This window comes from Alosa sapidissima, chromosome 7, assembly GCF_018492685.1.
Source record: "Alosa sapidissima isolate fAloSap1 chromosome 7, fAloSap1.pri, whole genome shotgun sequence".
NCBI classification, from domain to species: domain Eukaryota; kingdom Metazoa; phylum Chordata; class Actinopteri; order Clupeiformes; family Clupeidae; genus Alosa; species Alosa sapidissima.
This window is the reverse complement of record NC_055963.1, coordinates 35,989,784-36,052,397: the sequence shown is the minus strand read 5'-3', so window position 1 is coordinate 36,052,397 and position 62,614 is coordinate 35,989,784. Positions and strand designations below refer to the sequence as shown.

Genomic DNA, 62,614 nt, shown 5'->3' with positions numbered 1-62,614 from the left:
TGTGTGTGTGTGTGTGTCTACGTTCCTCTGAGAGTGTGTATCTGTATGGTCCTGGAAGTGTGTGTGTGTGTACGTGCTTGTATGCCTGGAAGTGTGTGTGTGTACGTGCTTGCTGTGCAGGTGATGTGTGTGTCTTTTCTACTTTAGCCTTTTGAGAGTCTGTGTGTGTGTTTGTACGGCCCTCTGAAAGTGTGTGTGTTTGTATGGCCATCAGAGTGTGTGTATGGCCCTCAGAGTGAGTGTGTGTGTGTGTGTGTACGGCCCTCTGAGTGTGTGTGTGTGTGTGTACGGCCCTCTGAGTGTGTGTTTGTATAGGCCACTGAGTATGTGTGTGTGTGTACGGCCCTCTGAGTGTGTGTTTGTATAGGCCACTGAGTATGTGTGTGTGTGTACGGCCCTCTGAGTGTGTTTGTATAGGCCACTGAGTATGTGTGTGTGTGTACGGCCCTCTGAATGTGTGTTTGTATAGGCCACTGAGTATGTGTGTGTGTGTACGGCCCTCTGAGTGTGTGTTTGTATAGGCCACTGAGTATGTGTGTGTGTGTACGGCCCTCTGAGTGTGTTTGTATAGGCCACTGAGTGTGTGTGTGTGTGTACGGCCCTCTGAGTGTGTTTGTATAGGCCACTGAGTATGTGTGTGTGTGTACGGCCAGCAGGCCATCAGAATGAGGCCCTCATGAGCTTAAGTCCGTCCAGCGTGATTGGCTGTTGAGGAGCGGCGCTGATGACTTGTCTTCTGACGACTTAGTCCTGGGCAGCGAGAGAAAGAAGGAGAGCAGAGGAGGTGGAGAGAGTGGAGGAGAGAAAAGATGGAAAAAGTGAATGGCGGTCTCCAAACAGGCTTCAGAATTCTTCTCACTGAATAACCTTCTTGATCCAAATGAATCTGGTTTCTGGTTTGCATTATCACCATGACACTCATTCACAAAGAGCACCTTACCTTACCTTATGCATAGAGGACCACAGGCTCAGTCCCTGCTTCAGTCATTGCAAGCGCACCTGATTGATTAATCACCCACTATGTGGATACTGTTTTTTAGAATTGATTTAGATTAAGTTTTATTTAGTATAATTTGTATTTTAGTATATTCTTTGTCTTCTACAGTCCTTATTGCTTAGTTGTGTTTTTTATATTATATACTTTTAATTACTTTTTCTGCTGTTAGTGAATGTGTGTGTGTATGTTGTCTGTATGCTACTGTGACCTTGAATTTCCCCTAGGGATCAATAAAGTATCTATCTATCTAGCTATCTTCAAAAGTAGCCACTCAACCGAAACATACCTCAATATGCTACCCAACTCCTGATACAAGCCATGGTCATCTTGTGACTCGACTACAGTAACACCTTCCTGACGATCCTCCCAGCCTGCGGTGCGCCTGGTCTTCTATCATCCCAAAAAGACACGTTACCCCCGCACCTGGTCTAATTCCTAACGTTACTTCCTACTTCGCCTAAACTTTACAAACTGACAATAACCAGCATTGGCAGTCAGGAACCTATATGTATGTATGTGTGCCTACCTTGCTATACTACCTTTACTGCAGCTACGTTCAATTTTGAAACTATAGCTTCATCCCCACTCATCACTGATTGGGCAGGTAATCTGCCAACCGATGAAATGTTAGTGATCATGGTTTTCCAGACTAGTATCTCCCTGAAAGAAGGTCTAGGTGGGTTTACAGTTTTTATTATTTAAATGTTTAAGGACCTTGTTCATGAGTATGTGAGAAGAATGACATAGATTTATGGTAAAATATGTAACTGTTAGTTTCTGCTTTCAATCCCTTTTCACCTAACAAAACCCATATTTGTCGGCAAACTATATGCGGTTCAAACACTCCGGCTGTTCTATACTATTCCAACACTTTGTTCTATACTACACTCTGTTCTATACTACATCTGCCCCTGTCAGTATCTGGACATTTTTGATGGGCTTTATCAACTCAACCAGGGCAGGACAGACTATGTCAATATTTTTTTCCTGTGAAAGTGAAGCAGCCCACAGGGGATTCTCCCTATTATCCAGCCCGGGCCTGCTGTTCCATACTGTTCTAACACTCAGGCAGTTCTATACTGTTTTAACACTCAGGCTGTTTCATACTATTCTAACACTCAGGCTGTTCTACACGGTTCTAACACTCAGCCTGTTCTATACATACTCGGATTTGGCCCAGGTCCCTTGTAGGCCCGTAGTGCGGAAATAACCACAGCAGTCTAGAGTCCCATGCTGGTACAGGTCTTCGGTCAAACAACGTTTTTATTATTCTCATTTTTTTCTCAGTATTCAGAATCAATACACATAACGTCAATGTTAGAACTGTAGGACTACTGGTTTCTCTAGTATCAAATTACACAACATTGCTTGTATGAGTGTTTGGAGTGTGTGGGTGGGTTGGTTGGTTTGTTTGGCAATCATGTCGTCTCTTCACGCACCTTACACAGGACTCTGCCCGGGCGGTCCCGTGTAAATTCCCTTTTGTAAAGATCAGGAGGTTAATAGAACTAAATGTACATTAGCAGCAATGGGGAAATGAGTCATGACCACAGGGGACGCTACGGGGTCGGGGCACGTGGGGAGGGTCAGAACCCGAGGGAGCACTCCAGCCCCACCCTGACTGAGCTCTGTAGCCCCACTAACACTCGTGGCTGTTGGCAGTGTTGAGTCAGAATGGCAGTCCTGCCACTCACCCGGCAGTGTTTGTTTCGTACTGTAGCGCTGTAGCCGTAGTCCAGCCCACCCGACAGTGTCACGTTATATTATTATAGTATAATTATTATTATTCCTGTGCTGCTGGCATTGCAGTGTTGTGTTCTATTGTTCCTGTAGTGTTACTACCCTCCCCTGTCGCCTCTGTGCCTCACTACTTCCTGTAGCGCAACCCAGTAAAACTACATTTCCCATAATCCTCTCCCAATACTACCCAGCATAACTATGATCACCACCACCATGTCAGTGCTACTGAGAAAAAAACTCAACCATAACTTCCTTCATTTCCCTCAACTTTCCATCATGGCCCTGTAGAACTACATTTCCCAGCATCCTCTAGTTACCCCTGCTATCCAGTAAAGCTACTAGTTCTCTCCTAGTGTGCTGGAGGGAGTCTCTCTGGCCAGCAGGACTACACACAGTCAAGGGTGTTCGATATGGAGCTGATGTGGGCTTCGGTTGAGTGTGTGTGTGTGCGCGTGTGTAAACGTCACCTCGCTCTATCTGCCCAGGCTCACACACACACATTGTGAGTCATCTATTTCTGGTTATGATAAAGATTAACAATCATGTTTCCCTAGGGAAGGACAGCACTGGAGAGTACTTCATGTCCAACTAGGGAGCAACACAGACTGATAGGGTGGGTGGGGGTGTTGTTGGTTGTCCTTTCTGCTTCCTTATGGAAGGTGACTACATCCTGGTCCTGCCAAGTGGGGCTCTGAGTCCTGACTGCTGATTGGATATGGCAAGGGGGCACTCAGGAAGTGCCACCCTCCTCTCTGTCCAGTGAACTTACCCCAGATGCCAACCTTCACACAGATGCTGTAAAGCGTTCCCTAGATGCTATAAAGCGTCCCCAGATGCTGTAAAGCGCTCCCCCAGGTGCCAATCTTCACAGCGGAGATCTCTTTTACTGAGACAGATTAGTCACACACACACAAATCATTTTTCCTTAAAAAATTACCATAAATTAGAGAAATAGAAGAAAAATAAAACACTGAACATTATATAAAATAAAAAAAAAAACGAGCAAGAGGGGCAAATGTGTCTCTCCACCTCTATGGTACAGGGCAACTTCTCTGTCTGTCTCTCTCTCTGTCCATCTGTCTGTCCGTCTGTCTGTCTGCAGCCCCGGCCCATCTCACGCCTCACTAACTAGAGGGGGTTCGTCATGTAGGGGGGTAGAGGAGAGGCGGGCTGCTTCCCTGGGTCTGAGCCTGCCACACACACACGCACACACACACACACACTCGTACACACTGAGGGCAGATGGCTTGTGCTTTGGTGGCGGTGAGTGCCATGCAGACCTGGGGGAGAGGGGTATGCGTTGCCCTGGCAACAGCGCGCTGGGCTGCTTTGATGGTGTCTGGGAGAGGACTTCCCACATCATTTGGAAGAGACACGTGTGAGTGTGTGTGTGTGTGCGTCTTTAGATCCACTTCAAGCACTGCCTGCTGAGTGGAGGGTGTGTAAAGGTCTGGACACGGCGCTCCTGTCAGGTGTGTGTGTTTGTGTGTGTTTCAGCATTGCAGTGTCTAGTGGGGTTCTGAGGTATTTAGCTGTGTTGTGGCTTAGAAAGAGCCTCTGTGATGATCAGACAGGCCAGTGTGTGTGTGTAAGTGTGTGTGAGAAAGTGCTTGGTTAAAATGAGGGGTGAGTGTGTGTGTCCATTTTGGGAAGAAGAGTGATCTAATTCTGCTACTACTTACACTCCTCAATGTACACTTAATATCTAACAATGCATCTTGTGTGTCTTAAATGGTGTGTGTGTGTGTGCATGTGTAAGTAGGCTAAATCTGTGGTGTGTGTGTGTGTGCGTGTGTATGTGTGCATGTGTAGGAAGGCTACATCTGTGTGGTGTGACTGCTGTGTGTGTGTGTGTGTGTGTTTATGTGTGTAAGGGGGCGTCCTGGACCCACTCTGCCAGCACACAAACGGCAAACACACGTCACCTGGGCAGGGAGTAGGAGGAGGTGTCAACACCAGCAGCCCAATCCAGAGGAACTCACACACACACACACACACTGTACCGCACTCACCCAGGCAGGTGTCAACCCCAGCATCCAGAGTTGGTGGGATTTGCTCAGCTAGCCTAGCATAGCCTAGCACACCATGCCACAACACACACACACACACACACTTTGCACCGCACGCCCAGGGAAGCAGCCCCTCTACTCAGCTCAGTTAGTACAACAAGGAATGTGTGTGTGTGTGTATATGTGTATTCACACCTTGCAGACTTGCTTAGGACACTGGGTATGATATATGGTGAAAGCTTCTGTGTGTTTGTGTGTGTGTGTTAGGAGTGTGTCCTTCAGAAATGTTTACTGATCAGCACTTCAGCATATTCCACCATGCCAGTCCCGTTTGTGTGTGTGTGTGTGTGTGTGTGTGTGTGTGTGTGTGCGTGCGTGCGTGTGTGCATCTCCCAGCGTCCACTCTCACTCAGTCAACAGTTTGATGTGGCTAGCGCGCAGGTTGTTGTAGATGAACGGCTGGTTGTCGGTGGACAGTGGAGCACAGGTGGGGGGCGGCGGTGGACCGGGCACCACCTCGGCCAGCTCGGGGTCGCTCTCGCTGGACGTGGAGCCCACGCTCATGGTGCAGACGGCCTCGGTGGCGGCCTCGGGCGGTCCAGGGGGCAGGGGGAGGGGCAGGGCACACCCCTCGGGCTCGCTGCCCGTCTCGCTGGCGCAGGACACCACAGAGAGCAGCGACATCTTGCGCGTGAGCAGGCGGCTGGGCAGGAGCGAGAGGGCGTAGTCGGCCACGATGCCTGCCACGTCCAGCCCGCAGGCCTGGTCGAAGGCGATGAAGCCCACGTTGGCGTTGGCCTCGCACACCACGAAGGAGCCGTCGTTGAGCTGGAGCAGGTCGATGCCGCACACGTCCATGCCCAGGATGTTGGACACCTGCACGGCCAGCTGCTTGCCCTGCTCACTCAGAGGGCACATCATGCCCACGCCGCCTGCACACACACACACACACACACACACACACACACGTCAGCACTCATACAAGTACACATGAATCTACAATAACAGAGAAATATTCTGAAACTGAACACAGGACTGGGTCTAGTTATGGTCACAGCTGACCAAATGTCATGCAGACAGCAGATATTCCGCATGTGTGTGTGCGTGTGTTGACCCCACTCACCGAGGGAGCAGTTGCTCTGCATGCGTCCGTCGGTGGAGCAGCGCAGCATGGAGCCGATGACGCGGCCTCCAACCAGCACCACCCGGACGTCTCGGCCGTGCGACTCGCGCACATACTCCTGGAATAGGTACGGAGCCTCGTGGCGGATCAGGTGACACAGGTCCGACAGGTGCTGCTTATCCCGCGCCAGGAACACCGCCTTACCTGCACAGGACGGAGAAAAAGAGAGAGATTAATATTAATATAAGAGACGGAGGAGTAGAGAAGATGGAGAGAGATGGATGGAGAAGGAGAGAGATGGATGGAGAAAGAGAGAGATGGAGAGAGATTAACAGAAGAGACGGAGTAGAGAAGATTGAGAGAGAACAAAGAGAGAGAGAGATGGATGGAGAGAAAGAGAGAGATTAATATAAGAGACAGGGGAGTAGAGAAGATGAGGAGAGATGGCTTGATGGTGTTTTAGGCCCCCACCGTCCACTTCAAGGCAATGTTGGGGGCTTAAAACACCATTGTGCAGAGAGGTCAGAGGGAGAGAGAGATTAACAGTAGAGATTGAAGATAAAGAGACAACAGGGAAGGAGGGATAGAGAGAGAGAGAAAGAGAAATTAACAGTAGAGATTGAAGATATAGAGATCAGAGGAGAGAGAGAGGGAGATGAACACGAGGTAAGAGGGAGGAGTAAAAGAGAGGTAGACAGAAAAAATGGTGAAGGGAGAGAGAGGGAGGGAAAGAAACAGATATAAGAAGGTAGATTAAGAGAGGTAGACAGAAAGAAGTAGAGGTGGGGGGAGAGAGACACAGAGGGAGAGGTAGAGAGAGAGGGAGATAAGGAGGTGTAGAGAGAGGGGGTAAAGAGGGAACAAGCGTATATGTTTGCATGCTGAAAATAGTGTGTGTGTGAAGCTGTAGACTGTTCATTTGGACTACACTGAAAGCTGGTCAACTAATGCCTTTGACATTTTCCATTCTCGTGTGTGTCTGTGTGTGTGTGCGCGTGTGCATTTACATACATGTTTGCATGTGCACTTACATATCGCATCTATATCTATATATATATATATATATATATATATATATATATATATATATATATATATATATATATATATATATATATATTTCTTCTTTTTTTTTCAGTGTATGTGCATTTATGTGTTTGTGTGCTTGCATGGTTGTGTGTGTGCGTTTGTAAGTGTGTGTGTGTGTGTGTTTGGTGCCAAATTTAAGAGCAGCAAAGTGTTTTTTACACTGACCATTGAGAATGTCAGCAGTGGGTCTAATTAATACAGCGTCACACAGAGGAGTGTGTGTGTGTGTCTGTCTGTGTGTGTGTGTGTGTGCGTGCAAGAGGGGTGATTAGAAGGAAGGATGTTTAATCTTGAAGTGAGTGAATGCGTCAGCAAATACGTGTTAATGAGTAAAAGACTGCTGTGTGTGTGTGTGTGTGTGTGTGTGTGTGTGTGTGTGTCTTGCATCACATCCTGGTTGACTCTGAAATAACTATTGATGGTACACTCCTAGTCTTATAGAGATACGTATGTATGTATAGGGCTGGGCAATAAAACGATGGCAATATACAGTTAAGAACAAAACTAATCATACCCCTGGCAAATATTGATTTAATGTTGATTTTCTCTTGACCAATGTTTGTCCTGACTGAAAATGACACTGCCACATGACTAAAGGTTGTAAGACAATGTTTTAAAACATTTTTATGAAAAATGGCAAGTCCAAAATGATTCATACCCTTTTTAAATAATCAGTGCAAACATTTTTATTTGCATTCATAACTCTCAAAATGTTTTTTATAATGCCTACCAAGCCTTTCCATGTCTCCACAATGATTCTAGACTGCACCTTTTCAGCAGCAATCTGCGTTTTGAGGCAGGAACGATTCTTTGGCATCACTCTGGCCTTGTGCTCACTTTTATGACGGATTGAGGTCAATATCAAAATGTTGATATTGTTCTCTGTTCACCATTTCTTGCCTTGTTTGGCTGTATGTTTTGGATCATTGTGTGGTTTAATGGTCCAATGCTGCCTATTGGTGTAGGTCTCTCGGCAGGCCGCATGATCTTTTCCTCCAGAAAATCTTAATGTAGCCCCTTGTTTTAGTGTTACCATTTACTTTGAGAAGGTCACCAGGTCCCACTGTCTGAAAAAGATGACTGGCTAAATTGCTACTAAATCCGGTTAGCATCATTAGCACGCGGCGCAATTTTTTTCAATATCTGGAAAGTGTGCGGTCATGAATAAATAATTATATAAAATATCAGTAGTTTATATAATAATCAGAGCTGCCAACTCTCAGGCATTGGCCGTTAGATTCATTCATTTACCTCCATGTCTTGAACTGTCTGTCCACTAGCCACTTTTTACCACTGTCTTCTGCCTCACTGTTTGCGTGCTATATTAGCACATATGCACAACCCCTCCCTCCATGCCACAGCCGAACTGTGACCACACTTATACCTTCCTTAATATAGTTATATATATATATATATATGGGTCTGACTGAGACTGACAGCTACGACGTAAACCTAACGTTTCGCACTGGCTACTAGCGCTGTCACTTTTGTGAAAAAATCTTGTTCAATTTTTGAGACATAATTGTTCATTGAATCGATTGTAAAATCGATTTTTTCATGTCTAAAGACGTTTCCATTTTCAACGGCAAATATAGGCCAATTCACAAACAACTAACAGGCATTAGGACAAACATAAAGAGGGCGCTTGTAGACGCAAGCCAGCAATATTTCTGATGATTTATTGGTGTGAAGTTATGCAGTACTGCTGCAGGCTTCAACGTAGCTGTGTCTGTGTTTACGATTAGAAATGTCAAACAAATTTCGCCTACGTAGAACTCGATTGCAGTTTGCATAGCCTACCGCTTTGTTCTTCTCCATACTTTGATATACCAAAAATCCGAAGTACTTCCACATCGAACTCCTCAAGTTATTAGGGCCTATCACTCGTCTCTCTCATGTCGCACAGGTTGATCGCGTTGTCCTGCATTTTTTGGCAAAACACGAGCAGCACAGCAGCTGATTGAAATGGTGGGAATTTTCTTTTTAGCTTTCGCAATGCTTACTGCACTTCGGAATTCTTTATTCTTATAATTTTGTTTGTGAATTTTGTTACATCTATCCTCTTTTATTTGTTTAATTCGTTTAAAATTAATAGTGTACATATTTGGTTAAAATCGATTCCCTATTTTAGTTTTCGAAACTTGTGTTGTTTGGTCCAATCGATTGTGCAATCGATTTTTGAACGTAAAGTGACAGCCCTACTGGCTACACTTGCGTCTTTTGATTGGATAAGCGCCAGTTTCTTAACCAAAATATATGTATGTCATTGATTGGTTGCATTTGAAAGGTTGCATTTGAAGGGCATGAAAGGCGAAATAATTTAATGTTGCATTATCGAATGTTATGTTTTGCATCATGGACATTATTTGTTGCAAATCTCCCGACCACTATGTCGACCTGAGACCGCAAGACCAAGACAAGACCGAGGGATCCGAGACCAAGACGAGACCAAGACCAAAGACGGTCGAGACTGTGACAAGACCGAGACCACGTAAAAGTGGTCTCGAGACATCCAACTCTAATAGATATATAGACTTTATTCTTGCACTGTTGCACTGTTTGACTTACTCATTTGCACCATCACCATGACACTCATTCACACAGAGCACCTTACCTTACCTTACCTTATGCACAGAGAATCACAGGCTCAGTCCCTGCCTCAGTCATTGCAAGCGCATCTTGTTTGATTAATCACCCACTATGAGGATACTGTTTTTTTTAAAATTGTGTTATTTAGTATAATTTGTATTTTAGTATATTTAGTATTTAGTATATATTTATCTTCTACTGTCCTTATTGCTTAGTTGTGTTTTTATATTATATACTTTTAATTACTTTCTGCTGTTAGTGAATGTGTGTGTGCGTGTTGTCTGTATGCTACTGTGACCTTGAATTTCCCCTGTGGATCAATAAAGTATCCATCCATCTATTCATTTGATTGGCTCCACGCGCTCTCACGCCAATCCAATGTGTGAGGGTTGGCAGCTCTGATAATAATATAATGTTCTATTAATATAATATTATACATATCCCACAGGAAAACACTGTAATATGAAGAGATGAATCTAATTGTTCAGTGTGATTTTAATTTTCATTCAGACTTATGTGTAGGCCTACATTTATTTATTTGAGTGTTTTTAATGATTGTGTTGACATTTATTTTCCCTGTTTGCCTTCATTGATAACTGAGGTGGTTTAAATCAGAGGAAGGATAAGTTTAAGTTTAAAATAAAAGTGTTTAAATTGATTTTTTCCCCCTCCTGGTCCTTATTTCAAATAGCCATATCGCCCAGCCCTGTGTGTGTGTGTGTGTGTGTGTGTGTGTGCATGCTAAAGCCCATGCAGAGTAGCTAGTGTGGAATTCTATGAGGATGTCCCAAACTAATTATTTGATACGTCTCCATTAATGGTATGTATGGTGTGTTTGTGCGTGCGTGCGTGATAAACTGATAGCGGTGCGGTCATCCACACCAGCTGGTGATATGCAACACCTAACTGCACTTCACAAGGCTGATTTAAAACACAGTTAACTAACAACTAATAACTGCAAAAGGAGTAACAAGGTGGTGTTTATTTGGGCATATAGCTAGTGGTGTGTGTGAGACATGTGTGAGTGACCTGACAGACCTGTGCGGGTATTGTTGAGTGTATTTTACAGACTTGTTTTGAGTGTGTGTGTGTGTGTCTCACCTCTGTGTCCACGAGCGTTCTTCACCACCACAGGGTATCCGAGAGGCTCAGCCTCATCAATCATCTTACGGAAGTTGTCGTGTCCTCCTGCACACACACACACACATACTTTAATGTCCACAGTTCACAACCTGGAGCTCCCATTGTGAGCAGCAAAATGTTTGTTTTAAAGAGTTTGAATATTTTTTGTGTTTGTTTGTTTTTACGAGTGTGAATATGTGTGTTTGATTAAACAGGGGAGAGATGTATGACTGTGTGTTAGTGTGTGTGAGATTATCTTAGGTCAGGAAAACACAACCGGAAAATAGGCTAATGCAATACTATCAGGAGACAAGAAACGATCTGAAAATGGATGAGTGTGTGTGTGAGAGAGTGTAACTGGATCTGTGTGTGTGTGTGTGTGATGGAATCCGTTATCCTGGGCTTTAGTGAGCTGAACAGATGTGCTGTGTACTAATGACCTTCCCAAAAACCAGCAGTCTCCTCACAGAGAGACAGAGGGGGGAGAGACCGTGTGTGTGTGTGTGTGTTTCACTGGTCATGAGGATTGTTCTTCCCTGTGCGCGCGCGCACACACACACGCACACAGACACACACATACACAGGCGCACACATACACAGGCGCACACACACACACAATCCAAACCCCTCCCTCTAGACTGGTTACATAAAGAGGGTGGCCTGGGGCTTGGTTGCCCCTCCCATGTGTGTCACCCCTCCCCTCTCTCACACACTCTCTCTCCCTCTCTTCCTCTCTCCCACTGTCTCTCACTCTTCTCTCCCCCTCACTCTCTTGCTCTCTCTCTCACACACACACACACACTCTCTTACACTCTCTCTCCCTCTATCTCTCTTTCTATCTCTTTGTTCATCTTTTCTCTCCATCTCTGTCTCTCTGTGCATTTCTGTCTCATGTATCGCTGCTGATGCTGACCCCCCACCCAGACTGGCCCAGATTACGGACAAACAAAAACAACAAACAACAACACATTTACTATTCCAGTCAGCAGGATAGACAGAGACAAAGAGAGAGAAAGAAAGAGAGAGAGAGAGAAAATGATAGAAAGAGCGGAAAAAAGGGAGAAAAGAGGGATCACCCCCCCTCATCCAAATGTGAGTGGCGCTGTAACGTCTGGTGTAGCCAGTTCTACTGATTCTAGTGGCGGCTAAGTGCTGTAACTACGGAACACCAGTTCTACTGATTCTAGTGTGTAGCTGGATTACTGTAATGGTGTAGCTGGACTACTGTAATGGTGTAGTGGTGTAACTGGACTACTGTAATGGTGTAGCTGGATTACTGTAATGATGTAATGGTGTAACTGGACTACTGTAATGGTGTAGCCGGATGCTAACTCCACTAAGCACAGGAAGCATGGGCACTTGTGTGATGTATAGATGTACTATACTATGCATATACATTCACTGCACTTAAATATGATGTGTTGTATATAGGGGTGGAATACACCGATCACTGAGCTCACTGGGCTGTTCTCCAGGGCTGCTTATGTTGCATGCCGTTACTGAGACGTTAAGACGGTTGGTGGAGTGCTACTGCTGTTGCTCGAAGCTGCTAGATCATCTTGCTCTTTCTTGAATTTGCCCCTGGGGCAAACTACCAGTCATTCCTGTCATTCCTGACTACAGGCAGCTGCAGGTTCCCAGGAGACGTGAGGCATTGGAGCTCTGGGGGGGGGGCTCATTGATCTGGGTGTGTGTGTTGACGCTGCTGGACGAGGGTGATCAGACTGGCTGTTATTGACTGTGGGGGTTGGAGGGTGATTGATGAGACAGACAGAGCTGATCAGCACAGGGTTGCTAGGGCAACGGTCAGTCACTAGGACACGGTCTGACTGACAGCAAGGGGAAAGAGACTTTGATAGTTTCTGTCCAAGTTGCTGACAACACACAGTCAACACACACACACACACACACTTACACACAATCATGGGTTACACACACAAGCACTCACACACACACACACACACACACACACAGGATCTAGACACACACACAGGCATGGGTTCTAGACACACACACACACACTGTGACAGATCGTGTTAGTGATGTCACCCTGACCTTGTACGGAGTTGAACAAAACATAGCTCTGGTATACTGGGGACATTTCTATGCACTTGTGGCAGGATTGAGCAGGAAGAATGTGACTATGGAAGTACGGGGCAGAATTATGCTTTGGTGTGATTGGCTGATAGATGGATTGATTGACAGATTGACTTATTGATTGACTGACTAAGACTAGGTGTTGGGCACTTTATGCCGGCCTTACACCATACGTTTTTCGAGCAATTTCACAGTCAGCGATTCAATTTCCAAAGTCAGAATGAAATCATGGGAGTTTTACTGGAGTGACTTTGACATGAGTAGGCTATCGTTTGAGTTCCTGTTGATCTAGTGCTGATCACATCTTGTCTTTAGATGTGTGAGGCTCTAGGACTGTAGTCTTTCAAAACTCTTTTCAAAGTCTTCTGGTGTACGGATGGCATTAGGGTGTGTGTACGTGTGTATACGTGTGAAGCGGTTAGGTTGAATATAAGTGGGTGATGGGTGACGGTTGGTTGGTTGATTAATTGTCAGGCTCACCGTAGGAGTATGCGTATAAAGCAAATGGATTGTTAGGTTGAATATAAGTGGGTGATGGTGATGGTGATGGGTGGTTGATTGTTAGGTTGAATATAAGTGGGTGATGGGTGATGGGTGATTGATTGTTGGGTTGAATATAAGTGGGTGATGGGTGATGGGTGATTGATTGTTGGGTTGAATATAAGTGGGTGATGGGTGATGGGTGATTGATTGTTGGGTTGAATATAAGTGGGTGATGGGTGATTGATTGTTGGGTTGAATATAAGTGGGTGATGGTGATGGGTGGTTGATTGTTGGGTTGAATATAAGTGGGTGATGGTGATGGGTGGTTGATTGTTAGGTTGAATATAAGTGGGTGATGGTGATGGGTGGTTGATTGTTAGGTTGAATATAAGTGGGTGATGGTGATGGGTGGTTGATTGTTAGGTTGAATATAAGTGGGTGATGGGTGATGGGTGATTGATTGTTGGGTTGAATATAAGTGGGTGATGGGTGATGGGTGGTTGATTGTTAGGTTGAATATAAGTGGGTGATGGGTGATGGGTGATTGATTGTTGGGTTGAATATAAGTGGGTGATGGGTGATGGGTGATTGATTGTTGGGTTGAATATAAGTGGGTGATGGGTGATGGGTGATTGATTGTTGGGTTGAATATAAGTGGGTGATGGGTGATTGATTGTTGGGTTGAATATAAGTGGGTGATGGTGATGGGTGGTTGATTGTTGGGTTGAATATAAGTGGGTGATGGTGATGGGTGGTTGATTGTTAGGTTGAATATAAGTGGGTGATGGTGATGGGTGGTTGATTGTTAGGTTGAATATAAGTGGGTGATGGTGATGGGTGGTTGATTGTTAGGTTGAATATAAGTGGGTGATGGTGATGGGTGGTTGATTGGCAGGTTGAATATAAGTGGGTGATGGTGATGGGTGGTTGATTGGCAGGTTGAATATAAGTGGGTGATGGTGATGGTGATGGGTGGTTGATTGTTAGGTTGAATATAAGTGGGTGATGGGTGATGGGTGATTGATTGTTGGGTTGAATATAAGTGGGTGATGGTGATGGGTGGTTGATTGTTGGGTTGAATATAAGTGGGTGATGGTGATGGGTGGTTGATTGTTAGGTTGAATATAAGTGGGTGATGGTGATGGGTGGTTGATTGTTAGGTTGAATATAAGTGGGTGATGGTGATGGGTGGTTGATTGTTAGGTTGAATATAAGTGGGTGATGGTGATGGGTGGTTGATTGTTAGGTTGAATATAAGTGGGTGATGGTGATGGGTGGTTGATTGTTAGGTTGAATATAAGTGGGTGATGGTGATGGGTGGTTGATTGTTGGGTTGAATATAAGTGGGTGATGGGTGATGGGTGATTGATTGTTAGGTTGAATATAAGTGGGTGATGGTGATGGGTGGTTGATTGTTAGGTTGAATATAAGTGGGTGATGGTGATGGGTGGTTGATTGTTAGGTTGAATATAAGTGGGTGATGGTGATGGGTGGTTGATTGTTAGGTTGAATATAAGTGGGTGATGGTGATGGGTGGTTGATTGTTAGGTTGAATATAAGTGGGTGATGGGTGGTTGATTGTTAGGTTGAATATAAGTGGGTGATGGTGATGGGTGGTTGATTGTTAGGTTGAATATAAGTGGGTGATGGTGATGGGTGGTTGATTGTTGGGTTGAATATAAGTGGGTGATGGTGATGGGTGGTTGATTGTTAGGTTGAATATAAGTGGGTGATGGTGATGGGTGATGGGTGGTTGATTGGCAGGTTGAATATAAGTGGGTGATGGTGATGGGTGATGGGTGGTTGATTGGCAGGTTGAATATAAGTGGGTGATGGTGATGGGTGGTTGATTGGCAGGTTGAATATAAGTGGGTGATGGTGATGGGTGGTTGATTGTTAGGTTGAATATAAGTGGGTGATGGTGATGGGTGATGGGTGGTTGATTGTTAGGTTGAATATAAGTGGGTGATGGTGATGGGTGATGGGTGGTTGATTGTTAGGTTGAATATAAGTGGGTGATGGTGATGGGTGATGGGTGGTTGATTGTTAGGTTGAATATAAGTGGGTGATGGTGATGGGTGGTTGATTGTTGGGTTGAATATAAGTGGGTGATGGTGATGGGTGGTTGATTGTTAGGTTGAATATAAGTGGGTGATGGTGATGGGTGATGGGTGGTTGATTGGCAGGTTGAATATAAGTGGGTGATGGGTGATGGGTGGTTGATTGGCAGGTTGAATATAAGTGGGTGATGGTGATGGGTGATGGGTGGTTGATTGGCAGGTTGAATATAAGTGGGTGATGGTGATGGTGATGGGTGGTTGATTGTTGGGTTGAATATAAGTGGGTGTTGGTGATGGGTGGTTGATTGTTGGGTTGAATATAAGTGGGTGATGGTGATGGGTGGTTGATTGTTAGGTTGAATATAAGTGGGTGATGGTGATGGGTGATGGGTGGTTGATTGGCAGGTTGAATATAAGTGGGTGATGGTGATGGGTGATGGGTGGTTGATTGGCAGGTTGAATATAAGTGGGTGATGGTGATGGGTGATGGGTGGTTGATTGGCAGGTTGAATATAAGTGGGTGATGGTGATGGGTGGTTGATTGTTAGGTTGAATATAAGTGGGTGATGGTGATGGGTGATGGGTGGTTGATTGGCAGGTTGAATATAAGTGGGTGATGGTGATGGGTGATGGGTGGTTGATTGTTAGGTTGAATATAAGTGGGTGATGGTGATGGGTGATGGGTGGTTGATTGTTAGGTTGAATATAAGTGGGTGATGGTGATGGGTGGTTGATTGTTAGGTTGAATATAAGTGGGTGATGGTGATGGGTGGTTGATTGTTGGGTTGAATATAAGTGGGTGATGGTGATGGGTGGTTGATTGTTAGGTTGAATATAAGTGGGTGATGGTGATGGGTGATGGGTGGTTGATTGGCAGGTTGAATATAAGTGGGTGATGGTGATGGGTGATGGGTGGTTGATTGGCAGGTTGAATATAAGTGGGTGATGGTGATGGGTGATGGGTGGTTGATTGACAGGTTGAATATAAGTGGGTGATGGTGATGGGTGATGGGTGGTTGATTGGCAGGTTGAATATAAGTGGGTGATGGTGATGGGTGGTTGATTGGCAGGTTGAATATAAGTGGGTGATGGTGATGGGTGGTTGATTGTTAGGTTGAATATAAGTGGGTGATGGTGATGGTGATGGGTGGTTGATTGTTAGGTTGAATATAAGTGGGTGATGGTGATGGGTGATGGGTGGTTGATTGGCAGGTTGAATATAAGTGGGTGATGGTGATGGTGATGGGTGGTTGATTGTTAGGTTGAATATAAGTGGGTGATGGTGATGGGTGATGGGTGGTTGATTGGCAGGTTGAATATAAGTGGGTGATGGTGATGGGTGATGGGTGGTTGATTGTTAGGTTGAATATAAGTGGGTGATGGTGATGGGTGATGGGTGGTTGATTGGCAGGTTGAATATAAGTGGGTGATGGTGATGGTGATGGGTGGTTGAATGTTAGGTTGAATATAAGTGGGTGATGGTGATGGGTGATGGGTGGTTGATTGTTAGGTTGAATATAAGTGGGTGATGGTGATGGGTGATGGGTGGTTGATTGGCAGGTTGAATATAAGTGGGTGATGGTGATGGGTGATGGGTGGTTGATTGGCAGGTTGAATATAAGTGGGTGATGGGTGATGGGTGGTTGATTGGCAGGTTGAATATAAGTGGGTGATGGTGATGGGTGGTTGATTGGCAGGTTGAATATAAGTGGGTGATGGTGATGGTGATGGGTGGTTGATTGGCAGGTTGAATATAAGTGGGTGATGGTGATGGGTGATGGGTGGTTGATTGTTAGGTTGAATATAAGTGGGTGATGGTGATGGGTGATTGATTGGCAGGTTGAATATAAGTGGGTGATGGTGATGGTGATGGGTGGTTGATTGTTAGGTTGAATATAAGTGGGTGATGGTGATGGGTGATGGGTGGTTGATTGGCAGGTTGAATATAAGTGGGTGATGGTGATGGGTGATGGGTGGTTGATTGTTAGGTTGAATATAAGTGGGTGATGGTGATGGGTGATGGGTGGTTGATTGGCAGGTTGAATATAAGTGGGTGATGGTGATGGTGATGGGTGGTTGATTGTTAGGTTGAATATAAGTGGGTGATGGTGATGGGTGATGGGTGGTTGATTGGCAGGTTGAATATAAGTGGGTGATGGTGATGGGTGATGGGTGGTTGATTGGCAGGTTGAATATAAGTGGGTGATGGGTGATGGGTGGTTGATTGGCAGGTTGAATATAAGTGGGTGATGGTGATGGGTGATGGGTGGTTGATTGTTAGGTTGAATATAAGTGGGTGATGGTGATGGGTGATGGGTGGTTGATTGTTAGGTTGAATATAAGTGGGTGATTGTGATGGGTGGTTGATTGGCAGGTTGAATATAAGTGGGTGATGGTGATGGTGATGGGTGGTTGATTGTTGGGTTGAATATAAGTGGGTGATGGTGATGGTGATGGGTGGTTGATTGTTGGGTTGAATATAAGTGGGTGATGGTGATGGTGATGGGTGGTTGATTGGCAGGCTCACCGTAGGAGTAGGTGTCAGGCAGGGGCACTCCGTGGCCTGCGAGCTCCTGGAAGGTCCAGAACTTGTTGACGCAGTTGAGGATGGCCTGGGGCCGGTTGACCAGACGGCAGCCCATCTTCTCCAGGTGGCGCAGGACCGTGATGTCACTGTCCGACTGGACCCAGGGCGTGGGGACCCGCACCACGGCAACCTGGGGGTATGACGTCACCATCTCCTGGTCCACGCGCAGGCCTACACACACACACACACACACACACACACACACACACACACACACGGTTAGTTCTGCCACAACCTTGATCCAGATGTAAAGACGAAAGAGGTAAACTAACTAAACATAGTTGTGGGTGAACACACACACACACACACACACACACGAGTATTTTTCATGCTCATATCATATAGATGATAGTTGACTGTCTATGGTAATCACCAGGAGTGTGTTTCCCAAAAGCATAGTTGTTAACTACGCTGCATCTTCCGTGGTAGCGTCACTGCCAAATCTGAGTTGACAGTATTTGAGTCACGTTACAGATACAGAAATACGGTGTTGAAATTCGGTCATATTTCAGTCACATTTTAGTACCAAAGATCCTTTAGAACAGTACGAACTAATTATGCTAACAAATTATGCTCTTGTTTTTTAATTTTCCAAAATGAAAAATGTGATATGTGACAATATGAAGTTTGAGTGTTTGTGCATGCGTAACTCAAATCAACGGACTTACGTTTGGTAGTGAGGCTACCAAGGTAGCTGCTACCTTGCTTTGCTTTTTTCTTGCAACTATGCTTATGGGCACCCCAGGTCTACATTCCTGTGTGTGTGTGTGTGTGTGCGTATACAAATGCAGCAAAACTAAAAGGGAATTTTCCTCCTTGAGGACAAATAAACAAAAAAAAAAATCAAATCTATCAATACAGAAGTCAGATGGGGTCAGAGTAGGATGGATGATCTCTCTCTCTCTCTCACACACACACACACACACACAGCTCTTCTCTGACAAAACAGTTCTCTAAGATCTAAACCGCCATCTTAGGGATGTCACAACTCTGTCTTTCTGGTCTCTGGTTGAGGCTACTGTCATCTCTCTCTCTCTCTCTCACACACACACACACACACACACACACACACACACACACACACACACACACACACACACACACTGATCCACAAACAGAAAGACCGTTAACACAATCTGTTATCACTCTCACAAGCTCCGTGAGAGTGAAACGTTCTTCCTATTTCTGTTTCGGCGTCATGCTGGATTTCAGGAACAGCCTCTTTATGACATGAGCATGGAAAATACTGTGTGTGTGTGTGTGTGTGTGTATGCACATACTGTTTTAAGTGTACCAGGAGAGCTGAAACTGAAAGCTGAAAATAAGTTTAGCGTCAGTATCAGGCCAACTACCCAAAAGACTACACTTCCCAGAATCCTGCTGTTCTCCTGTTTTGAAGAAAGTTCAGTTCAGAAAGTCAGCTGTTAAACACCACTGAGCCCACAGTTTTATAGTGTGTGTGTGTGTGTGTGTGTGTGTGTGTGTGTGTGTGTGTGTGTGTGTGTGTGATGGAATTCGGCACATTCCAAACTTACATCACAATACTGGGACCAAATGCAGCTGCACTCTGCCAAGTCTGGATCCTAGTCCAACACACACACACACACACACACAAAGCCAACCAGAACTTCCTCTAAGGAAAAACAATCTTTCTAGCCACGTAGGCATATATATGCATGCAGGCAGACAGATCAAGAGTCGTACACGCAAGCAAAACACACACACACACACACACACACAGACAGTCTGTGGGTCAGGCACAGCACTTAACAGGAAGCTCAGTTTTAAATCTTGGTTGCAGGTTTTTCCAACTTGAGGAAAATGCTTTCCAAGTGGACTGTATTTCTACTTCCTGTGTATGTGTATGTGTATATGTGTGTGTGTGTGTGTGTGTGTGTGTGTGTGTGTGTGTGCATCAACGCCAGCTGTGTAGGCTTAGTATTATCTGCGGGTCAAACTAGAGCAGAGCATAGAAGTGGTTATGTAACATTTTGATGGACAGCCATGGGGTCTCAGAGTTGGCCTCACCCTGCTAAAGACACACACACACACACACACACACACACACACACACACAATCCTGACCATGAGGTAACTCATTCTGAAGCTTTCTCCATCCACATTCGCCATCCCAGAAGCTGTTCTGCATGCCACATGTGTGTGTATGTGTGTGTGTGTGTGTGTGTGTGTGTGGCAGGGAGGCTTGGCTTAGGCTGAGCTCTCCAGTGTATTTTACCATTGCGAAGGAGTGGAGCTCAAACTGAGAGGGTTGTCTAACAATCCTTAAAAACACACATGTTAATCTAAGAACCAGGGCCACAGCTGTGTGTGTGTGTGTGTGTGTGTGTGTGTGTGTGTGTGTGTGTGTGTCTGTAAGGGTGTGTGTGTGTCTGTAAGGGTGTGTGTGTGTGTGTGTGTGTGTGTGTCTGTGTGTGTGTGTGTGTGTGTGTGTGTGTGTGTGTGTGTGTGTGTGTGTGTGTGTGTGTGTGTAAGGGTGTGTGTGCCCCTGTGGGGACCAGCCGTTGTCTCAGTATTATTTTTGTAAGTATTTTGAAATACGACAAAATTACAGTTGGCATTTGTTGGAACAGCTGGCCATTACCTCTGTGTGTGTGTGTGTGTGTGTACAAGTCCAAGTGCTTTTGCCACTGCAGCTATGGGTATAGAACAGAAGCACTGAAACAAGAGTGACTCTAAATGGAAGGAATCGGTGTGTGTATGTATTTTGTTTATATGTATATGCCCGCTCATGTATACGCCTGCTCATGCATGTCTACATGTGTGGGTGTTTTATTTGTGATGATGCCTTGCATTATAAATGTGTATATGTGTGTGTGTGTGTGTATACACACATGTTACTGTATCTGAAGATATGTGTACGTGAACATGAGTGACCACTCTGATAAGCTCTGTGTGTGTGTGTGTTATGAGGGGGATGAGAAAGCCAAGCGGATGTGTGACATTTAACATCCGGCAGAGAATTAGGCGCCTCACAGGGGTGTGTGTGCGCACCATCAGGCGACACTCACCATTAATAATCTTCCTCCTCCTCATCCTCATATCTCCTCCTCCTCCTCCTCTATATCTCATCTCTCCTCCTCACTCTCTCTCTCCTCCCCTCCTCCTCTTCTCATCTCTCCTCCTCACTCTCTCTCTCCTCCCCTCCTCTCTTCCTCATCTCTCCTCCTCCTCCTCCTCTCCAGAGAACATTAATAACCTTCCTGGCGTCTCTTACTCGTGGGATGCTAAATTCCCACACACACTTGTTGAAGACCACGGGGCAGCCTCACACATGTGCAAGTGTGTGACTGTGCGTGTGTGTGTGAGCACGTACGTCTGTAAGTGTGTGACAGTACGTGAGTGTGTAAGCGTGTGCATGGGCGAGCTAGGGGTGTGTGACATATCGTCTACAATAATATCTTAATCCTAATCCTACCGATGTGCGAGCTGACATTCTCCAGTAGTGTTTCTTAAACTGCGGCTGCACTGCGACGACTAGCCGGCCTGCTCTGCACACAGGGCCTGGCACTGCTAAAGTCACATGAGCTATTTAGGGGCTTCTACATCATGACACTGCTAACCCACAGGAAAGGAAAACAAAGGTTTAACGATCAAGAAATGTCAGGAATTTAGCAAATCCAGAAGCATGGCATAGTATAGGTGTAGTGGTCATAGTATAGGTGTGGTGGTCATAGCATGGGGGTAGTGGTCATAGTATAGGTGTGGTGGTCATAGTATAGGTGTGGTGGTCATAGCATGGGGGTAGTGGTCATAATATACACTGTAGGTCTAGTAGTCATAGTATGGGGGTAGTGGTCATAATATACACTGTAGGTCTAGTAGTCATAGTATGGGGGTAGTGCTCATAGTATGGGGGTAGTGGTCTAGTGGTCATAGCATGGGGCTAGTGGTCATAGCATGGGGCTAGTGGCCGTGGCCGTTGTGTTTAGTGCTATCACACAAACACCTATTCCTATAAGTATGGACGTTATGATAAGTGCTGTTCTCTCAATCTGCCTCCAACACACTTATCAAGATAGCGTTCTACAGATGTTTATGCATAAACATCTCAACTTGTGAACAACACACACACACACTCCAAACCACAGAGTACTGCCATCTCTGACACACTCCTGATGTGGAACAAGTAGCAGGCATTACACACTGTTAGTCAGTGTTGGCGCTTATGAAATGCATAATAAATAGGTTTATACAGTGTTTCCCCTAGATTTTTTTCCAGCAGCGGTGCTGTTGATCGTAGGAAGCCCCCCCCCAAGAAAAGAGAACATTTTGAAAAAATGACTCCTTAAATGGTGACTTCTGGTGGATTTTGTAAAAAGAAATGGACAGATTGAGTTACAAATTATGACATAACCATCAACACAAGCATGATTATTGCAGTACTTGAACAGGATTATTCATGTTTTTCTTTCACCTTTTTCATTTACATTATTAGTATTAGCCACTGTACAACTGTACACTGTAGGCCACTGTACAAACTATTACTATTTAGAATATACAGTGCTGTGCATAAGTTAAGACATTTATATATAATAACATTTATTTATTTACGATACATGATACATTAAAAAATAATTGATGTCCTATTTTTTTTTTTAAATTAAGGCATTAAGACAAAAGGAAAAATATTTTTTTTGTTCCTCCCTTTAGTCAATTTCAGCATGGGTGTCTTAACTTTTGCACAGCACTGTTTAAACTATATAAACTTCTTTCGTGTCATTACACTGTATTAGTGCTGTGCAAGTGGAATTGAGTGCCTATCACTTTAATGACGTGACGGCCCGTGACGCTTGCTTGATTCTCACGGTTTTAAGCTAACTTAGTAGCGTTGTTGTGCATGGTGCATAAGAATATGTGGATGAAACTAATTATGTTTCCCATGTCATTTGGTAAAATAAATGGTCAGAAACTCGAAGAAAATCTATCTTGGATTATAGCAGATAAGTGTCTTGTATCATATCTATAATTTTGGTGAGCTCTACAGGAATTAGAAACTCTCAGATAAATGGTTGCGTATCCTATTACTCAAATTCAATTAAACCCACCAATAGGCTAGCTAGACCTTAGTTTCACAGCCTAGGTATGTTAGCAACACAGGGCTTGAAAGCATTGCCTGTATCACAAACAAAAACGAAACAATGCGTGGAATTTATCTGGGAATAGGCTAGATAACACATTGCGTGACAAGCGTGATCTCCTGTGGAATCCCTGACTGCGCCTTCAACGTTAGCCTACTATTATTTGTTGACATGAAACCTGAACGAACGGCATTTGTTCCTGAAGTTCACTTGCGTCTATTATTTTTTTTTTATAATTAGGCAACTTTTTTTGCAGTGGCGCTTGAATTCCAAGAGCGGCGCTGCACCGCTGATGAATACATTGTAGGGGAAACACTGTTATACACAGTTGTTACACACAGACACACACAGGTTTATACGTGTAGCTGCTGTGTGTGCTGTGCTGCCGTTTATAGCAGCTGAAAGCTGGGAGGAGGCCTCTGGCCATCAGGCTTAGGAGTGTGTGAGTGTGTGTGTTCCACAGCGTTAAATGTATGGTGGCACCATTCATAGAATGGATTAGGGTGAATTCACTTCCTCCAACACACACACACACACAGGTTGAGCTGACCTACTCTTCCCTGCCCTTCCATCCTCACTCTGTCTGTCCCACAGTGATGATGTAATCCTTCCAGGCCGCTCTAAATGTGTGTTTGTGTGTGTGTGTGTGTGTGTGTGTGTGTGTGTGTGTGTGTGTGTGTGTGTGTGTGTGTGTGTGTGTGAGTGAGGAGAGAGAGAGAGAGAGAGAGAGAGAGAGAGAGAGAGTGTGTGGTGGTAATCTGTGGTGTCTGAGAGACACAAGCTGGCCTGATTAAAAGTCAGGGAGCAGCTGCGGACTTGCGTGTGCGCACACACACACACACACAGAAATACACAAACACACACACATAAATACACACACACACACACACAGAAACACACACACACACACAGTTGGAACTGGGCTTGTGTCCTGCCCTCTGTGTTTTTCTCAGATTAACCAGCACCAAACTACTCAGTGCCAGCAGCCCAACAGCCTCTCCTGTCCTCACTCCGCTTGCCTCTTCTCCTCCTCTGTTTGATCTCTGTTCCTCCTCTTCTTCTCCCCCTCTCACCCCTCCCATCTATTCTCTTACCCTGACATCCCTCTCCAGTCTTCTTCTGTCTTTGCCAAAGTATTATTGCTAATCTCGCTGTGTGTGTGACTGTGTGTGTGTGTGTGAGCGACAGTGGATCACCTGAGGAGTTGGGGGAGGGGTTCTTGACATTGGGCTGTAATTAACGGCAATGTGTGTCAGACCTTCCTGTAATTGGCCCAGTTATTCCTCACATGTGTGTGTGTGTGTGTGTGTGTGTGTGGAAAAGAGGATGTACTGGAGAACATTCTGCCCTGTTTGGTCTCTTAGCCTCACTGAACTGGTCTTCATCACGTAGCTCATGTAGCACACACACACAAATGCACGCACACATGCACACGCACGTGTCTCAAACGCATGCACAAACACACTCACGGCCAAACACACCCAAACACACACACAAGCTGGCACCCAAACACACGCATGCCTTCCTTGCTGCTAACAGCCACTTCCTACGAAGTAAAGACCGATAGACAGAGACAAAGAAAGAAAGACAAAAAGACAGAAAGAAAAAGACACATACATAGATAATCAGGTAAACAGACAGGAAGCGAGAGAGCCCCCCCCCTCCTGAAGTGTCACTGGTTAACTCCCTCTCCCTCTCTGAATTAACTACATGGCTGCTAACTCATCTCTTTCTCCCCCCAGGGAGCCTTCACTGTGACCGTTTCATAACGACACCATAAACATCATCACAGCTTAGGTCTCACCTACAGGACCCTGTGTTTCTAACAGGACCATGATAACACACACACACACACACACACACACCCTGCTCTCGTATGACAGACATGACGAAGTATTCGTGCTGCACAGGCTGATCTCGCTTCTCGCCACCGTGTCTCACACACACACACACACACACCCCAAAGCCTTGTGCTGACCATACACACCTCCCCTTCCCTGGCAGCAGCAGCAGCAGCAGCAGCAGCATCACCAGCAGCAGGGTATCAGGCCGTACCAAAGCCCCGTCTGACCTGCGTCCAGCAGGCTGCTTCAGTCTGGTCACTAATGACAGCCAAGACTAATTGGCTTCCCTCTGGTTACGGCACAGATTAACTCACAAATCCATTCTGTCACCATACTTTGATAACAACCATTTCTCAATTCTCAATATGTTGCAAAGGATTCAGCTACGGTGCATTGTGCTGTCTGCGCAAAAGGCAGTCTTTCAATAACATACTGCATAGACGTACGATACGATAAATTGCTGTGTTGATTTATGTTGTTTCACCCCTAATGGTTAGTGGGGTCTAGTGAAAGTGAAGTCTTCTCTCTGGTCACTGTTGAGAGGCAGTCTGCCGTCTTACAAACACTAACCCACATAATGAGCGCAGCTTACAGAGTTGAGTCTGAATCTTTCCGACGGGGCTATGGTTTGGTGCTGCGCATGTGTGCAGAGCAGGCAGTCTTTCCATAACCTCACTGACTCCCTCCCTCCCTCCGGGCCAAACACAGCCCTGCCCAGGCCTTCCGCCCCTTGTTGCCCCTGCCCAAGCCTTCTGCTCCTGCTGCCCCTGCACCTGCCCCTGTGGCCAATGGGCCATGCAGCATTGCAGGAGGCCTGGGCAGGGGCAACAAGGGGCGGAAGGAAGACGCTGGGTAATGGTTAGGGAGGTGAGACCAGGGAGAGACTACTGGAAGAGTGTGTGTTCTGATCTGACCCACTGGAAGAGTGTGTGTTCTGATCTGACCCACTGGAAGAGTGTGTGTTCTGATCTGACCCACTGGAAGAGTGTGTGTTCTGATCTGACCCACTGGAAGAGTGTGTGTCCTAGCTAGTCCAGCACATGAACCTTACGCTCCTGCCTGACTCCTGCAGGGCACGTAGGGAGGTTTTTTGAGAGACCCTTCACACGTGGGGTCATGGCAAGAAAACTCTGAGCCTCTGAAAACGGCCCCTGTGGCAGGCTGAGCTCTGTTCTGACAGAAATAAACTGTCCCTTTGGCATATTCAGCCTTGTTCTGAGAGAAATAAACTGTCCCTTTGGCATATTCAGCCTTGTTCTGAGAGAAATAAACTGTCCCTTTGGTGTGCCCAACCTTGTTCTGAGAGAGAAACACTGTGGCTAGATTATCTGAGTTTTGCTAGAAACCGCCCTGTGGTGTGGCTGTTCCGCCAGACCAGGGCCAAACTAGGGCCAGACCTGAGCCCGGCTCCGCCACTTCTTATGAAAGGGGAGTATTGCGGTCAGGTGACTTTGCGCCTCAGGTGAGGTCAGTGCCACTGGTCCAAACTGGTCAGGAAGTTAACCAGACTACAAGCTCTAAGTCTAGAGGCGCCAACTAGGTGAGCTTATGCATTATATATCTGACCTGTGCTTAGCGCGGGACAAAGCTTTATCTCCCACAGCCGCGGAAGTGGAAAAAGACGAGGCATGATACGGCACGCTGGCGGTGACGTCATTGCCATTTTATTTGGGCCAATGTGAAGAGATTAGTGAGCGCATGGTGGTTCATGCCGACATTTCTGACGCAGCTGTGCGTGCAGAGCTTTGATAAGAGTGTGAAAAGCCTTCAGTCAGGAAGAATCCGGTCGTTATGATCAATGTGACAGATTCCCATAGCCATGGTAAAGGCGGGCGCACGTTCACTAAGCACGCCACTCAGAACGAGGTTTACATTAAAAAACAACAGAGAAATACATGGATTCCAAGCTGATAAACATATATTTTGATGCATAGACATACATAAATATAGTGAAAAAGGTTCCCATGATGTTGTCGAATATTTCACGTTCCCATCTTTATGTGTTCTGTGTGATGTCCATTTTTAGAACACGCACGGGCCAATAATTAATTTAATTCACACTCGCCGCGGTATGACCACTAGAGCGGAATTAAAAGGCTCGTTTGACTTCTTTTCGTGGGAGTCGCTTAATCTGTTCCGCATACACACATTTACATTCCCACATTTAAACATCAAACAAAGCTTTGACACTCTTTCTCTTTAAAAGCCCCGGCGAGGTTTATTTTGTTAGCCCCAGCCGTCACTTTGAGTATAATGAACGCGTCCCACCCCCGCCTATAGTCTCGCATAAGCACTCGTGACCACGGTTGAAAATTCTGCATCATTTTAACTAGCATTAGCTTTCATTTTAATTGTGTACTTTCGGCTGAAATGACTTAATCAATATTTTCATTGAGCTTATTGAATACAGGCAATCCGTGTTCTTATACCACTACCAGAGATCGTGCTCCCCCGCATCTTCGTATGAGAGAGGCTAGAAATTAGGTTAGGCGGTCACCGTCACCGCTAGCTAGCTACATCAACACAGCACACAGCGCAGCCTCCAGTCTCCACGGAAGCGTACAATACTGTTAGCGACTGCCCACACATTCACCTATAGCCGATGAGAAAACACGTTAAACAAACATATCAATTTGGGTTATCATATCATTTGTATCACTTACCCAGTTGGCCATCCGTGATGGTCAGGACAATCTGATCCATAAGGAGATATCGGAATTCGACATCATCCTCGGCGCATCGCTGCTTCAGGGCACGGAGAATCTGGACTTGGGGATACTCCTGGTGGATCCTGCGGTCCGTAATGAACCACACCCGGGAACACATATTTCTTTCTGAATAAGTCGCGTCGACTAACCGAAAATCTGCTGAAAAGAAAGCTCGGGCTGCGCTGGGGCCAGGAGCGTGCGAGAGCGCGGGATCTAGGGTCGGGGAACGGCTGGAATAACACCGGGGCACAAACACAATAGACTTAGCCAGCTAGCAAGCAGCGCACCTAAGCTAACAGGCTGGAACAACCTGAACCAAACGGCGGCAAAAGTTGCTCCGACTATGTGGGATGAAATCTGAGAGAAAATCTAGATTTCCCTCAGCCACGGTTAGTTATTCCTGTTCCGTCCGATCCGGGATCCCGCTAAATAAAATACCAAAAACCGAGAGAGTCGAGTCAAAAAAGAGGAAATTCTAACATTAACGTTGTCTTACTCTTTCTCACCAAATACTGCCCACAGTTAGCTAAGTTGGCTATGTAAAGCTTCAACCGAGGGCAGACAGCTAGCAAGCTAACTTGCAGCCCCGTAACAGGCGAACAAAAGCTCTAGTAAATTGCTCCTTAATTCCTCCGTTCTCCGACCCTACTACCCCCTCAAACACAACAGCCAACTGGCTGAGAAAATCAACAAAATGGTGGTAAGACTAAGGCGGTTGTATCGCCTCCTTCCACGTTCACCAGATATGTGTTTTGTTGACGAATAAACTTCTGCTATCCACGGGTAACGGTGCTGAAAAGATGCACGCTTATCTTCAACCCTGCGATTTTCTTCAGGCACGCGCTTCGTTTACTACTCTTATTTTTTTTAGGACTCTGGAACTGCAGACAGCCAATGAGAAGTGAGGGCTTGCGCTGCCTCTGGCCAATGGCAGCTAAAAGCCTATTGTTAGCAGGCGTGACTGCCGGGTCTCCGCGACCAATGGAAATAATGAAGGTGTGTAAGCTCATGTTTATCCACAAGCCAATGGCAACGCGGCTGGTTTCGGCTAGCGGTCGTGAGCGCGCGGGTGCAGGCTCTGCGGCGCGTGTCGGGGATGCTGCATGGAAAGGGGGGTCCACCGCGAGCCCGCGCCTCCCCAGAACCGGTTCAGACCGGGTGCGCGAGGAGGCTGCTGAATACCCACGCCTCTCATCTGTCTCCACGCTGACACGGCGAGAAGAAAGAGGACGTTGTTACCGAAAATACGGACTTGAACATTTTCCTTTCTGTAAAGTGGATTTAGAGGGGAGGGTAGTTAAGGCTGTTGCAAAATAGGAGCACTTGGGCTGACAATAAGCAACCGGGTAATGCCCACCCTAGCTAAAGCAGTGCTTTGGGGCTTTTTAGCCTGGCAGTCCTAGTTTGACATTGTCCCTCAGCCCTAACCGAAAGGCAAGGTTACATATAGTTTTAGGTTAAGCTTGGTGTTGGAGATTATAATTGGGGCTAGTATTATATTATTCATATTCAGTAATATTTCCATCATCCAGCTTCAAAAATAGAGAATAGCTGATGAAACCGGCATGGCTAGGCTACCTCATGGCTATAGAGAGCTTACCCAGAGTAGCAGGCTACATTACATCAGACCTGACCTGCTAAAAGTCTAGATGTCCATAGATATATATACTGACCGCGTCAGTATATATATTTATGCTAGATGTCAAGGATGGCCTATTTCAAACATTTCTGTTTGTGTTAACGGATAAACGGAACGATTAGTCAATTTGCGTCTTAGCATCCACCTCGGATGCTGTCCAACTCGTGACCTTCCTGCAGAAACTGTGCCATGGCAAAGTGACCCACTTCTGCATTGTTTACACCGTGTGAGAGAGGAGGAGGGAGGGAAGGAGCGGAGAGACCGTGCAGAAAGCATCGACCGGTGCGGATTGGAATGCGTCTCCCCCATCCCGACACAGCAAAGTATGTCGGATCAAAGCATGTGACTTGCTTGCTGTCAATATTGAGCTTTGGAAATAAGGGAGATTTCCCGGGTTTCTCACGCAGAATACGGGGAAATGTCAACATTCGTCCCCCAACGTTGGAAGGGTTGCCGTATTAGTCCGTTTCATAATTGCAAGCTCGTGCATTGGTCAGCTAAACAATACAACAAAGTAGCCTACTTTATTTACGCCTAACAACAGCCTATATTAATTTGGTCAACTTTATACAGCCCTAGCAAGGCTAAAGTTCTGTAGCCTAATCGATGGCCCTGTGCGCTGTCATTCTCTCTCCTGCGCAAACAAAATGTGTGCGTTCCAAGTAGCCTAGTGCATAATTAGGGCCCGAGCACCGAAGGGCGCAAGGCCCTATTGTTTTTGTAAGGATTATTACAGTGCATGAAAATGCACTGTTCTGTTATCCGAAGTCTTCTTCTTATTATTATTATAGTGCATGAAAATGCACTATACTGTTCTTCCAAGTCTTCTTATTACAGTGCATGAAAATGCACTTCCTAGGCTTCTTATTAAATGCACTCTACTGTTATCCGAATTATTCTTAATATTAATATTATTGCATTGCATGTAAATGCAATGGACTGTTATCGCTGTTCTTATTATTCTTCTTCTGACCAAATTCAACGTTTAATGCGACTGAAACCGCTGAACCGTCTGACCTCATTCAAAGACTCATACAAAGCTCTTGTAACGGAAAATCGTAAAATGTATTTTTCATATTTGTAAACTTTATACTTTTTGAGATATTTACGATAAAAGAGCAATAAAATCCCATAGACTTAACATTGACCGCCGTGGCGGCAACTTTTAGCATTATGACGTGACCTGCACCTGAAGGCAATCAACAGCTGGTCCGCTGCAATCTTTCTACCACTGGAGCTGTGAATCTTCTGAACGTTTTGGCCTGCCATGATACTTTACTAGCTCGTAAAACTCTCCTCCAGAGGCACATTTCTCTAACTACAGACAAGGTAAGTGGTCCGATTTTTGGTATTTGACTCATTTATGTCGTCAAACATTATGTTATGTAGCATTCTATACTATAGCTATGTATGAAATGATAGGTCACAAGTAGTGATGGGCAAATGAAGCTTTGGTGAACCACTGAACCACAGCAGTGTGAACCTAGCGATACTAGCTGAAAAGCAGAAAGATGGCCGCCACACATACATTTTTCAACATAAAAGTCCTTAGCAAACCAATATTTTTGGTTACATATACTGGTTTGGGTAAGGACTTTTATGTGAAAAATCTACATGTGGCAGCCATATTGGATTTTTTCATTAGTGTTGCTAGCTTCGAAGTTGAGGTATAACGTTTGTGCTGTCAACATAGATACAGAGTATGTTTACTTGGCCTAGCCTACTCATTTCTGCATTATTCTGGCCTATAAATTAAAGCTTTCCAGTTGTTGTAGGCTACATCATAATCTGTAGAAAAAATGTGGATAACAGACCTAGCAAGCTGTAAGATATAGTGTAGTTGGTTATCAAGATGCTTAATATCAGAATGGTCCATCCTTAAGACTCAGTTTATGATTATCAACAGCAACAACACACCCTTTGCCTACAAAGTGTTCTAAGCTGTTTACTTTAAACTGGCTATCAACTATCCTTAAACAGAAATTAATAAAACACAAAATGTTGCTTTGTTTGCAGTGAAATACTATAGGCTAGTACATAGGTTCTCAAAGTGCGGCCCGGGGGCCAATGGCGGCCCGCGATAACATCTGTAAAACTGTACAACTGTACTGTGTGCTTTGAAAAGAATGAATCTCCGTTTAGTGGTGTTTAGTGGCCGTCAGGTTTTCCTGTGGTGCTTTGGTAGCTGGAATTGGCCCTGAATAAGGCCTATGCTGATAAGAAGCAAGGCACACTGAGACTGTTTGTTCTAAATACTGGTAAGCTTGTACTTGAAATGGACTGCACACAGAACTGTTATATCCCACATTAGTCTGTTGAGGGTAGAGAACCCCAGGGATTGTGTGTGCATTGCAGATTTTCACAAGTTTTGCCAGGTTTAGCCTCAGTTATGAATTAAAATGTGTTTAATGCAATAAATATACTGTAAACTGTAGAGATGCAACCTGGTCATTAAAATGATTACAAATAGGATTTATTTCCAGTTATTTTTTTTCTCCCCCCGCCCCTTTGGCGGCCCTCAGTTCAATGTTGGGTTCCTGAATTGGCCCTCATCAATCAAAACTTTGAGAACCCCTGGGCTAGTATATTTAACTACCATTACAGATTTATGGTGCAACAACCTCCCTTAAATATCTAAGTTGTATTGAACAATTGTACACATTCCATGTTTTTGGTATAACTTGTTTGCTTTTGTCTTTTAGGGACCAGACCAGACCAGTGTGGTGATGACCGTTTATTACATTATGTGTGTGCCTGTCTGTGTGCACATCCTGCCAACCATACATCGCTGACATTAACACTAACATTAATTCCTAAAAACATGTGACCATATCTCAACATATCTGCACATACCTTTGAACTATAGACGTAGATCTGAGATCTACACTGAGACATTCTGAGTATTATATTGTTGCAGGAGGACTATGCCGACAACTATATAAAGCATGCATACATTTGAATCATGTGCTGTGACATCTGTGAAACTTAGCTGTGCTGTTAGACCTCTGTTTTTAGACCTGAGCTGTGCTGTGTGAAAATTAAGATTCTAACCTAAGTTCTGTCTAAAACTGATCATCTGAAGGGCTGAATCTTGTTCTTCAGTCTATATCACCATCAAAAGTGACCTATTTATTACAATTAACTGAGACCTCTAGCTCTTGCTGCCATTTCAGAATTACCACTGATAAATAGATCTGTCTTAGGATAATATGATTGGCATTATCAAGTTCTGTATATATATATACATACACACACACAACTGTGATTTTTTTACTTCAAGCTTACATTGGTTGTTAAGTGTTCATTAGTGTATTCTGAGTATCATTCTGCTGTATTAAAACAAAGAATGTTGATCAATATTGAAATAACAATGTATTTTTACTGACTGTCATATACTCTAAGCTAACATCTAATCAAGTAAGTGGTTTTCAAGAATACTGGACACGTCTATGTAATCTAAATAATCATACTGTAAGTAATTTAATGTTATACACAGCAGCTTTTTTGCATTTACATGCAATGGTAATTCCCTGGAATTGCATTTTCTAGTTATTATTCTTCTTCCGACCAAATTTGACGTTCAAAGGCTCTAAAACCACTGAACCGTTTGACGTCATTCAAACACTCTTACAAAGGTCTTGTAACGGACAATTGTACATTGTCTTTTTACATTTGTAAACGTTATACTTTTTAAGATATTTACGATAAAAGAGCAATAAATTCCCATAGAGTTAACATTGACCACCGTGGCGGCAACTTTTAGCATTATGACGTGACCTGCAGCTGCAATCAACAGCTGAGCGCGAGCTACCACTGGAGCTGTGAATCTTCTGAACGTCTTCGCCTGCTGTGCCGTGGTCACTTTACTGTATTTGCTCGTAAAACTCTCCTTCAGAGGCACTTTTCTCTAATTACAGACAAGGTAAGTGTTCCGGTTTTTGGTATTTGAGCCATTGACGAATGACGTCAAACGGTTGTATGAAATGATGGGTCACAAATAAGCTAAACTATAACGTTAGGTCAAACGTAATGCACTAACGTTACATTTGTTAATTACTGTACGTACACACCGCCGCCGACTTGAGCTTCCAAAGAGTCAGGAAGTCAATCATTTTCAATGGAAGCCAGCTTCTCTCAGCTGCCAGAAGCGTCACATCCGTCTGCGTCGCGTTTTGGGCGTCTTGACGACTTGAGCGTCAAGCAGAAAGTTGAAAGTCAGTCAACTTTATGGTAATGAGCTATGATGCGGTTCAGCGTCCAACGACCAGCAACCAAAGCTTCCCTGGACTTTTTTGACAAGCGTCCTTGACAGAGCGACCAGAGCTTCTTTGGAAGCTCAAGTCGGTGGCGGTGTGTAGGCTACGTACAGTTAGGCCTACTAACCAGCAGCGTTTTAACTAGAACGTTAATGTAAACCAGAGAAGTAGCTAGCAGCTAGGCCTACAGATACTATGACTCTGGTTCTATTCAACATAAGGTCACTTTCCACGGGTGTATAGAATCAAGCACCTAGAATAGATTATGAATGGAGACTGGTGCTTGATTATACTGTGTGAAGGAACCTGATAAAACCCATCATGGTTGTTACCTACATCGCTTGTTTGTATCAAATAGGCCATGGCTACGTTTTCATTCTATGTTCCTGATTCTTACGTAGCCTAAGTAAACACTATCACAGTATGCTATCATAGTTCGTCTATTGATGGGTTTCATCAGGTCCCTTTCCACAAGTGTATACAATCAAGCACCTAGATTATAATTGCATTGGTGCTTGATTAATACTCCTGTGGAAAGGGACCTTATGAAAGCCATGAATAGGCTACTGTTCTGGACAATTGCAGACATTCCCTGTATTGTTTTGGTATAACTGTTAAACTTGTTTGCTTTTGCCTTTTAGGTTCCAGACCAGTGGTGATGACCGTGCAGGCTCGGACTGGTAATCTGTACAACCGGGCAAATGCCCGGTGGGCCGGTGACCTCCGGGATGTTTTAAAAAAAATAAGTTATTTAGCCTATTTGCGGCCGTCATGTAGACCTAGGCTTAGCCTATAAATACTTTGATAGATACTTTATTGATCCTCAAGGGGAAATTCAAGGGTCTCAGTAGCATACAGACATAACACACAACATGCACTTACAACAGAAATGGTAAACATTAGTATAGTATAAACATATAACTAAACTCCACTGTACAATAAAGACAGTAGAAGATAAGATAAGAAACTAACAAAACTAAATACTAAATACACTATATAAGTTAAATTAAGAAAGTCCAATGTGCTTGAGGGTGATCAAGCATAAGACACTTGTAGTGACAGGGCCAGGACTGGTGATGTGCTAAAGGGAGTGAGTGTCATGGTGAAGGTGCAAACAGTAGTCCAACCATAGTCCTTAGTTGTGTGTGCCTGGCAAGGTGCTCAAGAGAGTGGGTGTCATGGTGAAGGTGCAAAAAGTAGTCCAACAGTGCAACAGTAAGGTCTAGAGACCAGCATAAATAATATAGACAAATAGGAGAGTAAAGTGTAATGTAGACAAGGTAAAAAAAAAACTATTTCAGTGCAAAAACAGGTTGAGGTAACAGTGTAGCAGTAAAACAGTAGTGAAAACATTAGGCTGTGTACAATAGTAAAACAGTAGTAAAACAGTAGTAAGCAGTAGTGGGCAGTCAGTACTCAAAAAACATGGACATGGAGAGGGTGGAGAGGCAGACAGACTAAGCAGAGAAGTCTATCTCTCCTCTTCCCTTTAGTGAGGCATTGAACAGTTCAATGGCCCTAGGAACAAATGACTTCCTCAGCCTTTCAGTTGTGCATGTAAGTGAGCGAAATCTCCAGCTGATCAAGCTCTTTTGGTTTTTGATAGTGCTGTAGAGCGGATGACATTCATTGTCCAAGATGTTGATCAGTTTGTTTAGGGTCCTCTTGTCAGATATTGAAGTGATGCACTCCAGTTCAGCTCCCACTACAGAGCCAGCCTTCCTTACCAGCCTGTCAAGTCGCCCAGCATCCTTCTTCTTTGTGCTTCCTCCCCAGCATACCACTGCATAGAAGAGGGCGCTGGCCACAACAGACTGATAGAACATCCTGAGGAGCTTGCTGCACACATTGCTCTGTCCTTTCTTGTAGAGTGCATCAGTGTTGGCTGACCAGTCCAGTTTATTGTCCAGGTGGAGACCCAGATACTTGTAGGTGCTTACCACCTCCACATTGACCCCATCAATGGAGACTGGTAGCAGAGCGGGCTTAGACCTTCGGAAATCCACCACCATCTCCTTGGTCTTTGAAGTGTTAAGTTGAAGGTGATTGAGTTTGCACCAATGCACAAAGTCCTCCACCAGGCTCCTGTACTCCTCCTCTTGCTCGTCCCTGATATACCCCACAATTGCAGTATCATCAGAAAACTTCTGCATGTGGCATGACTCGGTGTTGTAGCGGAAGTCAGATGTGTACAGGGTGAACAGGACTGGAGAGAGCACAGTTCCCTGTGGCGCTCCGGTGCTGCTGATCACAGTGTCAGAGAGGCATAGGCTATATAAGTGCCCTCCGCTGGCTGATGTTCACATCATCGCAGTTTAACCGTAAACAGCAATCAGAGGTGTCTAATTTTATTCCATAAATATATTGTTTTTATAGACATAAGTTGCACGCGCTACGAAGAGCTTCCATTTACTGCACCATGTAGGCTACTGTAGTGCGGTTTGTCTGTCAACATAAAAAAAAAACTCCGGGTACCTACAATTTTCGCACAACTTGGTGGAAAAGTGTAGCACAGGTTAAAGAAAACCTATTCATGTTTGGACTCAAAAGGAATTTCAAAGTATTTCCCATATAGTAGCCTTTTAGCTCACAACGACAGTGAAAGTGGAACTTGGAAAGTGGAAGTCTCTCCACCGAGTGTTACATTAGATGCACAATCAATCGCGAGTCAATGCACGTAAAAAGTATCAACTGGTAGGTTAGTAACGAAGGTAGCCTAATTTTGCAAAATGTGATGACGGCACACAAACTTGGGCAAAAACGTTTAGTATACACTTGTGGTGATAGCCTACAGTTAATGTGAATCTCTGACTATAACCAATGTAGAAGATTTGCACCAAATAGGCCTAACCGTGGTTGTGTTTCTACAACATGTTGGCACAAATCATAATTTCTGTAACTAATAACTATGACGATCTCCATGCATGTTCAGTAGCCTATATTTTTCATTTAGTCAAGCAGTGACGTGGTTTAATCAGTGTTGGGCAAGTTACTTCAAAATCGTAATATATTATGTATTACTTATTACTGTCATTTCAAAGTAATTCATTACATTATAATATTACTGTCTCTGAATTGTAAGGCATTACACTACTATTGTATTACTTTTAAGTTACTTTTACCAAAATATCTAGAAATATGGATTTGGAATTCTAAATGCAGTTTATTATGCTCAATGCAGCTCATTGCACTTCTAATGGAGGGTGATGTGGTACAACATAATGACTGAGCTAGGCTTAAGGCTAACAACAGTAGAATGCAATAGGTGCAGTGATGGCTCATGATGCAATACAAGGAACAATCATAGCCAGAATTTTGTTTAAAGAAGACAAAAGGTCAAAGTCTGGTCAATTGTGATAGAAATGCTGTAACTTTAGGCTTAGGAGACACACCAATAAAGTATTTTGATACAAAATACAGAGCCATTTCCTTCAACCCAATAAAATACAAATGACAAAATACTATTTTGCATTTGAAACACATATTATATGTTTCAGAAATACTACCCATCCCTGGGAACAGGCAGATTATATCTTTATAGTTGGCCATATAATGACATACTTAGGTTAATACTGTATTTCACCAGTTAGGGCACAAAAATGGCCAGTAGCTGCACTGTGTAGCCTATCTTGACATGTTTTTAAGTTTTGGGTTACAATATCAAAAGTCAAAGTCAAAGTCAAAGTCAGCTTTATTGTCAATTTCTTCACATGTTCCAGACATACAAAGAGATCGAAATTACGTTTCTCACTATCCCACGGTGAAGACAAGACATATTTTACCAATTTAGGTCCACAGACAAACATAACATTCAAGTAAACAAAAAAGTAAGTAAATAAGTAAATAAAAAAGTAAGTAAATAAGTAAATAAGAGGGCACATATAATAATGAAAAAATAAGAGCAGCAAAATGTGGTTGAAATTGTGCATAGACAGTCAATAAAAATACTAGTGCAAATACAGGCCAATAAAAGGCTTGGGTAGTTCTGTTTGACCTAAGTAAGAAGAAAGTGGCATAGTGGTGCAAGTTATGTATGTAAGAGCAGCAGAAGTGTTGTGTTTTCAGGACAACAACACCAGTTGTAAAGTGTACAAGTGTGCAAGTGTGCAAGTGGAGTAGTGCAGGCGGCCATTTTGGGACCAATGTCCAGGATGTTATGTAGCTGAGGGTGGAGGGGGGAGAGGAGGGAGAGAGTTCAGCATCCTTACGGCTTGGTGTATGAAGCTGTTGGTGAGTCTGGTAGTGCGGGAGCGCAGGCTTCTGTACCTCTTCCCAGAGGGCAGTAGATCAAACAGATTGTGAGCGGGGTGACTTGCATCACTCACAATTTTGGTCGCCTTGCGGGTGAGGTGGGTGGTGTAAATGTCCTTCAGGGAGGGGAGTGAAGCACCAATAATCCTTCCAGCTGTGTTCACTATGCGCTGCAGGGCTTTCCTGTTGTATTCAGTGCAGCTTCCGCCCCACATATACAGGTAGTGGGCTCTCTGTTGATTTTAATGAGTAGGCCTAAGCCTAAAGTTACACCATTTCTATCACAATTGACCAGACTTTGACCTTTTGTCTTCTTTTAACAAAATTCTGGCTATGATTGTTCCTTGTATTGCATCATGAGCCATCACTGCACCTATTGCATTCTACTGTTGTTAGCCTTAAGCCTAGCTCATATTTTGGTAAAAGTAACTTAAAAGTAATACAATAGTAGTGTAATGCCTTACAATTCAGAGACAGTAATATTATAATGTAATGAATTACTTTGAAATGACAGTAATAAGTAATACATAATATATTACGATTTTGAAGTAACTTGCCCAACACTGATTAAACCACATGTCACTGCTTGACTAAAGGAAAAATATAGGCTACTGAACATGCATGGAGATCGTCATAGTTGACTGAAATTACGATACTGATTATATAATAACCTATAGGTCCAAATCTAAATGTTTGGGTTCAGTTTATGAAGTGTTGCTACAGCATGATACTGTGTGTTTGTTATTTATGGGGGGGATTTTGGTATCGGTGGGCTTGTGTGTGTGTGGGGGGTGGGGGTCGTCGGTCCAGTAGTAGGTCGGTCCATCGTCTGACAATGTTACTAGCAACATTCCTACTGACATACATTCTTACAAACATGTGACCATATCTCAACATATCTGTGCACATAAAATTTAACCATACTGAGACTTATCCGAGATCTACACTGAGACATTCTGAGAACTATATTGTTGTGTGAGGACTATATGGAACTTGTATACTTGTGAATCATATTTGTCAACCATTCATACCTTTGAATCATACGTGTGCTGTAACATCTGTGAAACTTAGATGGTTTTTAGACCTCTGTTTTTAGACCTGAGATGTGCTGTGAAAATTAAGATTCTAACCTTAGTTCTGTCTAAAACTGATCATGTGAAGGGCTGACTCTTTTATTCTTCTAAAGTGGTTTTCAAGAATACTGTAAGTCTATGCAATCTGAATAATCATACTGTAAGTAATGTTATACACAGCAGTTTTTTTGCATTTACATGCAATGTTAATTCCCTGGAATTACATTTTCTAGTTATTACAGTGCATGAAAATGTCAGCAACCCTTGCAGTCATCAAATCCAAACTTGGTATATGGACTCATGACCCCATCAGGAGGACGCTCTAGGGGGCGCTGTAAATTAGTAACATACCTTTTGGACTGTAGCTGCTGTTGTGCCTAGAATTACAATGTACTAGTGGTGTCTGGTAATACTGTGGAAGGTCCTTATGTCGACATAATTAATTAAAATAATTCAGTGGAAATGCATGGATTCCAGTTGCTGCTACTGGAAGAAACTGGAATCCATGCATTTCCACTGAATTATTTTTGGAATCTGATCCCTTATCATACCTGTTCATTCTTACTCGTTGCTCGACTTATCGTGACTAAATCCAAGATGGCTGCAAACGCTAAACTTCGTGAAGATACTGTCTGTATAAATCGTCTTGTAAGTAAACTACCAGTGCTTTTTCAAAGTTCTCAATGTCTCGTTTTAAATGTCAGGGCCCTAGGAAGTCTACCAATGAAGTGTGGAGATACATTGAGTGGAGATACATTGATTTATTTGCATGGCTAGCCCGATGCCGAAGCACCACTACTGAAAAAGTTGTTGGTAGCATCGGCTAACTAGCGCCAGATTTTGGAGTGCAGGGGACAAGTCGAGATGGGCTATGAGACATACGTTCACACTCGGTATCATGTTTCAATACACTTTAGGTCAATATCACACCGGAATTCTCCTTTAATCAAAACCACTATCAAATTTCCCTAGGTCACAAATTTCATCGGATCCTCACCAAAATTGGCACAGACCATCTTCAGACCATGCCTTATCAGTGCTTTGATTTCCATAACAATTGACGGAAGCGTTTGCCCGTAGCAGCCAATCGAAATTGGTAGCGAAGCCGCCAAACAGGAAGTGAGCTCATATCTCAGCATCCGTAGCATCTATCAAAACCAATTGGTGCGCAAACTAAGTACATTGACTCCTGACCTAATTAGGAGAACACACAACCAATCTGGTAACCTTTGACCGCTAGGGGGAGCTGTAATTAGCAAAACCTTTTTTTGCCCGTAGCTGCTGAAGTGTATTATTCTGCCATGGAAGTCTATGGCAGCCCATAGAACCGTCTGGTAAAAAGTTGTGAAGTTTGGCACACTGATTAGAGACAGTCCTGTGATAAATTTCATCAAGTTTTAAGTCGGCACCTCATACACTCTAGCACCACCAACAGGTCAAAGTTGGATGTGCGTACACACACCTAACCTTTGACCTGTCGCTCTGAGTTTTCAAAAACCAGGTGTTGTTGGTGTCCTTGGACTAAGCTGAGTTCAATGCACCCTATGATGTCAATTTCCGCCATGATGGATTTTCCGCTATATTGAATTTTATCAAAAACACTTAAAAGTTTTCATAGGTCACAAATTTTGTCCGATTGACTCCAAACTTGATGCACATCATCTTCAGAACATGTCTCACAAATGCATTACAAATACCATTTGGCCATAATAGCCAATCGAAATTGGTGGCGAAGCCGCCAAACAGGAAATTACCTTGTAACTCAGCCAATCTTGGGTTGTTTGGCATGGAACTTGCTGTGACTGCTTAATGCTATATACCTGATGCAACCGCATTGAGTTACATGACAAATTTGGACTGCTGAACTGACTGCTTGGCCCCCTCATTGCTGCTTGCAGCTATATTTGGGGGCCAAGCAGCGAAGCTGCGAGGACCTCATTGTGTTTCTACGTTTTCCTATTATTATTATATGCAATGGGAGTCTATGGCAGCCCATAGAACCGTATGGTAAAAAGTTGGGAAATTTGGCACACTGATTGGGGACGGTCCCATGATTCATGTCACCAAGTTTCATGTCGGCAACTCGAACCCTCTAGCGCCACCAACAGGCCAAAGTTGGACGTGCGTTCATGCACGTAACTTTTGACCTGTTGGTCCGATTTTCAAAAGTCAGGTATTGTTGGAATCCTTGGACCAAGCCGAGTTCAACGCACCCTATGCACTTTAAACTATTAACTTAAAATGTATCAGGGGTCACATACTTTCTCTGATTCCCACCAAATTTGACACAGATCATCTTCAGACCAAGCCTCACAAAAGTTATCACTTTTTGTCTTCGGAAGTATTACCGTTCGCCCATAAAAGCCAATCAAAATTTGCCGCGAAGCCGCCAAACAGGAAGTGAGCTCATATCTCAGCAACCCTTGCATGTATCAAAACCAAACTTGGTACATTGACTCATGAGCCCATCAGGAGGACCCTCAAGAAATTTGGTGACCTTTGACCTCTAGGGGGCGCTGTAATTCACAAACATGCCTTTTGGCCTGTAGCTGCTGCTGTGCTTAGAATTAAATTGTACTAGTGATGTCTGGTAATACTGTGAAAGGTCCTTAGGTCAACTGAGGGCAACTTGTCACATCAATATAATTTATTCGGCCGCCATATTTGATTTAATCAAAAACACCAACAATTTCGCACAGGTCACAAATTTCATCTGATCTTCACCAAAATTGGCACAGACCATCTTCAGACCATGCCTTGTCACTTCATTTATTTTTGTAACAATTGATAGAAGCGTTCGCCCGTCACATCCAATCGAAATTTGTGGCGAAGCCGCCAAACAGGAAGTGAGCTCATATCTCGGCAATCGTTGCATGTATCAAAACCAAACTTGGCACATGGGCTCAGGACAATTAGGAGGAGGCTCAATAAAATTCATGACTTTTGACCTACAGGTGGCGCTATAATTAACCTGTATGGGGTGATGTGGTTGAAATTAAAACATATTAGTGATCTCTGTTAATACTTTGGGAGGTCCTTAGACTGTCACATATCAACTTTTGACATTAACTAATAATTGATTGGACCACCACAGATAGTATGGACTTACAAACTGAAATGGCAAGGAGAACAGTAGCTATATATAGCTTACATAATACAGTTGTTTTCACATTGACGGTATTCAAATTAAATTTTTCCATATTGTTAAATGTCATGATGGGAGAGTATTATTAAAAATGTTACAAGTATGCAAATTCATATGTTTACGGGAAATTAGGTTTTACTGGGTTGTTTTGTTGTAAAGACATGCAAGGCATTCTGGGCCATGTAATAGACAAACAGTGGTCGGCAGCGTTAACTTGATTTCCATATGTATTAATATGAATAGGTGTTTCTGTAAACCTAGGGACAATAAACCATCTCTGCCATCTCTGTTACAAAAACGACCTGGTAATCGCTCACTGAAGAGGGAACTATGATAAAAAGATTGTTTTCCTCAAAGCATGGATTTGACGACAGTACAATCAGGAAATGTCACGTCAATGTTAAATACATCTGAACGCTAGGTGGCATCGTTGTATTACATTTCACATACATACGGTGACATCATTAGAATTATGTGAGCTTCACAAGTAAGGAAGGTGCAAATATTATGTAATTTATAATGGGAAATTATTGGAAATGTTATTTCTTGTTTATTCTAATTGCAAACCACACACATCCATTCGTAATCACACATACACTTTTAATACCTTGAAAAGACTCTCATTTTGTTTATTTGATGTTGCCTAGAAACGCAGCCTTCAGGGCAAAGATTCTAGAACAGAGCTTCAGAGAGACACGTTTTGAGTTCGTGGCCAATACCCAGGGGGCAAAACACCCGTTTTTTACGAAATCAGACATGGGCTGCTGTAAAAGGTTGTCATATAAAAATGAAATCTATGATGTCTGAGGATCACAACCTGGGTGGACAACCCGGTCAACAAGCTGCTGGAAACTTGTAGGATGTGTTCAAAGTATGCATGTCCCCCCGCAAAAAAAATACGCTTTTGAAGCTCTTTGCAATTCCCTATGGCAGCTAGCAGCCGCGATCAAATGCCATCATCCATAACTGCTTTCATATCTCTGCTATATATCATTTTAGTTGTGAAATCTACAGCCCTACCAACACAACGGGAATACAGCTTTCAAACGATATCTTGATTGTACAAGCAGTATGAAATATAGTTGTGATTATGTAACGTTACATTGAAAGACTTTGAACTTCTGTTGCTAATTATCCATGTTTCTCCACTAGCACTAGTTCTAGCTTAGCCTGCTGCAAAAAAAATAGTTTTGATTGATCAAATAGTTTTACGTATACTACTTAACGAAAAGGTGATCTTGTAAAACAGTCCATAAATAAGATATCAGTCGGTTCTGTCTTTGTATCCTTGCACTTTTACTACGCACAAACTTAGTCCACAAACACATCAAAAACACAACGTCTTCTGCAGTGGTGCACGATTATGTTAACGCTACTTCCTGTATTGTTGAAAATCCCATGTAAAATAGGCTAGGCTACTTGGATTTTCATTTCACCACTAGAAGGCAATAAATAACCACTTATTGCTGCTGTGGACTGCAAAGACATCGGCAGCGATAAAATATCGAGAAGCTGGCGAAATCAAGGTTGAGAAATTTCATGGTAGCCTAAGTGCTTTTCAATTTTCATTATAAAACAATTACAACCCAAAACAGAAAAACTGGGACGTTGTGTAAAATGTGAATAAAAACAGAATGTAATAATCTGCAAAAAGGACACAGACAGCATATCAAATGTTGAAAATGACAAATTTGACTATTTCATGAAATATATATTTTAATTTTGAATTTGATACCAGCAACATGTTTCAAAAAAAGTTGGTACAGGGATAACAAAATGCTGGAAAAGGTGTGTAATGATAAAGAAAACAAAAGGAGGAATGTTTCAAAACTAATTAGGGTAACTGGCAACATGATTGGGTATGAAAAAGAGCATCCCAACAGGGTCTCTTGATGTACGGGTATTCATCACACAAATGATGAAACAATGCCATTTTAATACTTCTTAAGATGAAATTGTGAAGTATTTGGGGGGTCCATCATCTACAGGACAAGGGAAGGAGCTGAAAAACACATTGGATGGTCGTGGTCTTCTGGACCTCAGATGGCACTGCATCAACACCAGACCTGTTTCTACACCTGTCATTGTAAAATTCTAACAACCAAAATTGTATTGAGACACAATACAGAAAATACCACCGTCTTATCTGGGCCTGAGCTTGTTTAAAATGAACTGAGGTAACTTGGAAAAAGGTCCTGTGGTTAGACCAATCAACATTTGCCATTGTTTTTGGAAATCATGGACTCATCTGGGCTAAAGAGGAGAGGGCCTATCCATGTATCCAACCTATCCAACTTGTTTTAGTGCTCAGTTCGAAACCCAACATCTATGACTGTGTGGAGGAGCATTAGTGCCTACAGCATGGGCATCTTGCACATTTGGCAAAGCACAATCAATTCTGAAAGATGTATACAGGTTTTGAGCAACATATACTGCCATATCTATTCTAGAGAAGACCTTGAATATTTCAGGAAAACAATGGCCAAATGAATTCTGCACATATTTAAATAGTATTTCTCCATAGAGAAAGAGTCCAGGTGCTAAAATGGCCTGTCTGCAGTTCAGATTTGTCAAATTAGGTGCATAATGGAATGGAAAGCATGACTAAGAATACCTCATACTGTTGAGCAACTGAAATCGTGTAGTAATGACTATTTGCTAGAGTTCATTCTCAAAACTCTAGCAAATAGTCTCCTCAGTTCCTAAACATTTACAGAATTTTGTTAGATGAAGAGGTGAAGCAGTACAGTGATAAACATGCTCCCGTCCCAACTTTTTTTGAAACATGTTGCTGGCATCAAATTCAAAATGAACATATATTTTCCATGAAATAGTCCAAATTTTAATTTTCAACATTATGTTGTCTGTGTCCTTTTTGCTGCTAAATATGGGTTTACGAGACTTGTATATTATCACATTTAGTTTTTATTTGCATTTTGCACAACGTCCCAACTTTTTCTGTTTTGGGGTTGTATTTCAAGTCGCTATTAATATGAACACTATAATAATGATGAATCGCTTGGGCAGTAAAAAATCAGAAATTTTGGATGGTCTCTGGATGAGGGCCAAGCATTTTCAATTCCATCTACACAGCCTGCCTGGCCTGTGTCAATGGCCATGGCAATATCATGTGGTTGTGTTAAGGGTTGTCAGAAGAGCTGCTCCTGTGCAAAGAGGGCAATTCCATGCTACATAGGATGCCTTTGCCAGGGGCCTGAAGAAGAGCAGCAGCTCTGTTGAGGGGGACCTGGACAGGGTGAACCAGCTGAACCACTTCTACAACAGGTTTGACTGCCCTGCTCCAGCTCCAATGGCAGTGGTCTGTCCACCACCCCCTGCTGACTCGGGTATTCATCACACAAATGATGAAACAATGCCATTTTAATGCTTCTTAAGATGAAATTGTGAAGTATTTGGGGGGTCCATCATCTACAGGACAAGGGAAGGAGCTGAAAAACACATCGGATGGTCGTGGTCTTCTGGACCTCAGATGGCACTGCATCAACACCAGACCTGTTTCTACACCTGTCATTGTAAAATTCTAACAACCAAAATTGTATTGAGACACAATACAGAAAATACCACCGTCTTATCTGGGCCTGAGCTTGTTTAAAATGAACTGAGGTAACGTGGAAAAAGGTCCTGTGGTTAGACCAATCAACATTTGCCATTGTTTTTGGAAATCATGGACTCATCTGGGCTAAAGAGGAGAGGGCCTATCCATGTATCCAACCTATCCAACTTGTTTTAGTGCTCAGTTCAAAACCCAACATCTATGACTGTGTGGAGGAGGATTAGTGCCTACAGCATGGGCATCTTGCACATTTGGCAAAGCACAATCAATTCTGAAAGATGTATACAGGTTTTGAGCAACATATACTGCCATATCTATTCTAGAGAAGACCTTGAATATTTCAGGAAAACAATGGCCAAATGAATTCTGCACATATTTAAATAGTATTTCTCCATAGAGAAAGAGTCCAGGTGCTAAAATGGCCTGTCTGCAGTTCAGATTTGTCAAATTAGGTGCATAATGGAATGGAAAGCATGACTAAGAATACCCCATACTGTTGAGCAACTGAAATCGTGTAGTAATGACTATTTGCTAGAGTTCATTCTCAAAACTCTAGCAAATAGTCTCCTCAGTTCCTAAACATTTACAGAATTTTGTTAGATGAAGAGGTGAAGCAGTACAGTGATAAACATGCTCCCGTCCCAACTTTTTTTGAAACATGTTGCTGGCATCAAATTCAAAATGAACATATATTTTCCATGAAATAGTCCAAATTTTAATTTTCAACATTATGTTGTCTGTGTCCTTTTTGCTGCTAAATATGGGTTTACGAGACTTGTATATTATCACATTTAGTTTTTATTTGCATTTTGCACAACGTCCCAACTTTTTCTGTTTTGGGGTTGTATTTCAAGTCGCTATTAATATGAACACTATAATAATGATGAATCGCTTGGGCAGTAAAAAATCAGAAATTTTGGATGGTCTCTGGATGAGGGCCAAGCATTTTCAATTCCATCTACACAGCCTGCCTGGCCTGTGTCAATGGCCATGGCAATATCATGTGGTTGTGTTAAGGGTTGTCAGAAGAGCTGCTCCTGTGCAAAGAGGGCAATTCCATGCTACATAGGATGCCTTTGCCAGGGGCCTGAAGAAGAGCAGCAGCTCTGTTGAGGGGGACCTGGACAGGGTGAACCAGCTGAACCACTTCTACAACAGGTTTGACTGCCCTGCTCCAGCTCCAATGGCAGTGGTCTGTCCACCACCCCCTGCTGACTCAGACATTGCTCTTGTTTGCGTGCCTGCCCTACCCCCTCCTCCCAGTCTCTCCAGCTCTGCATCCCAGTGACACCCAACAACCTAAGCCACCATCACCTCACGCCCTGCCGCCACCTGACGCCTCCTTGCCTGTGCCTGTTGAGGTGTCCACGACTCTGGCATCCTTGACAGGGACATCAAGGAGGTGGTCATTCCCCAGCCCCCATGCACCCCCCACAATACCAGTGCAACACTCACCTCCACATCACAGGCTATCGTACCCCCACCATCACTGGATATTGCACCCCTCCCCCACATAGCGATCACGAACAATGAGGTGACAATGACTTCAGTCAACAGCAATCACACACAGATCCCAGATGCACCCCTCCCCCTCCCCACACCCCCCATCATCACAGCAGATCAAGTAAGAGTTCAACTAAAGAAACCCCAAGAAGGCCTGACAGACTGTGTCCAAGGCTACTCAAGGCCTGTGCTGCTGAACTGGGGAAGCCACTGAAGCACATCTTTAACTTGAGTCTACGCCTCGGACAAGTTCCAACACTGTGAAAGACATCAGGACATCACTTCATTTCTCAAGTGCTTTTAACACCATCCAACCCCTCAGACTAGGAGACAAGCTATTGCAGATGGGTGTGGATGCTCACCTGGTAACCTGGTACAGATTACCTGACCAGTCCTGTTCACCCTGTACACATCTGACTTCTGCTACAACACAGAGTCATGCCACATACAGAAGTTTTCTGACGCAGGTCTAAGCCCACTAGAGATTGTTGTTGACTTCCGGAGAGGTCACACCCAACACCTGCCACTGACCATTGACGGTGCTGTGGTGGAGAGAGCGAGCAGCACCAAATTCCTGGGGGTGCACATCAGCGAAGACCTCTCCTGGACCACCAACACTGCATCACTGGCGAAGAGAGCTCAGCGCCGCCTGTACTTCCTGCGGAAACTCAGGCGAGCAAGTGCTCCACCAGCCATCATGACCACATTCTACCGAGGCACCATTGAGAGCATCCTCTCCAGCTGTATCGCTGTGTGGGGCGGAAGCTGCACTGAATACAACAGGAAAGCCCTGCAGCGCATAGTGAACACAGCTGGAAGGATTATTGGTGCTTCACTCCCCTCCCTGAAGGACATTTACACCACCCACCTCACCCGCAAGGCGACCAAAATTGTGAGTGATGCAAGTCACCCCGCTCACAATCTGTTCGATCTACTGCCCTCTGGGAAGAGGTACAGAAGCCTGCGCTCCCGCACTACCAGACTCACCAACAGCTTCATACACCAAGCTGTAAGGATGCTGAACTCTCTCCCTCCTCTCCCCCCTCCACCCTCAGCTACATAACATCCTGGACATTGGACCCACAATGGCCGCGTGCACTACTCCACTTGCACACTTGCACACTTGTACACTTTACAACTTGTTGTTGTTGTCCTGAAAACACAACACATCTGCTGCTCTTACATAACTTGCACCACTATGTCACTTTCTTTCTTACTTAGGTCAAACAGAACTACACAAGCCTTTTATTGGCCTGACTTTGCACTAGTATTTTATTGACTGTCTATGCACAATTTCAACCAAATTTTGCTGCTCTTATTTTTTTCATTATTATATGTGCCCTCTTATTTACTTACTTTTTTGTTTACTTGAATGTTATGTTTGTCTGTGGACTTAAATTGGTAAAATATGTCTTGTCTTCACCGTGGGATAGTGAGAAACGTAATTTCGATCTCTTTGTATGTCTGGAACATGTGAAGAAATTGACAATAAAGCTGACTTTGACTTTGACTTTGACTTTGACTCTGCTACCAGTCTCCATTGATGGGGTCAATGTGGAGGTGGTAAGCACCTACAAGTATCTGGGTCTCCACCTGGACAATAAACTGGACTGGTCAGCCAACACGGACACACTCTACAAGAAAGGGCAGAGCAGGCTGTACTTCCTGAGGAGGCTGCGGTCCTTCAATGTGTGCAGCAAGCTCCTCAGGATGTTCTACCAGTCTGTTGTTGCCAGCGTCCTCTTCTATGCAGTGGTATGCTAGGGAGGAAGCACAAAGAAGAAGGATGCGGGGCGATTTGACAGGCTGGTAAGGAAAGCTGGCTCTGTAGTGGGAGCTGAACGAGTGCATCACTTCAATATCTGACAAAAGGACCCTGAACACTGATCAACATCCTGGACAATGAGTGTCATCCACTCCACAGCACTATTGTAAAGCAGAAGAGCCTGATCAGCTGGAGACTTCGCTCACTGCCTTGCACAACAGACAGACAAGGAAGTCATTTGTCCCCAGGGCCATTGAACTGTTCAATGCTTCACCTAAGGGAAGAGGAGAGATAGACTTCTCCGCATAGTCTGCCTGCCTCTCCACCCCCTCCATGTTTGGATACTGTCTGTCCACTAGCCACTTTTTACCACTGTCTTACTGCCTCACTGTTTGCGTGCTATATTAGCACATATGCATAACCCCTCCCTCCATGCCACAGCCAAATTGTGGCCACACTTATACCTTTTCTTAATATAGAATATCTAAATCTATCTTAATATCTAAATCTATCTATCTATCTATCTATCTATATATATAGATTAGGGCTGTCAAAATAACTGATTAATTTCGATTAATTAATTTGAGAAAAAATAACTGATTAAAAAAAATAACGCAGATTAATCGATTCTGTATGACCTTTGACCCTGAGCCGTTGTAGTCAGCAACCATTAGACTGTAAAATGAAGGAGAGAGAAGAAAATGTGCTGACTAGATCATTGATTGGAACATTTACTTTTAAACAACAAACAAAATAAAGTGTTGATTAAAATAAAGTCCTCTGCAATGTCTGCAGCAAGGAATTTGCATATCACCGGAGTTCATCAACTTTAAAGTCGCACATCAATGCAAAGAAATAGTGTTGACATTAGGGGAAGTGTTAATTTATTTTCATTGTGTCCCCTAGGTTCTGTGGCCTATCTGTGGCCTGATATACCTTGTATGTGAAAAACAACTTCTTCCCGAAGCACTTTTGAATTTATTTCCTCAGCATATTAGGTCATATCATAGATTATTATGGCCATTATTAAAATAATAATACAAGAGTTTTTGAACTTTAATGTCACTAATGCTGATTATTAAATTATTTATTTAAATTAAAAAATTTAAAATACTTTCACAGTAAAAAATATGTGATTCATTTAGATTAATTAATCACAGAGTATGTAATTAATTAGATTAATTCTTTAATCGATTGACAGCCCTAATATAGATAGATAGATAGATATAGTTTTTTCTATAGTTTTTTATATTACCTTGCCTATACTCGCTGATATGTCCATACTTATTTTATGCTGGTCTCTAGACTTTATTCTTGCACTGTTGCACTGTTGGACTTACTCATTTGCACCATCACCATGACACTCACTCACACAGAGCACCTTACCTTACCTTACTATGCACAGAGAATCACAGGCTCAGTCCCTGCCTCAGTCATTGCAAGCGCCTGTTGATAAATCACCCACTATGTGGATACTGTTTAGAATTGATTAGAATTAGAATTGATTTAGATTAACTGTTATTAAGTATAATTTGTATTTTAGTATATTTAGTATATTCTTTATCTTCTACTGTCCTTATTGCTTAGTTGTTTTTTTTTATATTATATACCATTAATTTCTTTTTTCTGCTGTTAGTGAATGTGTGTGTGATGTCTGTATGCTACTGAGACCTTGAATTTCCCCTGGGGATCAATGAAGTATCAATCTATCTATCTATCTATCTATCTATCTATCTATCTGCTGAAACACTAGAGAGCAGCAACAGCAGCAGTGACTCTGAAAACAGCTAAACAAATTTTATAAACATTATTACAGAAATTAGTTATCACCCTGAATCTGTTTGCCTGTTTCATTAATTGTTTTTTGTTTTGTTTTACAAATTGCTGCTTAATGTAACTGTTTTAATCAGTATTTTTAAAAAAAAAAAACTACTCCACACATGACTCCTGTGTGTTTTAGTCTTTCAACATTTAGTTGTCTAGCTTACACTCCAAACACCTGGATTGACCTCCAGAATAACCCGCCTAACCCCAAATCCTGAAATCCTTTTTTTTTAATTTCGATAGAATAAATAAAGCTATCCCACTTGTGAAAGAATATTAGAAATACTAGACATTATAATACAAATAACAGATCTTGCATAAATATGCAAACTATGTAGGCCTACTGTATAGAAACAGAGCTGTACTACAATTCACATCAGTTAACAGATTAACAGTAAACCTTTCTTGGATCTTGTTTGACTTGATAGGCTTGAAATTGAATTCCCTCTAAATGTGTTAATGGGTCTGAAGTCTGGTTAGTAAAATGATCAAAATATTATTTCATCTGTAAAAGTTAACTTCACATGGTATTTTGTTTATTTTAACAACAAAGGGAAAAGAATGCTACCGAATATAATGGAATGTTCTTTAAATATTTATAAATATCTTTGTATACCTATGAATTAAGAGGCATTGTTAACTCTTACATTCTAATTACATGTACAATCAAGGCTTCAGATGAAAGCCTATCTTCCACTCTTTTGAAAGGTGTGCTCAGTTTGTTTCTAGCATAAAGTATCAGGGAGATATGGCCCAGGATTCATGGATATAATTAAACCTTTTTAGCATGATTGGTTGATTCCGGGGAGTTAAAGCAGAATTTGAGGTAGCATTGTTTTGACCCTAATTGCAAGTTTCCAGCAGCTTGTTGACCTGGTTGTCCACCCAGGTTGTGATCCTCAGACATCATAGATTTCATTTTTATATAACAACCTATTACAGCAGCCCATGCCATCTAAACCCCCTTTGCCCCCTGGGTACAAGTAGCCTACCTAAAATATCGGTTTCCATGTGTATGTGCTGGATGGTGTGCGTCCTTTATGAAAGTAAGTGTTTTATAGAGTTACAGACATAATGAGTCATGTTGTAGTGGTCAACATAAATGTGCCCCTTCTGTTATTAGAATGCTAAGCGGAGAAGCATGCTAAGCAGAGATTTAGTATCATTCATTTCTTGTGTGGCTAGCTATAGGGAGGAGATGTATGTTGCTAATTGGGATTTATGTTGTTTAGCGTAATGCCATGGTCATTTGATATGAGATGCTTGCACTCGTAACTTCGTCACTTGTAACTTTAAAGTAGCACCTAAGTCTGTGACAGCTTAAAAGAAGTGGCCAGGATTCCTAACGCGATGTTTTAAAATGCGTCTACTATTGTCTACAGGAGCTTCCAATCTCGAGGGAACATGCATTGTAGGCATAACTAAGGGATGCAATAACCCCACCAACAACCAAAACTAGCCTACTCATTGTCAACGTACATTAAATGTAACGTTTCATGTGAATCAAATGAAAATGTTTTCTTTGCAAATGTAGGCATATGGTGACAGATTCATTTACTAATGCTGCTGTGTGAATCACGGTAAGGGCGAATGAAGTGGCCACTTCTTAATGGGACCCACTGTATGGAAGTGGGCTAAGTAAAATAGAGATGTTTCAAATAAGATAAGGTTAATCAGAATTCTACGATATGCCCGCTTGACAACGGCAGAGATAGAACTGGCCTTTGGCCATAGCAACCATCCATTTAGAACGATTGGCCTCAGCAACCATCCATTTAGAACGATTGGCCTCCATAGCAACCAAAGATCTGAGCTGTGTTGCAATCATAGAGGTTGCAATGTGAGTCAAAGTATAGAAAGGTGATGAAATATACAGAGACAGGTCAAGAAATATAGTGCAATGTAGACAGTAGTATACAGTTGATTTACAGACGGTGGTTTAGAGTAATATGAAGTATTCCTTTATTCTGAGATGCATCTGAGATAGGCTACATCAATAGGCTCACAAAACAATCCGAAACAGACATAAGGTCTTTATAGAGCAAATCCATATAGATTATTTTTCAAATAAACCAGTAAAACATAATTTGTGGGATGGAATATATAACATTCACACTCATAGCTCATATTTTTTAAAATAAATCAGTGAAAAAGTATCCTGACAAACAAGCAGCTTTTTAATGCCTTGGTCATGTTTCATAATTTCAATTCCTCTGTAGGTTACCTGATAGCCCAGTTTGAGAGGCGCAAGACGCGTGACATTATTTATTTTTGCAGCCAATCACTGCTGTCATTTTATTTTATTGATTTGATCTCAGTCATAGAAGCTAAATTCGAAGGCAGGCCACAGGTAAAATCCAATGAACCGCATTCAACCCGCAAGCTAATAGTTGAATAGCCCTCTCCTAGAGCTTTTGAGTTATTGCCACTGCTCCAACACTGAAAGGCACTGTTACAATGCCTGGATCAAGCCAGGTTCAGCATAGCGTGCCACTGTTTGCTCACGTTGGTGACCGGACCAGGGCAAGCACACTTTCGCAGTTCCCGCCGGAAATGCAGTCTAGTTGAAGTATGCAGCTCTCCATTTTGAAAACCATCCGCCAAAAACACCTCATAACTGTGTTGAGGTGAATTGCTCTCCACTGTATAATACCTGCAAACTCAGAAGGGCTGAAAAAGGTGACATATTTCCGAAAGACGCCCCCCGCCGCGCAGAAGATTTGAAAAAGATTTTACATTTGAACTATTTCCATTACATGGACATAGGTAGACCTGCAATAATGAATATTGAATATTATCATATTATATTATAATAAATGTGCAGTAAGCAGAATTAAATTATGGCTGCATTTGACACTTTTACATTTTAAAATGACATAGTCCTAACAGTAGGCCTACCAGCTGTTTTGAGTTAAGAAGATATTTTCAGACCTGCCATCCTTGAAGAAATGTCAGTACTACCTCAAACAAGGGAAAACACATTGCCCATCTTGGCCTTCATGTATGAAGCCAAAAAAAAGACCAAACAACATAAATCTTGACAATCTGTTTTAAAGCCTAATCCTTATCTATAACATTCACTAGTGTTGATAGAAAGGGACTGTGGATATCCATTTTCTGGTCTCTATTCTAGCATGTCTGGTTTATTAGTACCTCTTTTCAATCCATTATTATTTGATATTTTTTTGTGAAGAAATACATCTATCCCTGATGTTATGTTGGTGTCTTTCTGCTCCTCTCGTGTCTACTGAGGCTGCAATGATCACATTCCAACTAAACCGAGGAAAAAAATGAACTGTAAAATTTCACAGTAAAACAATTAAATTTACAGTTCAACTTAAATTTGTCATTGCCTTTACAGTTCGACCATGAATATATCATAACTTGACTATGAACTCTCCCATTACTATGAACTTCATGGTCGCACGTCTGATACGGACTTTAAAGTTTACAGTTAATAAGTAAAGATGATGATTGACTGCAATTTGTTTATAGTCAGACTGAGGTTTTCATAATTATGAGGTTTACTATAAAGTTTACAGTTCAACTAAACATTTTCAACTTCAAAAGTAAATCACATTTCTGGGATAATACCAGACTGTATGAAATAAAACATGAATTCCCTCTGTTTATATCCTTCACATTCCTGTGCTACCTCTAGGCTACTTTTAAGCCTATGCCATGTTTGATGTGGTCATCAAATAGGCTATGTTTACTTACTCACATGTTAGGCTACTTGTATCGACTAAAGTGACAGAACAACATGACAGAAAAACAAACTTTTGATTAAAGAACACAGTGCCATCCATTATCACTTATCATGAACACATTAAAAGCGGTCATGGTAGAACTGTTAATAAATACTTCATGGTTGAACTGTAAAAGATCCATAAGTTGACAGTGTTACTATGAACTATCATAGTGAATTTTACAGTAAAACCATCAAATTACCACAAATAAGTTAATGAGAATAGCAGCACTCTTTTTATGAAAGCCTTAGCTATGTAGCTATGACATCATGTGTGCAGGAAGACCATCTTACTCAATTTAGCTCTAATATTCTCAGGGTCCTTGACTCTATATAGTATAATAGCACCTGCCAAGGTTAGAAAGACTTCAGTAAACCTAAAACACCATGGAGGAATATCACAACAGTAGCAAATCAGAAGAGAGAATGTAGGAAAGCCGAACGTAAATGGAGAAACACTAAGCTTCAGATTAACTCATCTTCAAAAAGAGACTCCACATATATAACTCTGAGTTATGTATAGGGCCAGGCATTCTTCATTAATTGTAACATTATTAACACATTAATAACTCTCGTGCTCTTTTTGCCATTGTTGATAAGTTAACAAATTCCCCAACAGAGCTACCTCAAGATTTCAAGTCAACAAAAATGTTTAATGACTTTGGTTCTTTTTTTCCATCACAAAATTGAAAATATTAAGAGTTAACCACAAGCCTAGACAAAATGTAGCCTCATTATCTGAATTTACTGCTATGATGGCCAAACCCTTGAAAAAACTGTGCTGCAACTTAGTTCATCTACAGTACCTGCTGTCTTGATGTTCTGCCTACAAACTTCTTTAAAAGTGTTTTCAGCTGTTTGGCATTTGAGCTTATGCAAATTGTGAACCATTCTCAGCTCAGGCATTTTCCCAGCAGCACTTAAGACTGCAGTTATAAAACCTCTCCTGTTGTGTGACCAAATGTGACCGATTGACAATACAAGGATACAAGGAAGTTTATTGTCACATGCATATAGTTACTGGAAGTAAGAAATGCAGTGAAATTATGTCTGGTGTCAGCCTATTTGTGCATTTATGGGGGGGGGGGGGAGTGCAGTAGAAGAGGGGTTTAGTAGATTAAGTGGCAAGGGCTGCATAAGAAAGGTGGGGGAGGATTGGGATTGGGGGGGGGGGGGCACCAACAAGGAGCACCCAAGAGCAACAGGGGCAAGGAAAAACTCCCCCACCAGAGTTGGGCAGATCCATGACTGAAGGGGCTAACCCAACTGCCAGGGGTCTTGGTGTGTGTGTTGGGGGGATGACAGGGGAGATGGGATAGTGTGCTGTGTATGTGGGGAGAGGGCAGTGTGCAATATGTGTGTTGGAGAAGCTTCCTCATGAGACAATGTGCTGTGTATTGGGGGGGGGGGGGGGGGGGGGGGGGGGGTCAGTGTGCTGCAAGTATGGTGACAATTCTTTTCTCTCAAAAATATTGTTACCTTATTCTGACTACCATGAGGCGCCATGACTTAATACAGGGCTTCTGAACACACAAAAGAATTTTTGATAATTTTCATGACAATTAGAGTGTTTTATTCTAAGCCGTTACACACGCCAAAGCGGTTTTGTCATTCAAAATAGGGTATTGGTCTTCACAACTGAACGTAAATGCCCCCCCCCCCCCCCCCCCCCCTTAACAAATACATCTATCCCTCATATTATGTTGGTGTCTTTCTGCTCCTCTCGTGTCTACTGAGGCTGCAATGATCAGGGCGGTTCTCAGCAATAGGTGCGTTATGTCAGTCTACTCTAGAACATACCTGTCAACACTCCCGTTTTTCGCGGGTTTCTCCCGTATTTCAAGGTCATCTCCCAGCACCCTCCCGTTTTGTTATTTCTCCCGGAAAACTCACGTAATTTGCATGGCCATCAAACTTCATTTTAAAATCATTTATCCATTCAGGTTGCCAGATTGTGTATGAAATACACCCTACACATACATGATCACTTAGTTTCAATTTCAACCGTTTTGTCATAGGCTAAAACCTGGCAACCCAAAACCCAAATAAGGAAGCGGGTGCCGACTGCGCAGCCTGAGTCTCGTCGTAAGCAAGCGGGCTAGTTGAATGGCCTACTCCAGAACTAGCTGTTGTGAAATTGTTGGGAATTGATTAACACATCACATAAACTGTTATTGAGTGTTGTTGATACACTGAACTTGTGCCCTCGGAACCAAATCTGACAGCAAGCAACTTTGGAGTTTTGGAAGTAGACTGCAGGCAGGCAGCTGGCGGATACATAACTGGCATGCGTAAGGTAATGGTAAGGTAAAAGCAACGACCGAAATGCAGTGTTAAAACACGTGTATGAAACGTATTAAATATGCAAACACAGATCCGGTATAAACACTGACCCCCCCCCCCCCCCCCCCCAAAAAAAAGAAATAAAATACAAACAAAATACAACCAATAGTACGGTAATGTTAAATCTTACTTGTGAAAAGTAAATCCCCCGAGCCCTGTTTGCGATGGTCCGCCGATTTGAGCAGGAACATGCTGCACAGGGCTGGCATCTTGTGTCTTCTGCTGCAACGCAACGAGGAGTATGACCGGTCCAAGATGGCGGCCGCATTTCTCGTTTCCAGCAGCCAATGCAGCATCTATCTATGTATATTATGTCTATGGGTAGATCTTCAAAAATAGCACAAAGAGAGGCCAATCACTTGTCTATAAATCTCGCATGAAATCGACTAGTCTCACTCCAGACTATGGGAAGTTGACCACCCCCGAAAAAAAAAAACCCTTCGGATCTACACGATTCACGTGAATGACATATTTTGATTCAAAAACGGCGATTTTCGCCGAAAGGTGACTAGTTTGCAGGTATGATTTAAATATCTAGAATTATTTATTCTGACGTCGTGAAAACGTTGTCAGCAATAAACAAGCCATTAAGTAGCCTAGTGATACCTAGGTTAACATTACGGTCCAATAGACCGGTTTCACCCTCCCTGACAACCGTAGTCACGGCGAACTCGGAGGACAAGCAACCGCTCTGAACCCTGTGCCTGTTATGAACTTCCGACTGAATGTAACATTGTTACTGTATGGAAAAATGGTTAATTTTTGTGCTGTATATGGTTGTTCGAACCGTTCAACCCGTGATAAACGGAACTATTACCGTTTGCCTTCAATCCCGGCTGAACGTTATCATCAGACAAGACGAGAGATGTATAGAAAACGTTGGGAAACATGGTTGAGAAAAATAAGGAGAGAAGATCTCTTAAGAGAGGACTCCACTAAAAGCCTTGACCACTTACGAGTATGTAGTGACCATTTTATAACAGGTAATAGGCTATGTTAGGCTAAGAAACACATGCATTGTATGCTTATTAACGGTAAATAAATATACAAAAGACGTCTATGAAATGTTGGATTATTGAATGGGGGTAAAACTCATAGATATCATGTTTTGGTTAGCAAGCACCTTGTATGACGACTTGCCAGCACTAACTGCTAGGCTACTCAGAGCACAAGAGTTAAGCAATGTTTAGCCTCACTTCTCACTTCTTTATTATCTGTTACCAGCCCAACTTTGACATAATATGAGTAGCATGAATTAAACTATATCACATTTATGTATGGGAGTAGCACAAGCCTAAAGTTTAACGTTAGAGTAGCACTAGCTAGAAGGCTAACGTTAGCGGATAGCTACTAGCTATTGAGAGATCACATACAAACTAACCCTAGCATTAGACTTCTAGAAAAAGAAACATATTAATGTATCACAAAACATAGTATCATTGTGTTACATTGAGACATACCTGAGATTCAGAGGAGCGGCATACACTACCAATTATTGGGAGATCGAGCATCACTTGTCAACTGGGGAGTAGTCAACTTTCACACAGCTATAATTTCTTTTACCACAAGGGGGTGGCATTATACAGCACATACTAGGCCTAACAATTACCTCATGTGTTCTTTTATAGGCAAACCCTCATCTCCTATGGATGAAAACAATCCAGATTGGGCTCCATCTCAAAATTTAGGACATCACTACCAAGAATTACAACCAAGCAGTATAGGTAGGCATGAAAGACTGCAGGAAAGAACAAAAAAATCTGCCAAAATCGAGGTGAAATCCACACCAAATGACTCCACCGGCAACTGTGAATCAGGGATTTCTTGTCAAACTGACATAACTATGAGTAGTTATGAAGAATTGGAAAGGGAAGCTTGCAGATTGGATCATGAACTAGGTAAATACAAACTTGACATGGATGGATTTGAGGGAAATGATGAAAAAACACTTTACTGGCCTTCCCAACTGGCAGCAATTGTTTTCCCTTTATGAATATGTGAGAGAAGACCTTGAGGGAACTCTATCATCAGTTCTAAGTCCATTCCAAAAATTGATCCTCACAATCATGCGAATGAAACTTAATCTTTATGGGAAAGACTTGTGTTATAGATTTGGTAGAATCAGTGAAGCAACAGTATCAAGGACTTTTAATCATGTTTTGGACATCTTGTATGATCGCCTCAAACCCTTAATTATCTGGCCTGAAAGAGAAGAACTGAAAAAAAAAAAAAACAATGCCTATGGACTTTAGGAAGCATTCCCCAAATTGTATCGTAATCATTGACTGTTTTGAAATTTTCTTGGAGCGACCCACCAATCCACTAGCCTGGCGAGCCAGACCCACATTAAAATGTAGGGTCTGGGCACTCACCGTTCGCAGTGCTCAGTCCGAGGGGCGGGATAATCAGTTGTCTTTCAAATTCCCTCTGCACGCAATAGGACGCAATAGGATATTTGTTTTCAAGTAGCAGGGAATTCAAGCCAAACCGTTGCAACTCTGCCATCAATCATTATGTTAAGCCCACCAAACGACTCTATACACGATTTCAATGCCTGATTAAGTTTCGATTTCTGGAGCTCACAAGCCAACGGAGAGTTGCTAGACTAGCCCTGGCAGCAAATGTAATTTGCTGCCGCTAGGGGCGCGTCTAGATTTCTAGGCTACCAATCCACTGGCTAGAGCCCAAACATACTCGTCATATAAACACCACAACAGAGTAAAGTATTTGATTGGAATAACTCCACAGGGCACAGTAAGCTTCATCTCAGATGGATGGGTTGACCGGGTTTCAGACAAGCATCTGACTGAGCAGAGTGGGTTGCTAGAAAACCTTTTGCCAGCAAATGTAATTTGCTGCCGCTAGGGGCGCGTCTAGATTTCTAGGCTACCAATCCACTGGCTAGAGCCCAAACATACTCGTCATATTTACACCACAACAGAGTAAAGTATTTGATTGGAATAACTCCACAGGGCACAGTAAGCTTCATCTCAGATGGATGGGTTGACCGGGTTTCAGACAAGCATCTGACTGAGCAGAGTGGGTTGCTAGAAAACCTTTTGCCAGGTTATCTGATTCTGGCAGACCGAGGTTTTGACATCCGCGAGTCAGTAGGGTTATACTGTGCCACAGTTAAAATGCCAGCATTCACAAAAGGTAAGGCACAGTTGACTGGGATTGAGGTGGAGCAAACCAGAAGGATAGCCAACTTAAGAATTCATGTGGAGAGAGAGAGTTCAACCATTCCAATTGATTTCACCAGGGTGCGCAGTTCAAATTTGCCAACTCGAGATAAAATTGTGACTGTGTGCTGCGCTTTAAGAAATATGTGCAACTCTGTTGTCCCATTTGAATGACTCACAACTTTGTTACAGTGCAAGAATGAATTTAATTCTATGAAATTGATTGTTTTTATTGTTTCATATTTCAATTTCACAATCCACTCTCCGTTTCTTTGTTTCTGTGGAAGATCGGTGATTAACAGTTGGCTGGTGCTCTTCAATAAAATTTAGCTGCCAACTCTAGAAGTAGTGCTTGTTCAAAAAATTATTTGGCCTTTGGTAGCTTATCTGTCATGAAAGGTTCATCTGGATAGATTCTCTCAACGAACATGAAGTTGGCGGCCCAAACCACAAAGTCACAATATTTATACTCTGTGACTAGGAGTTGAGCTTGGACCTGTAAATAATTTCCAGTATTCAATTGAATAACATACACTGTTTGTATTAGATTTAGACTTTGACTAATTTGGGATTACTAGATTTGCCTTTACCTGATAGTAATATTGATGAGTATGTTTAAGTGTATAGCTCTCATCTCCTTTCCTTTCAAGGCAAAAATGTTTGTCCTTCAAAGCTGAGTCAATTGAGGCATCCTTGTGAGTGAAGGGGCACTAAAATAATATTTAGTTTGTTTTAATAAGTAAGGTAACAATATTTCAAATTTGGTTCATTTAAAGACCCATTACATTTTGTAAGCCTATTTGCCTTGATCTCACATATTCCAACGCCACATTTGCACGACACCAGCCCATCAGGTGAAGCACCCATGTATGCGTTGCTTTTGTGTATGAAAAGTCCACAATCCTGCACCTTGAAAGTATCATGTCTCTCCTTTGTTTGCTCTACATAATCATTCCTTGCACTTGCCTCTTTTCTTCTACCCCACCGAGTAGCTTCTGTTGCAAATCTCTTGGTCTCAGGATAGCAGATTCCCATTACAAGGCTATGTGCTGGCTGTTTAGGGTTTATCCGACAAACTGCTTTGAATTTTGAAGCAGTTATCCTTCCAGATCTCATCCTATACCACAAGCGTGACTGAGACTGCTCTTGTTTCTCTTTCCACTGCATGTGTTTGTGCCTCTGTAATGGTGTAGTATTTAGCCGCTTTGGGAATTGTTTTTTCAAGAATTTCGTCAAATGTTGCATCACTTAATGATTTATCATAAAGGTCAATTAATAATGGAGGGAGGTCGAGCTTCAAAGACCTAGGCAAATATGCACCTGAATATTCTGGGATGAGGGACAAAACAGCTGGTTTAGAAGGGCAATTATGTAAAGATTTAAGAAATGCACCAAATGTTTCAGAAGATAGGGTATACTTGGGTCCAGGTGATTCTGTGTTAGTAGACTTAACAAAATCTATGTCTCTTAATCTGGCATAAGGCACTGTTTTTGTTGCTGCAGGCAAAACCCAATATGCCTTTTTGTCTGTCACTGTGAGGGAATCACGGCGTTTAACACCGGCCACAACAGGCAATATGAGTGCAACTCTCCCCTAGGCCTGCCATGCAATTGCAATGTGCAGCCAAAATCTTCCCATTTTTTTCAAATATGACCCATGGTGTTAGAGGCGCGTCTCTCATTTTCTGAGACTGATTAACCTGGGGATAAAATAAAGACATAAGTTAGCTTTTTCTGAACATGACCAGGTCTACAGGCTTATAGTAAAACATCTGTAGCCTACTTTTACTCAGCTGTGCCTTTAAGACTCCCTCCCACTCCGAAAGTAACCTGGCCGGCATTGTCAAACTTTTTGAGACATGCAACAGTCTGACTGATTTGATAGCTGAATGCAATGTAAGTAAACTTTATTTCTGTCATTGCTTGTTAATCTTATTGCTGGGTCTTGACACCAAAATTGTCTGAGGACAACAACGGTGATAGAGATTTTGAACCAGAGCTAGCTGGACCGCGGTAATGTTTTTAGCAAAGCCGTTGTTAGCATAGCTATCTTTGAATGGAGACGTTGAAGAGTTAAATCCATTAAGATATTGAGTTGGCCGTGACGAGTTGGCCGTGACGACGGTTGTCAGGGAGGGTGAAACCGGTCTATTGAGTCAAGTGTGATGTAGAGTTTCCATGACGGCAGAATCACTGGATCTAAACAAACTTTCGAAGTGGCTTAAATAGCATTGAATGTAGACATATGGCATCATTTCTAGCTAATAAATTGTTTTAGATTACATTACATTACATTACATTACATTACATTTGGCTGACGCTTTTTAACCAAAGCGACTAACAACATGGTAAACAGTAAGTTTTAGAACAATTCTCACAATTTTAGGACAGTTTAAAAAAAAAACATTAGAGTACAGTAAGAATAAGTGCGTCGGTGAGTGCTGTTTTTAACATTTACTTGTCAGTTTAAAACGGCTGGTGAGTGCTAGGATCAGTAAGACTTGTTGTAAGTGTTGCTATGAGAGTAGATGTTCTCTAAAGAGCTGGGTCTTCAGGAGTTTTTTGAAAGTGGAAAAGGATGTCCCTGCCCTTGTAGGAACTGGCAGTGTGTTCCACCAACGAGGAACAACAGATGAGAAAAGTTTGGATTGGTTTGAGCGCACCGGTGGTAGAGCTAGACGTCGTTCATCAGAGGAGCGCAGCGGTCTGGAGGTAGTGTAAGTCTGTATGAGGGCATTCAAGTAGGTGGGAGCAGAACCGGAGA

General features: G+C 42.9%; 1 protein-coding gene across 1 annotated transcript; it reads right to left on the bottom strand.

Annotated features, from left to right (window-relative positions):
* Positions 1-2,242: 2,242 nt before the first annotated feature.
* rimkla (ribosomal modification protein rimK-like family member A) lies at positions 2,243-28,468 on the bottom strand. The gene is made up of 5 exons (XM_042096961.1): positions 27,503-28,468; positions 17,837-18,067; positions 10,649-10,735; positions 5,870-6,073; positions 2,243-5,678 (listed from the first exon to the last, which is right to left on the bottom strand). Exons 1-5 carry the CDS (start codon positions 27,663-27,665, stop codon positions 5,152-5,154), a joined length of 1,212 nt encoding a protein of 403 aa, XP_041952895.1. The 5' UTR covers positions 27,666-28,468; the 3' UTR covers positions 2,243-5,151.
* Positions 28,469-62,614: the final 34,146 nt, after the last annotated feature.

Bases quoted from the DNA above. Each gene is read 5' to 3' on its own strand.
- rimkla (XM_042096961.1), bottom strand. From the start codon at position 27,665: ATGTGTTCCCGGGTGTGGTTCATTACGGACCGCAGGATCCACCAGGAG. The intron at 18,068-27,502 runs GTAAGTGATACA...GTGTGTGTGTAG, and splicing joins CATCACGGATGGCCAACTGG to GCCTGCGCGTGGACCAGGAG. The intron at 6,074-10,648 runs GTGAGACACACA...CGTCCTGTGCAG, and splicing joins GAACGCTCGTGGACACAGAG to GTAAGGCGGTGTTCCTGGCG.